At 46.5% G+C, this 61,231-nt stretch overlaps 2 protein-coding genes across 3 annotated transcripts; one reads left to right on the plus strand and one right to left on the minus strand.

The window, feature by feature from the left end:
* Positions 1-38,881: 38,881 nt before the first annotated feature.
* LOC101290670 (protein DETOXIFICATION 42) lies at positions 38,882-48,980 on the plus strand. Of its 2 annotated transcripts, none has more exons than XM_044514820.1 (14): positions 38,882-39,348; positions 44,457-44,914; positions 45,028-45,149; positions 46,179-46,385; positions 46,498-46,691; positions 46,797-46,932; positions 47,043-47,139; positions 47,224-47,324; positions 47,411-47,574; positions 47,685-47,756; positions 47,871-47,987; positions 48,087-48,182; positions 48,271-48,392; positions 48,612-48,980. In XM_044514820.1, the coding sequence occupies exons 2-14, from the start codon at positions 44,724-44,726 to the stop codon at positions 48,652-48,654; spliced, it is 1,662 nt and encodes a 553-aa protein (XP_044370755.1). In that variant the 5' UTR covers positions 38,882-39,348; positions 44,457-44,723; the 3' UTR covers positions 48,655-48,980. The 2 variants fall into 2 exon arrangements, with proteins under 2 accessions (XP_044370755.1, XP_044370757.1); XM_044514822.1 differs by having other exon boundaries at positions 44,570-44,914.
* Positions 48,981-49,803: 823 nt separating this feature from the next.
* Positions 49,804-54,091, minus strand: LOC123092957 (probable glucan 1,3-alpha-glucosidase). Its single transcript, XM_044514819.1, has 6 exons — positions 52,470-54,091; positions 52,096-52,369; positions 51,884-52,019; positions 51,412-51,622; positions 51,105-51,311; positions 49,804-50,465 (listed from the first exon to the last, which is right to left on the minus strand). The coding sequence occupies exons 1-6, from the start codon at positions 54,021-54,023 to the stop codon at positions 50,097-50,099; spliced, it is 2,751 nt and encodes a 916-aa protein (XP_044370754.1). The 5' UTR covers positions 54,024-54,091; the 3' UTR covers positions 49,804-50,096.
* Between the last annotated feature and the right edge of the window lie 7,140 nt (positions 54,092-61,231).

Below are 61,231 nucleotides of genomic sequence, written 5' to 3' on the forward strand. Positions count from 1 at the left end.
ATGTTTGTGTGTCCCCTGGTGATTGATTCGTATTGTGGGACACCACCTTGCTGCGCCTCCATCCCTTGCCGAAGTGGTTAGTTGAACTCTTGACGAGCTGGGCTATCACGCCGCGAGGTAGTTCAGACTCTTTTGACAATGTCCGGGAACTTGGCCATCGAATTAGGTTCGATTGAAAGAGGCTACTTTGTTCATCTGCCGTTAGGGCAGTGGTGTGCTCTTCGGTACGGAGGGAGCATTCAGTGTTTCCATTGACTGTTATGACGCCATGTGGACCAGGCATCTTAATCTTAAGATAAGCATAGTGTGGCACCGAATTGAATCGAGCAAATGTGCTTCTTCCAAGCAGCGCATGATAACCACTACAGAGGGGACGATGTCAAAGATTAACTCTTTGCTTCTGAAATTATCTAGGCATCCAAAGACCACTTCTAGTGTTATTGAGCCTGTACAACACGCCTCTACACCTGGTATGACACCTTTAAAGGTGGTTTTAGTGGGTTTGATCCTTGAAGGATCTATGCCCATCTTGCGCACTGTGTCCTGATAAAGCAGGTTCAGGCTTCTGCCTCCATCCATGAGGACGCGAGTGAGGTGAAATCCGTCAATTATTGGGTCAAGGACCAGTGCGGCTGAGCCACCGTGACGGGTATTGGTCGGATGATCCTTGCTATCAAAGGTGATCGAGCCGGACGACCATGTGTTGTACTTTGGGGCGAATGGCTCCATTGCGCAACGTCCCTGAGTACGCGCCTCCGCTCCCGCTTGGGAATGTGGGTGGCGTATATCATATTCACTATTTTGATTTGCGGAGGGAACCTCTTTTTCCTCCTATCTTTGGTGGCCGGGGCTCCTCGTCATCGTCATTGCTTTGCGACCCCTTCTCCTTGCTGTCGGCATTTGACTTGCCGGCCTGTTTGAAGACCCAACATTCTCTATTGGTATGGTTAGCTGGTGTACCTGGGGTGCCGTGAATTTGGCATGGACGGTCGAGTATGCGGTCTAGACTGGACGTGCCCGGATACTTCCTTTTGAATGGTTTCTTTCTATGACCGGTGTTAGAGCCGCTGAACCGGCGTTGACAGCTGTGTCTTCGGCGCTATCGCCGTTGTTTCGATGTTTGTGCTTGTTGTGCTGGGGCTTGCCGTTGTCGTCTCTGGATTTAGAATTTCCAGGTTTACCTGAGGTGCTGTTGCTACGAGCTAGCTAGCTATCCTCTCCCGCATAGAAGTGGGTCATAAGCGGCGTAAGGGCTTCCATGGATCTCGGCTTCTCTTATCCAAGGTGTCGGGCTAGCCATTCATCACGGATGTTATGCTTAAAGGCCGCTAGGGCTTGGGCATCCGGACAGTTGACAATTTGGTTCTTTTTAGTTAAGAACCGAGTCCAGAATTTCTTGGCTAACTCTTCCGGCTGTTGTATTATGTGACTTAAGTTATCAGCGTCCGGTGGTCATACATAGGTGCCCTGAAAGTTGTCAAGAAATGCATCTTCCAGGTTCTCCCAACTGCCAATGGAGTTTTCGGGCAGACTATTCAACCAGTGCTGAGCTGGTCCCTTGAGTTTTAGTGGGAGATACTTGATGGCATGGAGATCATCACCGCGGGCCATATGAATGTGGAGAAGGAAGTCTTCAATCCACATCGCAGGATCTGTTGTCCCATTATACGATTCGATGTTTATGGGTTTAAACCCTTCTGGGAACTCGTGTTCCATTACTTCATCAATGAAGCACAGGGGGTGTGCGTCACCTCTATGTCAGGCAACATCACGACACAGTTCAGATGGAGCTAGTCTGCAGTATTCGGCCTGGACAGTTTGGTCTTTATTGTACCTGGTGTGGCGACCGTCGTCGTGCACTAGGGCACGCCCCCATGATCCGTAGATCGATCTGGGCTGACCTGCTCTCCTTTCTGAGTCGTACCACAGGTCATTTGTATGTCCTCGAGCTTTTGTGTTTATTTTTGTTCAGCGACGCGGTGCGGGCTTGTGTTCAGGCTGATGTGCCGGTTTGTCTCGGCCACGTGGTGGCCGGTCAGCTGTATCGCGTGCTGGTAATTTAGGCTCCAGTGCTTCGTCGTTGAACTGAGGTAACAACCTACGCTTTGGGTAGCTTTTGGTTAGGTGCTCGAGTCTGTATTCCTCGGCTGCCAGGACCTTGGTCCATCTATCCGTGAGCAAATCTTGATTAGCTTGAAGTTGTTGTTGTTTTTTCTTCAGGGTCTTTGCAGTGGCTATAAGCCGGCGCTTGAAGCGCTCCTGTTCGACGGGATCCTCTAGCACGGTAAATTCATCATCGCCGAGGCTCACTTTGTCCTCGGAGAGGGACATGTAATTATTGTTATCCGAGTCTTCATTTATGGTATGTTCGTCAGCGCTGGCTTACCTGTCCTCCCGCCCGGCCTGTTCAAAGCTTGGCTGGGCAGGGTCCTCTTGGTTACCTTCGGCATCATCCGGAATGCTATTGTCTCCTATGCCGGTATTGATGTTTTTGCCATGGCGTGGTTTAGAGCGGCGCCGCTGACGTCGGCGCTTCGGCTGCTTCTCGAGAGGTTTGTCCTCACCTGTATCCTTTTTGTCCTCGCCATTATCTTCTTTGTGGGTAACCACCATGTAAATGTCGTATGATGAGGTGTCTGTCCAGCGCCCTATGGCCGGTGGTTCCTCTTCTTCTCCCGCATCGGCGTCCATACCATCGATGTCTTCGGAGTCGAAGCCGAGCATGTTGGTCAAGTCATCGACAGCGGCTATCAAGTGGGTGGTGGGTGGGCAGCAAAGTTCTTCGTCGTCCGTTTCCCACTCAAGCCGGACATAGTTCGGCCAAGATTCTCCTGACAAGGAGAGAGACTTTAATAAGTTTAGCACGTCACCCAGGGGCGAGTGTTGAAAGATGTTCGCGGAGGTAAACTCCAAGGTCGGTGCCCAATTAGGTTTGATGGGTGCGGACACACGCGGTTCAGAACCCGTATCCGGAGATGAGTCCGAGGGTCCGATGGCACAGACCTCAATAGAAGTTAGATCTATGTTTGGCTCAAGCGCCATAGAGTATGCGGCCTCCATGGTGGGGTCCAACCCCCCGTCCACGGACGGCGTGATCTGTTCTGGATCTAGGGCCAAGACAGTCACCTGCGCTGTCTCCTGAGCATAGTCGGATGACAGATTTAAGTCATGTTCATCGTGGCTATAGGGATTGGCTGTCATGGGTTCGAATCCATCGAAGATCAAGTCTCCGCGGATGTCGGCGATGTAGTTCAAACTTCCAAACCTCACCCAATGGCCAGGGGCGTAGCTGTGGATCTGCTCCAGATGGCCAAGTGAGTTGGCCCGCTGTGCGAAGCCGCTGAATATGAAGATCTGTCTGGGGAGAAAAGTCTCACCTTGGACCGCATCGTTGTAGATGATTGAAGGAGCCATCGAGCCTTATGATGACGACACAGTGGAACTCTCAATGAAAGCACCAATGTCAGTGTCAAAACCGGCGGATCTCGGGTAGGGGTCCCAAACTGTGCGTCTGAGGCTAATGGTAACAGGAGGCAGGGGACACGATGTTTACCCAGGTTTGGGCCCTCTCCATGGAGGTAATACCCTACTTCCTGCTTGATTGATCTTGATGATATGAGTATTACAAGAGTTGATCTACCACCAGATCATAGAGGCTAACCCTAGAAGCTAGCCTATGATTATGATTGTTCTTGTCCTACGGACTAAACCCTCTGGTTTATATAGACACCGGAGGGGGCTAGGGTTACACAGAGTCGGTTACAGAGAAGGAAATCTACATATCCGAATCGCCAAGCTCGCCTTCCACGCAAAGGAGAGTCCCATCCGGACACGGGACGAAGTCTTCTATCTTGTATCTTCATAGTTCAACAGTCCGGCTAAAGCATATAGTCTGGCTGTCCGAGGACCCCTTAATCCAAGACTACCTCAGGAACCGCCTATAATGTATGTAGCATGGAAGATATTGAGATCTCTTGGTTTCTATGTTGATAATGAAAGTATGCCGCTCAAAATATTATTTATCTCTGTTTCAAAACTCGAGCTCTGGAACCTCTGCAAATCCCTGCTTCCCTCTGCGAAGGGCCTATCTATTTACTTTTATGTTGAGTCATCATCTCCTTATTAAAAAGCACCAGTTGGAGAGCACCGCTGTCATTTGTATGCATTGCTATTAATTTACATTGAGTATGATTGTGACTGGATCTCTTTTGCCATGAATTACAATGTCTAGTCAGTCCTTGATCTTCATGGGTGCTCTGCATTTATGTTTTGCGGTCTTAGAAAGGGCTAGTGAGATACTATCTTCTTATATCATATTATGATTGTTTTGAGAAAGTGTTGTCATCCGATATTTATTATTATTGCTCGCTAGTTGATTATGACATTGATATGAGTAAATGTGAGACCTAAATGTTATTCTGAATATGGTTAGGTCATCATCTTTGCTGAAAACTCGAATGCTAACTTTACATATTTGCAACAACAAGATCAAACAGAGTTTGTAAAAGTTTTTCTTTATCACTTTCAGTTTGTCAACTGAATTGGTTGAGGACAAGCAAAGGTTTAAGCTTGGGGGACTTTATACTTCTCCAACTTATCTACTTTTCCAAACACTTTTGCCCTTGTTTTAGACTCTAACTTGCATGATTTGAAATGGAACTAACCTGGACTGACGTTGTTTTCAGCAGAGTTGCCATGGTGTTATTTTTGTGCAGAAATAAAAGTTCTCGGAATGACCCGAAACTCCACGGAGTAATGTTTTGGAATTAATAAAAAAAATTCACGAAGGAATCAATAGAAGGGGGCCCACACCCTGTCCACGAGGGTGCAGGGCGCCCCCCAGGGCGCGCCCCTTGCCTCGTGGGCCCCCTGGACCTCCACCGACCTCAACTCCAACTCTATATATTCATGTTCGGGGAGAAAAAAATCAGAGAGGAGGATTCATCATGTTTTACGATATGGAGCCACTGTCAAGCCCTGTTCTTCCTCGGGAGGGCTGATCTGGAGTCTGTTCGGGGCTCCGGAGAGGGGAATCCATCACCATCATCATCATCAACCATCCTCCATCACCAATTTCATGATGCTCATCACCGTGCATGAGTAATCCCATCATAGGCTTGCTAGACAGTGATGGGTTGGATGAGATTTACCATGTAATCGAGTTAGTTTTGTTAGGGTTTGATCCCTAGTATCCATTACGTTCTAAGATTGATGTTGCTATGACTTTGCCATGCTTAATGCTTGTCACTAGGGCCCGAGTGCCATGATTTCAGATCTGAACCTATTATGTTTTCATGAATATATGTGAGTTCTTGATCCTATCTTGCAAGTTATAGTCACCTACTACGTGTTATGATCCGGCAAACCCCGGAGTGACAATAGTCGGGACACTTCCCGGTGATGACCGTAGTTTGAGGAGTTCATGTATTCATAGTGCTAATGCTTTGGTCTGGTACCCTATTAAAAGGAGGCCTTAATATCCCTTAGTTTTCAATAGGACCCCACTGCTACGGAAGGGTAGGACAAAAGATGTCATGCAAGTTCTTTTCAATAACCACGTATGACTATATTCGAAATACATGCCTACATTACATTGATGAACTAGAGCTAGTTCTGTGTCACCCTATGTTATAACTGTTGTATGATTATTTGCATCCGACATAATTATCCATCATTGATCCATTGCCTACGAGCTTTTCACATATTGATCTTTGCTTAGTTACTTCTCCGTTGGCACTGTTACGATTGCTACAAAAGTGCTACTGTTACTTTTGCCACCGTTACCGTTACTTCCATACTACTTTGCTACTAAATACTTTGCTGCAGATATTAAGTCTTTCAGGAGTGGTTGAATTGACAACTCAGCTGCTAATACTTGAGAACATTCTTTGGCTCCCCTTGTGTCAAATCAATAAATTTGGGTTTAATACTCTACCCTTGAAAACTGTTGTGATCCCCTATACTTGTAGGTTATCAATCATTGCCTTAGATATCATCATAATTACACGCTCTTCTATAAACTGCTCAGCAGTAATTTGTTCACCCACTGTATTATTTGCTATCTTGAGAGAAGCCACTAGTGAAACCTATGGGCCCCGGTCTCTTTTCCATCATATAAGTTCTCTTTTATATCATATTAATTTCTGATACTATTTTGCAATCTTTTACTTTCCAATCTATAAACCAAAAATACCAAAAATATTTACTTTACCGTTTATCTATCTCTTTCAGATCTCACTTTTGCAAGTAACCGTAAAGGGATTGACAACCCCTTTATCGTGTTGGGTGCAAGTTTGTTGATTGTTTGTGCAGGTATTCGGTGACTTGTGCGTTGTCTCCTACTAGATTGATACCTTGGTTCTCAAACTGAGGGAAATACTTACTCTACTTTGCCGCATCACCGTTTCCTCTTCAAGGAAAAAACCAACGCAAGCTCAAGAGGTAGCAACACCCTAGGGGGGAGGTGGTAGGGCGCGCCACCCTAACTTGTGGGCCCCTCGCAGCTCCGATGATCCTAATTCCTGGCTATAAATTAACATAGAAACCCTCAGAGCGAGACTCGGAACAATTTTATCACCACCGCAAGCCTCTGTTCCGAAGCAATCTCATTTGGAGGCCTTCTCCGACACCCTGCCAGAGGAGGGAGCCATTGGGGAGGCCATCTTCATTAACATGGTTTCCTCCAGGGTGATGCGTAAGTAATTATGACAGCCTGGATTTGCCTTCTCTCTTTTTTCGGACTTTCTTTTGCATTTGCCTTGGATTTGGAGTTTCGAATATATTCAAATGGACTTGACCACTTGGGCCTACCCTTGATTTTCACCCAAGTGACCCATCCACCTCTAACTCACCTTTCCTTCTCTGAAAAACTCCAACAAAAGCCCAAGGGATATTTTTCATAAAATAAAATTATTCATTTTCTTCCCTCAAAATCACTTCGGAGAAGTATGCTCCAAAGCAACCCCTAGTTTTCTTGCTCCAAAAATCCTAAATAAATTCACAAATATTCTTTGGACCCTAGGGCACCTTCCTGAGCAAAAATATTGCATAATTTTTTGGAATATTTTTGCTACAGAAAATCATTTATGTTCTGGACAGAATGATCACTTTGCACAGCAAGTATATTTTTGCTTGATCTTTTGGGGCTGATCTTTTCTGAGCTTGATTACCCTCCTAAGAGATTGCTAAACCCCAAAGCAGAGCCTTTAGTACTCACTAATTTTTCTCAGTGAAGCTCACAAGTTTCTGTCCAGAAACTTGCCAGGCAGAAAGCCACTCCCACAGTTCACCTATGACCCAGCCAACTTTGCAAAACAACCAAAACCACTAAGGACTACCTGCCACACATGGTGCTCGCGCTTAGCTCAGCCTGATGCCAAAGTTCACGCGGTGACCACGTTCGACCCAGGCGGTTGGCATGCGGCCAACACGCTCTGCGGTGTGCCAGCACCTCTATTTCGCGCGTGCTCGCTGCCCCGGCCGCCGCACCATGCCAAATCGTGCCCCCATCCTCGTTTGCACCTCATTAACTCAACCCTGGCGGTCGCCGACGATGGAGCTCGCCACAGCGAGCATGGGCACGGCGCAGCCAAGGCAACAGTGCACTCGTGCCCCTATGCTTTTCGCGCACCGCGCTCCTATGCTCGTCGATGCTCGTCTACAGCCCCCTCATGATCTCCGGCGCCTTCTCCCCCTCACACTAACACCATTCGTCACCGGCCGACACTCCAGAGAGCTTTGGCGAGCTCCCAATCTCCTCCTCGGCCTCGCCTATAAATAGAGCTCCCCCGAGCTCGTTTCTCTCCGCACACACATTCAGCACACCTCCACACCACTGTAGGAAGCCGCAGCCCGGCCGGGCAGGCCTCTGTCCGCCGACCCTGCCCCGAGCTCACCGGCGATCCCCGTCCACTGCCCCCTCCCTATCCAGAGCCGCTTGAGCTCTAGTGACTTCTCTAGTGTGTTCGTGGTGGTCCACTGGTGCGTGTTGGTGCCGTTGGAGCTGCTGGACTGGCCCTGCTTCGCTGGAATCGCCATCTCCAATGAGCTCCGCCCGCTGCCGCCGCTGGAGAGCTCCGTTCCGACCCCGTCCAGCCACCCCTAGCCATGCTATGGGTACGGGCAGGCATGCCTCGATCTCCTCTATAATCCTATCCTCTCAGATCTTGTTGTCGGGCACTCCTCGCCAGAGAAAGCATCATCGCTGCGTCGCCCGACTCTGCTTCTCCCCCCTCCCCCTCGCACCTGATCGTTGGGGCCCACTGTCAGCCACTCAGGCCGCGCACGAAGCGGTATGAGTGGTGGCGCCCAGCTGGTTTACGCCTTCGACGTCACCCCCCCCCCTCTAGTTTTTCTTTTACTAAAACTTAATTCAAATTTGACCAGAACTTTGACTAGCTGTAACTTTTATTCTACAAGTCCAAATGAGTTGATTCTTTTTGCATTGTGTTCTTACGAGAAAATCCTAGCAGCACCCCCAAGACGGGATTATTCTCTGCTGTTTAGAATTTCTGGTAATTTTTAGAAGTGTTCTTGATATTTTCTTTTTGTCATTTGATTTGTTTTCAGAAGGTGAAGCTTGTCTTGAAGGCATCCAGGAGGAGTGTGAAGCTCCTCTGCAATAAGGCAAGCCACAACAACATTGTCATGGTGTCTTTGCAATATCCATGATTTTCTACTTGAATTTATATGTTAATTATTGCATATAGTATTAAAATAAATAATTCTTGTGTTATTTAGTTTGTCATGATCAAAATGCTTAGTTAACAGAAATGAATGCTTTTGAACTAGTGAGATATAGCTTGAGTAGTTGAACAAAGTAAGTTTGTCATGACTACCATGATATGATCATCGCTATTATTTTTCCTATATGCATAATGAGTTTTATTTGATAAATGCCAACTAAAGTGATGAGTATAAATAACCAGTAAGTAAGAACCAGAAATGTTGAAAGTTGAGTTTGTGCAAGTAGAACTTTGAGTAAGGTTGATTTGTTATTTCTAAGTGATATGTGATGCATGATATATGGTTGCATAATCATGGCATATAGTGACTCGAGCATTTTTATTTTCAAGTTAAATGTGATGATAATTGAACTTGAACATAAAGTTGGTCGGGTCGTGGTGCCACTGAATCAGGCTGACAAGTGAAACCACATTTGCCTTAGTATGGGGAGGCCGTTAGTCGTCCTGTTGGCATGCCTTTTGTCGGTGCCTCCAACGAGGGAAGGTTATGGGCATGCATTACCCTGGCCCGGTAAGCAGACATAACCTTGTGGGCATGTTGTTGTTATGGTACCTTGTCCCCGTTTAGGACCGTTTATTTGCCACGACGGTGGCTGTTTTGCCTTTGGTAGGCTAGGCCACCCATGACTAATACCAGTGGGGAGTTGGTCGGAGTGGCCGTAAGAGTGTCATGGCAATGGGAGAGTTCTGTCGGAATGTCGTTGGTCCACCCGAATGGGAGTGCGAGGCCATGGGTTCCGTGGTGTGGGTAAAGTGCGCTACTCTACAGAGTGTATTAATCTATTGATAGCCGCACCCATGGATAAGGGCCTCATAAGTAAGTCACACCATGGATCAACTTTCATAAAGAAATCTTGCACACTAAGTTATTTGCATTACACTGGCTGAATCATGATGATGTCAGTGAGACTGACTATTGTGGTATCACTTGTGATTCGGGAGTGATCACTATTTGGTTACGACATAACCCGTTGAACCGAATGTGGTTCCATTCGTGATCCGTCATGATCACTATTCGGTTGCGAGGCAACCTGTTGGTAAGAGAGAGTCCGAGTGACTCAATGCACAAGTTTGGTTTCACTGCATGAGTAGCATGTTGTTGTTTGCATTTAACTTGATTAAATGTCATGATATTGTTAGTCATTATGGTTCTGTTTACTGTGAGCTTGCAAGTACATTCAATGTACTGACCTGGCGTGTTATGCCAGATTTGAGGAAAGTCTAACTGGATCGGAGTGCTACTGTGTCTAGATCGTGTCCACATTGGTGTCCCTGTGCTATGGAGTCCCGCTACGTTGTTATTCCGCTGCCGTGTAGATGTCGTGCTCGAGGCCCCCTTATGTTTGCTAAATAATGTACATATTGTTCAGCCACACTGGGTGTGCCGCTTGGCCTCACTACTTGATGTAATGTCACACTATGCTTCCGCTAGTTTCAATAAAGCAGTGATTTCTGTACCAAGATGTTGTGTATTTCCACAAGACATGATCTCTGGGTTGGCAATGCAAGGTAAGTCAGTCGCTCTGAGCCGGGGTGCCACAACACTTGGTATCAGAGTCGCGCTGACTGTAGGACACGCTAGACCCCGACACACGAAGTAGACATTAGTTAGTTTGCTAATTGAGTGTCGTTAGTATGTGCATCTGGATTATGCATTGCATGCATTAGACTTATTGTTATTTCTCACCGGTTAATGGTTGTGAGTGTAGATGGCTCCGTTGCTATATCCGTGTCAGTTGCAGTTGATGCCCTACACTTCTTCGCATTTCCTTTGTAGCGTGTGGCGTCGACTGTACCCTCATGGTGACGACCCAACATATTGGGTGTACCGGGAGAGTCTAGCTGACACCGTGTATGAGTATCACATCATGGTTACTCTGCGCACCAGTTCGTCAGCAGGTTCTGACACTCGTACCTCTCAAAGAGGTTATGCATCCACCGCCGCTCAGGTCGTCCAGTATGCTGCATTTGAGATTCTTGTTGAGTTACGCTATGCTGAGGCTCGGATGCAAAACCACCCAGGTTTTCGTTTCTACCCATCTTTGCACAATGATGGTCGTGTTTGCTTTCCTTCTGTTGATCTGGCATCTGATAGTGACATTAGCCACCTTTGTCGATATATCACTGCTAGTTATCTTCTGATTCACGAGTTGGCTCAAGAGTTGAATCGTGTTTGTTCTGCTTTAGCTGCCGCTAGATCCTACCCTACTCCACCTTCTATCGTATTTACTCCTTATACTGTGCCCAGTTCTAGCTCGCCTATTTCTCCGGTTACTCCCCCGAGTAGCTCGGGCAGCTCGACTATGAACCCACATAGTGCTCCTGCTGAGTGGGCATCTCTTCTTGCTACCCCTGCAGCTCCCATGATCCCTTCTCATCCCGCGCCTACCCCTGAGGGAGAGCCCTCGAGGCAGCGTCGTCGTGTTACCTTTAACCCGAAGGTTACGGTTAGCATCGTCAGTTCAGGATCTGGGTTTGACTCAGGAGATGATCCAACAACACTGGCAGAGTCCTAGAGCGTCTGAGTATCTGCAGTGGTCATGTGATGTACGGATGTAGTTGTATGAGCCATGATGCATGTATGTGAGTAGTCGCACCCGTCATGATGTCTACCTTTCATGTATGAGTCTATGTATAATTATGTTGGAGCTTTTTATTCGATCGTTGTGTTTCTTAGTTCGTTCGTTTTGCTTTTTTAGGTTTGTCGCTGGCTTTTCTTCCCATGATTGAATGTTTCTCATCGCGGTTTCTCTTATTGGGAAAAATAAATAGTAGGATGACACGGGGAGGCAGCAGCACGCAGGCTTGTGAGGATGTCCCTGTTCGTCGCTCAGCAAGACAGGCAAGACACTCCCCCGAGCCATATCTGCAACCACTGCCTCCACCGCCAAATCCACCCTCCATTGAACAAATTATGTGCTTGTTTGAGGAAAGAAGGAATAATGATCTGATGGAGCTGTTAAACAGTGTGCAAGCTATGGTTGGGCAAAATGGGAACCAAAATGTCCATCACTCCAAGCTGTCAGATTTTCAAAGGACTAAGCCTCCTAGTTTCAGTCAAGTGGTTGACCCTTTGGAAGCAGATGATTGGTTACGAACTATTGAGAAGAAACTTGAGATTGCTCACACCAACGAAGCTGACAAGGTTCCGTTCGCTACCCACTATCTTAAAGGAGCCGCTGCTATATGGTGGGATAATGCTAAAGCTCTGTGGCTTGCGGGAGAAGAAATTACGTGGACTAATTTCAAGGACCAATTTCTCAAGTATCATATTCCAGCTGGTATCCTGAAGGTCAAGCAACATGAATTTCTTGGTCTCACTCAAGGAAGTCTGTCAGTAAGTGAATATTTGCACAAGTTCAACCATCTGGCCCGTTATTCCCTCTATGATGTGGCCATGGAAGAAAGAAAGATCTACAGGTTCCTTGGAGGATTAAATCAACACCTCAGGAGTGCTCTCTGCATGCTCGACTTTCCAGATTTTCAGTCTCTGGTGAACAAGGCCCTCATGGTAGAAAGAGAGTACAAGCATGTGCAAGACAACTGACCTGCAAATAATGACCACAAGCGTAAATTCGATCCAAAGAAGGACGGACATCCCATACAGAAGGCCTGTACATGGCAACAGACTCAAGTAGCGTACAAACCAAATTGGTAGCAGAATGTGAACAAGACCACTACTCAAGTCAAGAATGTTGTAACCCGCCCAGTGCACAAGGAGCGTCAGCACAACAACGCCTGCTTTAATTGTGGCCAGACCGGACATTATGCCAGGCAGTGTCCCAAGAAGTCAAATGCCCCGTTTTGGCCGCAAGTCAATCACATGGGGCCATATCATACCCAGAAGATCGTCCAAGGGCAAGTTCATAACCTCTCTGCAGATGAAGCCCTGGAAAACTCTGAAGTCGTCATTGGTATGTTTCTCGTTAATAACATACCTGCAATAATTTTATTTGACTCTAGGGCTTCCCACTCTTTTATTTCTCGGAGCTTCGTTGCCCAAAACAAATTTCCTTGCTCGCTTTTGGGAAAAAGTATGTTGGTTCAATCCCCGGGATCCATGCTCAAGAGCAATCTGGTCTGCAAAAAATTGGAGATGGATATCAAGGGAGTCCGTTTTCCAACCACTTTGATAGTCATCAAGTCTGCCAAGCAGAATGTTATTTTGGGAATGAACTGGTTGACTCAGTATCAAGTATGCATAAATTGTGCGACCCGAGAAGTCACCCTGACAAATCAGGAAGGGTGGTCCATAAAATTTGATGCCCGCAAAAGCATACCCAAAACAGAGTTGGTCTTCACTGTAGTAGCCGAAGAATTGGATCTGATTCGTGTGGTTAATGAATTTCCCAATGTATTCCCTGAGGAATTACCTGGAATGCCTCCAGACAGAGAGCTTGAGTTTGCAGTTGATCTTGTACCTGGGACTGCACCATTGTACAAAAAGTTTTATTGGATGCCTTCCTCCAAACTCATAGAATTAAAGAAGAAGTTGGATGAGATGCTACAGAAAGGATATATCCGCCCAAGCTCGTCACCATGGGGATCACCTGCAATATTTGTAGACAAGAAAGACGATGGTCTCAGAATGTGTGTGGACTACCGTCAATTGAACGCTGTCACCATCAAGAACAAATACCCGCTACCAAGGATTGATAATTTGTTCAATCAGCTCAGTGGGGCAAAAGTATTTTCCAAGATTGATTTAAGGACCGGATATCATCAGCTAAAGGTCAAGAAGGAAGATATTCCTAAGACCGCGTTCACTACCCATTACGGTCTCTATGAATATATGGTGATGTCCTTCGGTCTCACAAATGCCCCCACCTTTTTCATGCATATGATGAATAAGGTGTTCATGGAATTCTTGGATAAGTTTGTGGTGGTTTTCATCGATGATATTCTCATATACTCTAAAAGTGATGAAGAACACAAGGAACACCTCCGAGCAGTCTTACAGAGACTCCGTGACCATCAGCTTTTTGCAAAATTCAGCAAGTGTGGTTTTTGGCTCAAACAAGTCATATTTCTGGGGCATGTTCTATTAGCAGAAGGTATCGCAGTGGATCCCAGGAAAATAAAAGATGTGCTTGATTGGGTAGCACCCACGACGGTATCCGAAATCTGGAGTTTTCTTGGATTAGCCGGATACTACCGTCGGTTCATCGAAGGATTCTCCAAATATGCCAAGCCAATGATAGAACTCCTCAAGAAAGACAAGAATTTTGAATGGACTGAGGATTACGAGAAGAGCTTTAACGAGTTAAAGACCAGATTGGGATCAGCACCAGTAGTGACTCTCCCAGACATTTACCGTAGCTTTGATGTGTATTGTGACGCATCCAGAAAAGGTATTGGGTGCATACTTATGCAAGACGGAAAGGTGGTAGCTTGCGCATCTCACCAGCTACGACCTCATGATGGAAATTACCCTACACATGATTTGGAATTGGCCGTTGTTGTGCACTCTCTAAAAATTTGGAGACATTACCTCATTGGAAAAAGATGTCAAATATTTACCGACCACACGAGTCTCAAATATATATTTACCCAACCAGACTTAAACCTTCGACAGCGAAGATGTCTCGAGTTGGTCAAGGACTATGATCTGGGAATAAATTACCATCCGGGAAAATCCAACATGGTTGCTAATGCCCTCGGTCGCAAGCCTGCCAGTTTAAATGACATGCTGGAGTCCTTGCCTCCGGAACTCCAACAAGAGATCGTTCAGCTCAACTTGGTAATTGTAAATGCCGGCCTTGCAAATATTTTGGAAGTAACTCCTACTCTCGAGAAAGAGATTCAGATGGCACAAGCTGACGACAAGACTCTGCAACAACATCACCACCGTCTGCGAGAAGGCCTGACTCAAGATTTCTCAAAGTACGCACTGGGTACACTCAGGTTTCAAGGAAGGATATGTGTACCTGAGCAAGCAGATTTGAGAAAGAAAATTTTGGCAGAAGCACGCGAGTCCTCATATTCGATACACCCAGGCGGTACTAAAATGTATGAAGACCTTCGACAGATATTTTGGTGGGATGGAATGAAAAGGGACATCGCATATTTTGTCGCTTGTTGTGACATCTGCAACAAAGTAAAGGCGGAACGCCAGAAACCCGTCAGACTTCTCCAACCTCTATCCGTCTTGCAATGGAAGTGGGATGATGTCTGCATGGACTTTATGACCGGTCTACCCAGGACACACCGAGGCAATGATGCTATATGGGTCATAGTGGACACGCTGACTAAAGTGGCTGACTTTATTCCCATCCACACCATCTTTCGCGCTGATCAACTTGCACAATTATATGTATCCTAGATTGTAAGTTTGCATGGAGTACCAAAAACAATCACTTCAGACCGAGGTTCATTGTTTACCTCTGCATTCTGGTCCCGACTCCATCAAGCTTTGGGGACGGCTCACAAATATAGCACCGCCTATCATCCATAGACAGACGGCCAGACTGAGCGGGTAAATCAAATCCTTGAATATATGCTTCGGGCATGTGCCTTAGCCCATGGACCCAAATGGGAAGATAGTCTGCCATATGCCGAATTCTCATACAACAACAGTTTTCAAACCAGTCTAAAGATGTCAGCCTTTGAAGCTTTGTACGGCCGTAAGTGCCGCACTCCATTAAATTGGTGTCAAACCGGAGACAACCATATCTTCGGTAGTGATTTGATATTGGTGGCAGAGAAACAAGTCAAGGAAATTCGAGATAGACTACAACTGGCTAAGTCACGACAGAAAAGTTATTATGATGCCAAACATCGGCAAGTCAGTTTTGAACCTGATGAACACGTGTATCTCCGAGTCACACCCATGAAGGGAGTCAAGAGATTTCAGACCCGAGGCAAATTGGCACCAAGATATATTGGTCTGTTCCCGGTTGTCGGTGTCAAAACCGGCGGATCTCGGGTAGGGGGTCCCGAACTGTGCGTCTAAGGCTAATGGTAACAGGAGGCTGGGGACACGATGTTTACCCAGGTTCGGGCCCTCTTGATGGATGTAATACCCTAATTCCTGCTTGATTGATCTTGATGATATGAGTAATACAAGAGTGGATCTAACACGAGATCAGAGAGGCTAAACCCTAGAAGCTAGCCTATGGTATGATTGTTGATGATAATGATGATTGGTCCTATGGACTAAACCCTTCGGTTTATATAGACACTGGAGGGGGCTAGGGTTACACAAAGTTGGTTTACAGAGGAGGAGATCTACATCCAGATTGCCAAGCTTGCCTTCCATGCCAAGGAGAGTCCCATCCGGACACGGGACGAAGTCTTCTATCTTGTATCTTCATAGTCCAACAGTCCGGCCAAATCACATAGACCGGCTGTCCGGATACCCCCTTATCCAGGACTCCCTCAGTAGCCCCTGAACCAGGCTTCAATGACGATGAGTCCGGCGCGTAGATTGTCTTCGGCATTGCGAGGCGGGTTCCATCTCTGAATACTTACAAGATATATTCCGAACACAAGGACCGTGTCCGGCTCTGCAAGATAACACTCCATATATCACCGTAGAGAGAATAATAATCATTCATGAATCCAATCTGCTGACAATTCTTCAAAGAGTGACATCACGCCACGGTCCGGTTTTTATTCAACCGTTCTTACGACTTGCTACCGCACACACCACGAGGCGGTTTCTTTGGCACGTCCTGTCAGAGCAGAGATCGTGTTCCCCTTATTGCCGGATTCTCATCAATACGGGTATGGGTAACCCAACCAGCGCCATTAATCGAGGCGCTTGGAAAAATAAGAGTTTTCAAGAGGCAAGTGGGGAGGCGCACATTCACATCGCCTTTATAAAGGGGCAGAAATCTCCCATTTTCACCCACGCCTTCTTCTTCCTTCGCTCATCCATTCTCGCACCCTCGAGCTCCAGCGCCCAAGTTCTCACCTTCTCCGTAAGACTGCAGTATGTACGAGCGGGAGGCAAGTGGATGGCCTCATCTGTTACAGAGGAGAACATCACCAAGCTTCGGGAAGCCGGATACCTGGCCGCTAACATCGCGCACAGGCTTCCAACAGAGGGACAGATTACCCCTACGCCGAACCCTCAGGAGAGAGTGGTATTTCTCCCTCACTTCATCCGTGGACTAGGGTTCCCACTCCACCCTTTCGTCCGCGGGCTCATGTACTAATACGGGCTAGATTTTCACGATCTGGCCCTGAATTTCGTCCTCAACATCTCGGCGTTCATCGTCGTGTGCGAGGCCTTCCTCCGCATCAAGCCTCACTTCGGCCTGTGGCTGAAAACCTTCTGCGTGAAGCCGAAGATCGTGAGCGGCCAACAGGCGGAGTGCGGAGGTGCCATGGTGGGAAAATGCCCAATGTTATATGGCTCGAGGGATCCTTCGTGGAGTCCATAAAGGGGTGGCAATCAGAGTGGTTCTACATCACCAAGCCACGCGATGCCAACTGGGTGGCGGCCCCCAAATTTAGATCTGGAATCCCCACGCGGCTCACTTCTTGGAAGAAGAAGGGCCTAGCCTGGGGCGAACCCACGGAGCTGACCGGACTCAACACCTGCCTCAGGAGTATGAGGGACAAGAACATCAAGCTTGTCAACGTGGTCCAGGTCATGCTCATTCATCGGATTCTCCCATGTCAAAGACGGGCGTTTGATATGTGGGAGCTCGGCCCGTCCGAACACCAGATGTTGCTAGAGCTCTTCGGCACAACGCACAAAGAAATTTGGAAGGTTCTGTTCAAGACCGGCGAAGTCCCTCCTCCCCTTTCCGAGGACCGGGGGCTCAGCGCAACGCGCATTGCCAGTCCGGTAAGTCCCTTGATTATTTACGAGATGTTCCCTTAGTACATTCGGGGGACGATTTTTAAGTCACCTTGCTGACTGAACAGGAGTGGGTGGAGAAGGCGGAGCGGATCGACTGTCCGGCTCCATTGCCTAAGGACCCAGTAAGCTCACTCTTGGCGGAGATGCTGGCTCCGACGCCTTACAAGGTGCGGGAGAAAAAGGCCGAAAAGAAGGCCACGGGAACCGAAAGGGTCTTCGGCACGAGGCCGCACCCGACGCCTGGCCAGAAGAGGACAAGGCGCACTCCTCCCACGAAGGGGAGGAGAGGAAGAATAAGAAGGCCGCCTCAACTGAGGGGGCCAAAGGGTCCAAGAAGGAGGCCACAGGGACCAGAAAAGGTCACTGGAGTAGGGCCGTGATAGAGTCGTCATCTGAAGACGACGAGGAAGATTCTCCCCCCAAAGACGGGGGAGAACATGAAGAAATGCCTCCTCCCCGCGCTAGGGAGGAGAAGAAAAGGAAGGCCGCCCGTCGGGGGAGGCCGGGACGCCGAAGAAGGGCAAGGCGACCCTTCCAGATCAATCCACTACCGCCGCTTTTAGTGACGAGGAGTGGCTGCCCAGGGGCAAACCCCGGGCGAGGTCGTAAGTATCCGCATTCCATAATATTTTTCGTACGACTTTTGACCTCATGGTTTGTAATGATGTCGAACACGTATGTGCAGTCTGGCCGGGTCCGATCTCGAGGAGTCCTCTTCGGAGGAGTCTCTGAATGAGTCGGAGATGAATTCGCTCCCGACAGCGACCTCTCCACGACCCGCGGACGACACCGAGGTGTTGTCCCAGAGGATGCCCGAGCAGGGGGCGATAGTTCCGGAGACGCCCCAAGGCAAAATCTCGGGCGCTGGACACATGGGGGATGAGAACCCCATGGATTATGCTAATGGGAGCCATAGTAAGTCTGGCTCTCGGCCAGTTACTGCACCGGAGCCTACAAAGGTTCCGGATTCCGGTAAGCGGTCCCTCGGGAAGGAGGGCGAGCTGGTCGTGCCGATGACCTCCGCCCAGCCAGAGGCATCGGATAATTTGTTGGTAGTGCTTCGAGGCGCTTCCATCGAGGATGGACACCGTACACTTATGTGTACGGTGATTGAGAAGGTGTGGTCCGCCAAGAGCATATTGACCGAAGCCTGCACCAGCCTGCTAACAGGCTTGGAGGTAAAGAAAGTGTGAGGAAATATCACCCGATAGATAGTAGCCCCTGATGCTCTGGTTGGTGTTCAGAAAGAAAAGCCAAACAGAGGGTCAACTAAAAAACTGCAGGAAGCTAATAGTATTTGTCTGTATGAATCAAACAGGCACTGCTGCTGACCACCGTTGCACGCACAGCTGAGGTTGCCGGACTCAAGCGCAAACTGGGGCAGGCCGAAGAAGAGCTCGGCCTCATGAAGAAGCAACTCGAGGTGGACAGAGGTGAGAAAAACCCCATCCATATGTCGTATAGAGGATAAAAAGTTGGTGATGCTAAGAAAAAGCATCATGGATTTTGACAGGGACCGCGACCAAAGTGGCGGCCCTGAAGGAAGCGCTGTCCGCGGCTGAAGCCAAGGCGGATACTGAGCGCACCGAGCGAGCGAAGCAAGATGCTCGGGTGGGAGAGGTACAGCAGGAGCTCCAGGAGCTCGGCCAGAAGTTCGGCTCCCTGGAGCATGACTACAAGACGCAAGCGTCTGAGCTTGCAAAGGCCCTCCAGAGCGCGGCCGACGCCAAGGCCGAAGCCCAAAAGGCCCTCCAGGAAATCCAGGCGGCCAAGAAGATAGCGGAGGGTAAGGCATTCTTTATGCAAAGCAAGCATGTGGAGGAGTCATTTCTTTTACTTACACGAATCCGGAGCTCTCCAGGGGCATTCGCAGATCTGCCACGCAGCATTTCGGATGCTGCGGAGTTCTATCGCGCTGAAGAGGGGAGCTCTACGGAGAAGTTGTTCTGGTCCCAATATACTGGGGCTGAACACCCAATGCCTATGAGTGACCAACTGAAGCAGCTGGTCGAACTCCACAATGCGGCCGAAGAAGCCATGGGGGACCTCATAGTCCGGATGTGGCCTGGCGAGCCCCTGCTCGGCAGCTACTTTGGCCTGGTGAAGCGGATGGTGCATGCCTGTCCATGGCTAGAAGTTATCAAGCAGTTCGCATATATTGAGGGTGCCCGACGGGCCTTTGCCCGCGCGAAGGTGCATTGGGGCAAGCTGGATGCTAAGAAGCTCATGAAGGATGGACCCCCGGAGGGCAAGGAGCATCGCTGCCCCAAGAAATATTATGACAGCATTATGAAAGGCGCTCGTCTTGTGGCTAATGAATGTCCTAAAAACATATTTTTTTAGTGAATGTACTGATGTCGTCCGTGTAATATGAGAACGGGTTTATTTGTGCTATGCAACACTTTGCTTGATTTAAAATATTACCTTCTCTGCGGTCGTTTATAGAAATCTAAAAGTAGGCCAGTCGTCGGCTTCCGCCCCCTTGTAACTAGTATTGGGGTGTTCGTGGAAACCTAAACACTCTTTATCGAAAGTTTTGGTCCTTTAAGGAGGTGTTTGGCGCAGCGAACAAGGCAATCAGACTATTCGGCTTTATAACTCTCACTTGACCATTGAAGTCTACAATTTTAAATTTTGGCGAAGCCCCTAGTATTCAGAAAGCCGAACTGGGGCGCTATACACGCCTAAATCGGACGAAGCCGATTCCTCGCCTTAAGCGGAAAAATCTTTAGGGATTTTGGTACCTCGCTAACAGAGACCAGCTCTCGCCGCATCATGACGGTCAGTTTTTGGCTTTCTCTAGTGAGGTGCTCGTCCGGAAGAACCGGGACACAATCGCAGTAGTTCTCCTTGCGCTACCTTAGCCGATATAACGGAACATAAGGTACCAAAACAAGAGCCGGGCTAACCCAACTATTGACCCAAGACATGATTCGGAGCTGATGCATATAATGATATAAGTTCGAGGGGTCGCACTGTTGAAAGTCTTCAGACTTTCCTTCCCATAGTATGGGGCTCGATAAGAAGCCACTGGCAAAATGACCGTACCAAAACATACGGATGCAATATTGAATAAATATTCAACAGAAAATATGAGGATAGTGATAATAAGCTAACGCTACATACTAATTCCAATTTATTTGGACAATACAACAAGACGTATGTGTGCAATTATTGCATTAAGCAGAAAAAAATAGGACTATTTGATATATCTTATCCAAGGGTAGGCTACATGCGGGTATGTAAGAACAGGTATAACGATCATTGAAGAAGACCACCTGAGTATTCCCTTGTGTGCAAAAGCCTCTTGTCTCCTTGGTGCACCCTCCATAATGAGTCCAGTTATCCGATATCTTCTAAAGGGGCTGCCCGAAAGTGGGGTCCTGAAAAAGGAAAAAAAAGTATGCGGGCCTCCTGGCGGCTGAACCGCACTCTGGCCACATTGTCATCTCGCCTCCACCTATGCCCATGGTATTTTGAGCGCGTAATTGTGCACGCATGGTACGAACACCGCTTGAATGGGGCTGGGGTGGAGGCCGGATTGCTAATCGAGCTCCTGGCGTGCCTGACTGTCCTGTTGCGGGGTACTCCGGACTCGCTTGACGGTGTTCGGAGATGTATTTGCCGGATTGGCTGTTTGTCAGAGGAGGCTGCTTTGTACTTCTGCCGCGAGGGCCGCAGTATGTTCTTCCGTACGGAGGGAGCGGTCTGTATTTCCATTAACTGTTATGACCCCATGAGGTCCTGGCATCTTGAGATTGAGGTATGCATAGTGCGGTACCGCGTTGAAACGAGCGAACGCGGTTCGTCCAAGTAGTGCGTGATAGCCACTACGGAAAGGGACGATATCGAAGATTAACTCCTCGCTTCGGAAGTTATCCGGAGATCCGAAGACCACTTCCAGTGTTATTGAGCCCGTGCATTGGGCCTCTACCCCTGGAATTACACCTTTGAAGGTGGTTTTGGTGGGTTTGATCCGTGACGGATCGATGCCCATTTTGCACACTGTATCCTGGTAAAGCAGGTTCAGGCTGCTGCCACCGTCCATGAGGACTCCCGTGAGGTGGAATCCGTCCATGATTGGGTCAAGGACCAATGCGGCTGAGCCGCCATGACGGATGCTGGTGGGATGGTCCCTACTATCAAAGGTGATCGGGCAGGATGACCATGGGTTGAACTTTGGGGCGACGGGCTCCATCGCATAGACGTCCCTGAGTGCACGCTTTCGCTCCCGTTTGGGGATGTGAGTGGCATAGATCGTGTTCACCGTTTTTACCTGGGGGGAATTTCTTCTGCCCTCCAGTGTTCAAACGTCGGGGTTCCTCATCGTCATCGCTATGCAGCCCCTTGTCCTTGTTCTCGGCGTTTATCTTGTCGGCCTGTTTGAACACCAAGCAATCTTTGTTAGTGTGGTTGGCTGGTTTATCCGGGGTGCCATGAATCTGGCATGAGCGGTCTAGTATGCGGTCCAGACAGGACGATCCCGGATTGTTCCTTTTGAATGGCTTCTTCCGCTGACCGGATTTGGAGTTGCTGAATCCGGCATTGACTGCCGTATCCTCCGCATTGTCGCCATTATTTCGACGCTTGTGTCTGTTGCGCCGTGGCTTTCTGTTACTGTCACGGATGTCTGACGTTCCAGGGTTTCCAGGCGCGGTGTTGCTGCGAGCCAGCCAATTGTCCTCACCCACACAAAAGCGGGTCATTAGTGTCGTGAGGGCCACCATGGTCTTCGGTTTTTCTTGGCCGAGGTGTCGGGCAAGCCACTTGTCGCGGATATTATGCTTAAAGGCCGCCAGGGCCTCAGCGTCCGGATAGTCGACAATTTGGTTCTTTTTAGTGAGAAACCAAGTCCAGAATTTCCTAGCTGACTCTCTGGGCTGTTGGGTAATGTGACTTAAGTCATCAGCATCCGGTGGTCGCACATAGGTGCCCTGGAAGTTATCGAGGAATGCATCCTCTTGATTTTCCCAACTGCCAATGGAGTTTCTGGCAGGCTATTCAGCCAGTGTCTAGCTGACCCTTTAAGCTTAAGTGGGAGATGCTTGATGGCATGTAGGTCATCACTGCGGGCCATGTGAATGTGGAGAAGAAAATCCTCGATCCACACCGCGGGGTCTATTGTGCCATCGTATGACTCGATGTTGACGGGTTTAAACCCTTCTGGGAATTCATGTTCCATTACTTCATCAGTGAAGCAAAGGGGGTGTGCGGCACCTCTGTGTCGGGCTATGTCGCGGCGTATTCCGATTGGGTCTGGTCGGTAATGTCCGGCCTGGCCGGACTTATCAGTATTGTATCCGGCATGACGATCGGTGTCATGAGCTGTGGCGCGCCCCCGTGATCTGTAAATCAATCTTGGTTGTCCTGCGTTGTTTTCCAATATGTCTCGCAGGTCCTGCGTATTCCCCCGGGCCATGGTGAACCGGCGTGGGGGAGCGGGCTGGTGTCCGGCCTGATAGCTTGTTTTATCCCGGCCACGAGGTGGCCGGTCAGCATCATCTTGTGCTAGAAGTTCATGCTCTTCGGCCTCTTCTTCTAGTGGTTTATGCTTTTGGTATCCCCTGCTCGGGGGCTCGAGTCTGTATTTCTCGGCCACCAGGACTTCGGTCCATCTTTCTGCGAGCAGGTCTTGGTCGGCTTGGAGCTGTTGCTGCTTCTTCTTCAGGCTTCTTGCAGTGGCTATAAGCCTGCGCTTGAAGCGCTCCTGCTCTATGGGATCCTCTGGTACACCGAATTCATCGTCACCGAGGCTCGCCTCGTCTTTGGAGGGAGGCATATAGTTATCATCCTCCAAGTATCTGTCCATCGCCTGTTCGTCTGGGCTAGCCAGCCCGTGTTCCTGTTCAGCTTGCTCGAAGGTGGGTTGATCAGGATCGTATTCCTCTTCGGCACCATCTGGCTTTTCTTCTCCAGTGCCAATATTGTTGTGGCGAGGCTTGGAGCAGCGCCGATGATGCATGTGTTTTCCTTTCTTCCCCGAGGGGTTTTCTCCTGTTGCCTTATCGCCATTGGGTTTGGGAGTATCCACCATATATATATATATATCATATGAGGAGGTGGCAGTCCAGCGCCCTATGGGTGGTGGTTCCTGTTCTGCTCCCGCGTCGTCGTCTATACCGCTGATGTCTTCGGAGTCGAAGTTAAGCACGTTGGTCAAGTCATCGACTGTGGCTATTAAGTGGGTGATGGGTGGGAAACGAATTTCTTCATCGCCAGCTTCCCACTCGAGCCGGACATAGTTCGGACAGGAGTCTCCTGACAGAGAGAGACCTTAAAGAATCTAGCACGTCTTCGAAGGGTGAGTGCTGAAAGATATCCGTGGCGGTGAACTCCATGACTGGAGCCCAGTTAGATTCAATGGGTACGGACGCGCGCGGCCCAGAACACACGGTCGGAGGTGAGTCCAGGGGTCCGGAGACACAGATCCCTTTAGGAGAGGAGTTTGTGTTCGGCTCCAACGCCGAGGAGCGTGCGGCCTCCGGGGTGGGGTCCATCCACCCGTCCTTGGAAGACACGGCCCGCTCTGGAGAGAAGTCCGGAGCGGTAGCAGGTGCGATGTTCTGAATACTGTCCGACTGCCGATCTAGGTCGTGCACGTCGTGTGTTTGGCGCTCCTGACACAGGCCCGAATCCGTCGAAGATCAAGTCTCCATGGATGTCGGCGGTGTAGTTTAGGTTTCCAAACCTGACCTGGCGGCCGGGGGCGTCGCTATCGATCTGCTCTAGATGGCCAAGCGCATTGGCCCATAGTGCGAAGCCGCCGAACACGAAGATCTGTCCGGGGAGAAAAGTCTCACCCAAGACAGCGTGGTTGAAGGATGGAGGAACCATTAAGCCTTGTAGCGACGGCACAGAGGAACTCTCAATGAAAGCACCAATGTCGGTGTCAAAACCGATGGATCTCGGGTAGGGGGTCCCGAACTGTGCGTCTAAGGCTAATGGTAACAGGGGGCTGGAGACACGATGTTTACCCAAGTTCGGGCCCTCTCGATGGAGGTAATACCCTACTTCCTGCTTGATTGATCTTGATGATATGAGTATTACAAGAGTGGATCTACCAAGAGATCAGAGAGGCTAAACCCTAGAAGCTAGCCTACGGTATGATTGTTGATGATAATGATAATTGGTCCTACGGACTAAACCCTCCAGTTTATATAGACACCGGAGGGGGCTAGGGTTACACATAGTTGGTTTACAGAGGAGGAGATCTACATCCGGATCGCCAAGCTTGCCTTCCACGCCAAGGAGAGTCTCATCCGGACACGGGACGAAGTCTTCTATCTTGTATCTTCATAGTCCAACAGTCCGGCCAAATCACATAGTCCGGCTGTCCGGATACCCCCTTATCTAGGACTCCCTCACCGGTCGTGACACGAGTTGGCATAGTTGCTTATCAGTTGGAATCGCCACCAGAATTGTTGGAGGTACACAACGTGTTCCACGTATCATAGCTAAGAAGGTGTATTTCACCACCCGAGAAGAGGACTGATATGTCAGAAATTGAGCTTGCCAAGGATTTAACTTATGAGGAGAGATCCTTCAGAATCTTGGATGAGGCAGAAAGGGTCACACGTAGCAAAGCGATCAAGTTTTACAAGGTCAAGTGGGAGCATCACACCGAAGAAAAAGCAACCTGGGAAAGAGAGGAATTTTTAAGGACAACCTACCTAGAATTGTTCTCCCAAGCAACCGAATCTCGAGGACGAGATTCATCTTAAGTGGGGGAGATTTGTGACAGCCTAGATTTGCCTTCTCTCTTTTTCCGGACTTTCTTTTGCATTTGCCTTGGATTTGGAGTTTTGAATCAACTCAAATGGACTTGAACACTTGGGCCTACCCTTGATTTTCAGCCAAGTGACCCATCCACCTCTAACTCACCTTTCCTTCTATGAAAAACTCCAACAAAAGCCCAAGGGATATTTTTCATAAAAGAAAAATATTCATTTTCTTCCCTGAAAATCACTTTACAGAAGTATGCTCCAAAGCAACCCCTAGTTTTCTTGCTCCAAAAATCTAGAATAAATTCACAAATATTCTTTGAACCCTAGGGCACCTTCCTGAGAAAAAAATATTGCATCACTTTTTGGAATATTTTTGCTACAGAAAATCATTTATGTTCTGGACAGAATGATCACTTTGCACAACAAGTATATTTTTGCTTGATCTTTTGGGGCTGATCTTTTCTGAGCTTGCTTACCCTCCTAAGAGATTGCTAAACCCCAAAGCACAGCCTTTAGTTCTCACTATTTTTTTCTCAGTGAAGCTCACAAGTTTCTGTCCAGAAACTTGCCAGGAAGAAAGCCACTCCCACAATTCACCTATGACCCAGCTACCATGCAAAACAACCAAAACCACTAAGGATTACCTGCCAGACATGGTGTTTGCACTTAGCTCAGCTTGATGCCAAAGTTCACGCAGTGACCACGTTCGTCCAAGGGGGTTGGCATGCGGCCGATGTGCTCTGCGGTGCGCTAGCGCCTCTGTTTCGCGCGTGCTCGCTGCCTCGGCCGCTGCACCGTGCCAAATCACGCCCCCATCCTCGTTTGGACCTTATTAACTCAACCCTGGTGCTCGTCGATGCCAGAGCTCGCCGCTGCAAGCACGGGCACGTCGCGGCCAAGGCAACAGTGCGCCCGTTCCCCTATGCTTGTCGCGTACCGCGCTCCTATGCTCGTCGCTACTCGTCTACAGCCCCCACATCATCTCCGGCGCCTTCTCCCCCTCTCACTGACGCCATTCGTCGCAGGGCGACACTCGAGAGAGCTCCGGCGAGCTCTCGATCCCTGCCTCAGCTTCGCCTATAAATAGAGCTCCCCGAGCTCATTTCTCTCCGCACACACACTCAGCACACCTCCACACCACCGTAGGAAGCCGCAGCCTGGCTGCGTTGGCCTCTGGCCGCCATCCCTGCCCCGAGCTCGCCGGTGATCCCCAACCACTGCCCCTCCCTCTCCAGAGCCGCTCGAGATCCACTGACTTCTCCGGTGTGTCCGTGGTGGTCCACTGGTGTGTGCTGGTGCCGTTGGAGCTGCTGGACTGGCCCTGCTTCGCCGGAACCTCCATCTCCGACGAGCTCCGCCCACTGCCGCCGTTGGAGAGCTATGTTCCAACCCTGTCCGGCCACCCCTAGCCACACTACGGGTACGGGCAGGTGCGCCTCGATCTTCTCTATAGTCCTATCCTGTCAGATCTCGTCGTTCGACACTCCTCGCCGGATAAAGCATTGTCAATGTGCCGCTCGACTGTGCTTCTCTCCCCCTCCCCCTCCGACTTGAACGCTGGCGCCCACTGTCAGCCACTCAGGCCGCGCCCGAAGCGGTATGAGTGGTGGTGCCCAACCGGTTTACGCCTTCGACATCACCCCCCCCCTTTGGTTTTTCTTTTATTCAAATTTAATTCAAATTTGACCAGAACTTTGACTAGATGTAACTTTTATTCTACAAGTCCAAATGAGTTGATTCTTTTTTGCATTGTGTTCTTACTGGAAAATCCTAGCAGCACCCCCAAGATGGGATTTTTCTCTGTTGTCTAGAATTTCTGGAAATTTTCAGAAGTGTTCTTGATATTTTCTTTTTGTCATTTGATTTGTTTTTATAAGGTGAAGCTTATCTTGAAGGCATCTAGGAGGAGTGTGAAGCTCCTCTGCACTAAGGCAAGCCACAACAACATTGTCATGGTGTCTTTGCAATATCCATGATTTTATACTTGAATTTATATGTTAATTATTGCATATAGTATTAAAATAAATAATGCTTGTGTTATTTAGTTTGTCATGATCAAAATGCTTAGTTAACATAAATGAATGTTTGAACTAGTGAGATATAGCTTGAGTAGTTGAACTAAGTATGTTTTTCATGACTATGATAATATGATCATTGGTATTATTTTTCCTATATGCATAATGAGTTTTATTTGATAAATGCCAACTGAAGTGATGAGTATAAATAACCAGTAAGTAAGAAGCAGAAATGTTGAAAGTTGAGTTTGTGCAAGTAGAACTTTGAGTAAGGTTGATCTGTTGTTTCTAAGTGATATGTGATGCATGATATATGGTTGCATAAGCATGTCATATAGTGACTCGAGCATTTTTATTTTCAAGTTAAACCTGATGATAATTGAACTTGAACATAAAGTTGGTCGGGTCATGGTGCCACTGAATCGGGCTGACAAGTGCAACCACATTTGCCTTAGTATGGGGAGGCCGTTATTCATCCCGTTGTCATGCCTTTTGTCGGTGCCTCCAACGAGGGAAGGTTATGGGCATGCGTTACCCTGGCCCGGTAAGCAGACATAACCTTGTGGGTCTGTTGTTGTTATGGTACCTTGTCCCCGTTCGGGACCGTTTATTTACCACGACGGTGGCCGTTTTGCCTTTGGTAGGCTAGGCCACCCATGACTAATACCAGTGGGGAGTTGGTCGGAGTGGCCGTAAGAGTGCAATGGCAATGGGAGAGTTCTGTCGGAATGTCGTTGGTCCACCGGAATGGGCGTGCGAGGCCATGGGTTCCGCGGTGTGGGTAAAGTGCGCTACCTCTGCAGAGTGTATTAATCTATCGATAGTCGCGCCCGTGGATAAGGGCCCAGTTTGTAAGAAGTCACACCATGGATCAACTTTCATAAAAAAATCTCGCACACTAAGTTATTTGCATTGCACTGGTTGAATCATGATGATGTCAGTGAGACTGGTTGTTGTGGTATCACTTGTGATCCGGGAGTGATCACTATTTGGTTACGAGGTAACCCATTGAATCGAGTATGGTTCCGTTTGTGATCCGTCATGATCACTGTTCGGTTGCGAGGCAACCTGTTGGTAAGAGAGAATCCGAGTGAATCAATGCACAAATTTGGTTTCACTGCATGAGTAGCATGTTGTTGTTTGCATTTAACTTGATTAAATGTCATGATATTGTTTGTCATTATGATTCTGTTTGTTGTGAGCTTGCAAGTACATTCAATGTACTAACCTGACATGTTATGCCAGATTTCAGGAAAGTCTAACTGGATCGGAGTGCTACTGTGTCTAGATTGTGTCCACATTGGTGTCCCTGTGCTATGGATTCCCGCTACGTCGTTATTCCGCTGCCGTGTAGATGTCGCTCTCGAGGCCCCTTATGTTCACTAAATAATGTACATATTGTTCAGCCGCACCGAGTGTGCCGCTTGGCCTCGCTACTTGATGTAATGTCACATTATGATTCCGCTAGTTTCAATAAAGCAGTGATTTCTGTAAAAAGATGTTGTGTATTGCCAGAAGACATGGTCTCTGGGTTGGCAATGCAAGGTAAACCGGTCGCTCTGAGCCGGGGTGCCACAGTAATTCATCCTCGGGGCTGAGGGTTTGTACTAATAGCTCTGTGTTTGATCTCTCTCTCTCTCTCTCTCTCTCTCTCTCTCTCTCTCTCTCTCTCATCTTCTTGATCTAACACGATCTTGATGTATCATGAGTATTATCAATATAGTTTGATCTTATTATGTTCACCTCCCTCTCTTATTTTCGTGGTAGATTGAGTCTTGCTCTTTGAGGTTTCTTTATGTTGGATTGAATATTTTGGATTTGAGGTCACTTGATGCTTGTGTAACTCACGGATAGCCGTGGTGACATTGAGGTAATCTAGGTGACTGTGAGAGCCTAACTTAATAGGAATAATAGACTACTCATATCAACAAGGAATTCCTTTTTTTCTGGAAGCCCATTAAAATAACTTCAAAGTTAAGTGTGCTTGGCTTGGGGCAATCTAGGATGGGTGATCGACTGGGAAGTTAGTCTCGGGTGTACACGAGTAAGAACAAAGTGTGGAGGAAGACTAGTGTTGGTCTGTGGTGACATTCTAGATCCCGTCAGGAGTAACGGACAATACCGGCGGGTGTGTCCAGGGCATTAGAAGTGGGTACCAGAGTAGTACCGACTGTAGGAGCCCTCTTGCCTGTTCGAAACTTGGTCGTGTCGAGTCTAGAAAAAAACTATTTAGGTAGCTACTACGTAGTTTTGGAGAGTAGAAGTTCTTTTTACTCCTTATCCCCATCGTCGCTCTGGTGAGGAAGTGTGACATAAGTGTTTTGATTCTACTACTCTCCTCTTTCAAACTTTTAGCAGCACGCAGGTCTTTGGAATCGTTACGATATTAGTGTGAATGAATTTTGTTCTTGGTGCCTCCACTATTTGGGTGGTTTCCTAGGGAGTTGAGCTCCAAGGTGTTCTTGTCACATTTTTTATCATTTCAGTTCCCACTACCCGAGGACGTTGATTTTGGAAATCGCTTCTATACTTTTCTTGGCGGCAGATAGTGTTGTGACTTATCCCCAATAATGGGTAGAGATAGCATGGATGGTCTGCCATGTCTAGTATCTTTGCATTCCAAAAGTCAGAGGTAGATGAGTTTGCAGAGTTTTGGGTTATGTGCTGATGGAGGTGATACATTTGGATTGTAGCATGATATTAGGGTGCCTTTGTGTGAAAATTGTGCTCCTTGTATCAATTGGATCAATTTGCATAACCTAAAATTTCAGAAGTTCCTAGGGTGCCTTCCAACAAATGCATGATGTGAGGTTGGGGTTCAACATCTAGTGGTGATCTATGAGGAAACTCTAGATCCCGCCAGGGGTAACAACTAGGAATCGGTGGTTGTGGCCGGTCGAGGCATTAAAATTGGTATCAGAGCCGACCCATATGGTTGCGCAGACATGACTAGGTCAAGTGCATGGACAAGTGGTGCGTGGTGCGTGTGGCCCGTTGTGGCACACGACATATGGCACATGTGCCGGATAGGACGCAGATATGTGTGCCAAGAGGGAACGTTCCTGATGGCCGACCAGGATGCCAGTTCCTTTGGGTGGGGGTGTATGTGATAGCCTGGTTTAATAGGAATGATAGACTACAAATATCAACAAGGAATTCCTTCTTTTCCGGGAGCCCATTCGAAAAGAACTCCAAATTTAAGCATGCTTGGCTTGGAGCAATTCTAGGATGAGTGACCGACTGGGAAATCGGGGGCAGTCTAGATCCCTCCAGGAGTAACAGCGAGTAACCGGCGGTGTGTCCGGGGCATTATAGTGACATAAGAGTTGAATGAGGTGTATCATATGGTGTTGTCATAGTATGATCTCTAGGGCTATTTGTGACACTTTGGGGCGGTTTAATAGATTGATTGGAAAGACAACTTTCAGGTGGTTTGCTACCTACGCGATTTCATCCTACTTTCTCCAATAGAAATATAAACTTTGGAGTGATGCTTTGCCGCACTTTTGGAGATTATCATGTGATTCAATTATGTTACTGATGTTGAGAGATTGTATTAGTGAGAGTATGAACTCTAGGCCTTGTTTCTAAGTATTGAGACACCATTTTCACACACTTTTGCTACTCACTACCTTGTTGTTTTTATTTGTTCAGATTATAAAAAGCTATTCTACCTACCATATTACACATCTATCATCGTCTCTTCGCCGAACTAGTGCACCTATATAACTGACAGTTGTATTGGGTGTGTTGGGGACACAAGTGTCGGTGCTAAATATGGCATATCTTGAGGTAGGGGGTCCAAAGCTAGACATCTTGGAGCGATGGTAACGTGGACACATGATTTTACCCAGGCTCATGCTCTCTCGAAGAGATAATACCCTACGTCCTGCTTCATTGTATTCATATGGGGCATGGTACAGAGTATAGGTATCTACCATGGCCTCAGTTTATATAATGTACTAGAGGCATCGGATTATATAAGTCATTGTCTTGTGCGCCAAGTCTTGTGGGATCTTCCTTGTATATGTCATGGGCTGCCTAAAGTGTCCCACTAGTGAACTGCCATGGGGTCCTCGGCCCAACCCACCTAGTCCAGAGACGAAGTGGTGAGTACCCCCTAGTCCAGGACACCGAGAGTAGCCCCCTAAACCGGTCTTCAAGTTGGGGATGCTCCTCGATTCTCCCGAATTGTTCTCTGTCTTCGGTCATCGGTCTTGAAAGCTGGTTCAACAAATCTTCCCATCTATGATCTTGAGGATCACCGAGGTGTATCCGAAGAGTTCACACATCGGGTACCAAAGGAGTTCACACGTCGGGCATCGAGAGAGCCCCTTTAAGTTCTCGGACTTTATCAATGCCTTATAATTTTTACACCACACTTCGGGTTCAAAGTTTTCCCCGTGCAGCGGTGTCCTCTTGTATCCAAGCTCTAATGTCGGACTGCATCTGAGGTGTATTTTTGTAGCCGAGCTCTAACCTCGGTTTGCATCCGAGGTGTCATAGATCACCTTCGTCTTGAAAAAGTTGAAGGAGTTCAGCCGAGCTTAACACCGGAAAAGTCCTCTGTGGACCCAGCCACTCGCATCCGAGCTTTATATCGGACTACTTCCAAGGTGGTGCACCATCTCGAGTTTGTGCTGATATTTTATGGAATGTTTTCTAATTGGTGCAATTTTGTCTCCGCCGAGAGTATAGCTAGTAGCCCTCAAGGTGCGTGTCGGCTCAAAGTCCGGTATGCACCTGAAGGATAACATAAAACCTTTGATCCCAGTAGCCCTGAGACTCAGGTTGATTCGTGAAATCTGCCTGAGGATCAAGTACTTGCTCGGCAACATACTTTAGGAATGGAAATGTGATGCACAATAGCTTCCGAGACTCAGATTGGGTGCGGACGACCAACCTGAGGATTGTAATCTCCTCGGAAACTGCTTTGCACTTGAAATTTATTCATTGAATCATCAATGTAGTAGCCCCTGAGCCATTGGTTGGGTGGGAAAACCTGATTAGGGAGTTGATGTACCCCTTCAATGACTTTTAATTGAGAAGCACGAAGCCCAGTAGCCCCTGAGCCTTAATTTGGGCACATGTGGCCGAATTAAGGATCGACATGTGTTTGACACACATTTTGGTACATTTGACACAAATTTCTCAGTAAGAGAATAAAGATGTCTTAAAGGAGTTGGAGCTAACGAAAGCCAGGCTTGCCGTGTCACAAAAAGAAATGGCCAAAATCAAGAAATTCACCTAAGAGGTACATGGTAAGTTTAATACTTGACCTATGATAACAATATGATGACTGCTTGTATAAGCTGTATACTTTTTATTAGCTGCGGAGATGATAGGTCAACTTGAAAAGGACCTTCAGGAAGCTCGAGAAGTTGCTCGTTACGCCGAAGTGCAAGGGGAGGCAGGTCATCAGACACCTTTTCGGAAAATCGGTGAATGTAATCAGCTCAAAGCCGAGAAGGACCAACAAAAATCCATGGAGAAGATTTTTCGAGTTCTATGGACCAACAAACCCCTGCCAAGGGATATGACTGAGCTCGCTAAACGCCTGAAGGGAGCTAGGCGCGGATTTAGACATGTAAGGTGGCAGCCTGCCAAGAAGGTCCTCGAGAAGCATGTGCCATGGTTAAGACACATTATTGTCTATTGAAGACCGAAGAGCTTGCGAGGGTCGACCGCAAGGGGCTTGATGGAAAGGAAATCAAATCCAACGAGAATTATGACAACGTCATGTCAACTGTTCAGCTAACCAATCATGATTGTCTCCTTGATAACCTTATAGATGGCCTTGAATAGATTTTATAGTCAGTTTATGCTTAATGATGACTTTATGTATCAAAGTATGTCTGTCATATTGAATGCTCAAATCTGCAGATGTTATACTTTGGTAACTAGCCATCGGCTTCTACCTCCTCATCCAGGGGACGAGGAGTGTGCCCAATGTCGTCCCAAGTCCTCAGGTAACGGTTATGGGGGACAAGGCAATCTAGCCATAAGATCAAAACACAAGTCTTGCAGAGAGTTATGTTATATTAATGTTTAACGCAAGTCTAACAGTTCCTTTTCCCAGGATATCATGTTAACTATGACTTGTTAGCCTATATCCGCTATACTTGCTCGAAGGCCTTAATGTAGAAATATCCTCGACTGAATAAGTGGGATTCATACCCTATGCTAGTACCACTTGAAAAGGCCCTTAGTTTCACTTTCTCGGTTGCGGACCAATTATATTCTTGTGATTGCTAGCTTTTGGCTTCACCCGTCTGAGGTACTTACTCGGTTGACCCGAAAGTAACAATCGCAGAGGTGCTCCCTTTACCCTCTAGCCGAATTTGTCAGGAACATAGAGGGTAAGCACAGGAGCTAGGCAACCCAGCTTAGCAAAAATCTCAAGTCAAATTGGTGCATACCGTGGCTATATAACGATTTGTCAGAAGACATCGCTCGTATATTGAATACAAATGTTGAGGATATGCTGGGCTCTCCAGGAGTTCTGAGGTAACTGCACCGAGGTGTGATCCGCCGAAATATCTTTTTGATTGTTTCATGCCAATATTCTACAACTTTCATATACTTTTGGCAACATTTTATATTATTTTTGGGACTAACATATTGATCCAGTGCCCAGTGTAAGTTCCTATTTTTGCATGCTTTTTGTTTCACAGAATATCTATATCAAACAAAGTCCGAACATGATAAAATTTTACAGTGATGTATTTTGGAAGGTATGAGATTTTTGGGATGTGGAATCAACGCAAATGGAGGCGCACAACCTTCACAAGGCATCGGGGTGCCACCCCCTGGCCGCGCGGGGTTGCCTTGTGGGCACCTCGTTAGTCGGTTGGGGTCCTTCTTTGACCGCAAGGAACACTGTTGTAGGATGCTGCTAACGCGACACTACAATCAGAGACCCTTCAATGAAACTTTATGTGATGCATTAATCGCAAACGGTGTTGTAAGAAAACCATCAAAAATTATACTAACTATTTGCAATGGCAGAGACATCAAACATGATTCAAATTAGAGTTGCGTGTGCGAAACGTGGCATACAGTTGATTCATACGAACTATTTGCGATAAGCGGTCTCATCCAAGAGATGATGTAGCGGGAGATTCAATGGTAGTTAATGGTTGGTGGTTCTGTAGCCCGTCAATGGATGATACGTCTCCATCATATATACTTTTTCAAATACGTTTGCTCTTGTTTTGGACTCTAATTTGCATGATATGAATTAAACTAACCCAGACTGGTGTTGTTTTTGTGTGGAAATAAAAGTTCTCGGAATTGGACAGAACTTTTGGATATTTTTTATGAAATATATAAAAAATACTGGAGCGAAGATCCACAGAGGGGACCCACCAGTGTCCCACAAGCCACATGGACGCGACAACCCCCCTGGGCGCTCCCATGTAGCTTGTGGGGCCCACATGGCTCCGCTGACCCTAATCTCAAGCCTATAAATTCTTATTTCCCGAGAAAAAAATAAGAGAAGAAGGTTCATCGCATTTTACGATATGGAGCCTCTGCCACTTCTTGTTCTTCATCGGGAGGCCAGATCTAGAGTCCATTCGGGGCTCCGGAGAGGGGGATTCGTCGCCATCATCATCACCAACCCTTCTTCATCACCAATTTCATGATGCTCACCATAGGGAGTGAGTAATTCCTTTGTAGGCTTGTTGGACAATGATGGGATTGGATGAGATTTATCATATAATCGAGTTAATTTGTTAGGGATTGATCCCTAGTATCCACTATGTTCTGAGATTGATGTTGTTATGACTTTACTATGCTTAATGCTTGTCACTAGGCGAGTGCCATGATTTCAAATCTGAACCCTTTATGTTTTCATGAATATATTTGAGTTCTTGATCCTATCTTGCAAGTTATACGCATCTAGTACGTGTTATGATCCACATACCCTCAAGGTGGCAATAGTTGGGATTATTTCCGATGATTACCATAGTTTGAGGAGTTCATGTACTCACTATGTATTAATCCTTTGTTTCGCTTCTCTATTAAAAGGAGGATTTAATATCCCTTAATTTCCTTATGGACCCCACTGCCACGGGAGGGTAGGACAAAAGATGTCATGCAAGTTCTTATCATAAGCATGTATGACTATATATGGAATACATGCCTACATTACATTGATGAATTGGAGCTAGTTCCATGTTGCTCTAGGTTGTGACTGTTATATGATGAATGTCATCCAACACAATTATCCGTCACTGATCCAGTGCCTATGCTTTTCATACATTGATCTTTGCTAAGTTACTTTTACTACTGCTGCTGTTACAATCACTAAAAAACTGTTGTTGTTAACGTTACTGATGTTACTGTTTCCACTGTTATCAAACTATCATACTACTGTGTTGTTGATCACTCTGCCGCAGATATTCAGTTCTTCGTGTGTGGTTGAATTGACAACTCAACTGCTAATACTTGCGAATATTCTTTCGCTCCCGTTGTGTCGAATCAATAAATTTGGGTTGAATACCCTACCCTAAAAAACTGTTGCGATCCCCTATACTTGTGGGTTAGCAAGAATGGCCTCATCGCTCGACGATTTGAGAACCAAAATTAAAGAGGTGTGGAGATGTTGTCCACCTGATGACCCACGTCTACAAGTGTGTAGCCTTTCGTGATGACGACTATTCAGAGGTTCACAGCCGTGTTCAGGCGTCGACCCTAACAGACGAGGACAAGACATCTTCCCGACATCATTCTAGGATACAACTTTGATCTCTACCAATATTTGTAACTCTATCGCAATGTAGGTGCATTCAGCTGGCAGCCTTTAATTGGTTTTCCATCCAAAATATAGATGCTAAGAGCATCTACAGTCGGGCTCCTCAACACCCACCCCTATACGTCTGGACGGACGGCTCGGTCACTGGTCCGTCGCAAAAAGGTGACCCAGTCGGACCTATATGTCCTGGCTAAGCGACACCCCTCATATCCAAACCAAATCTGGGGCGGATGCGGGGAGACCCGGACGCGTCCGAGCGTGTCCTGCATGTCAAATCCGACAGGCAGGACCCACAACAAATTGCACTAGGTTACCCCCCGACCTTGCCGGACGAGCCATTTGCCTCTCCTTTCTTCTCCCTCGTCCACCCAGGCCTTCCACTAGCTCCCCTACCACCCTACATCCTTTGTTGCCCTGACCCCTCAGTGTTGTAACCACCGCCACAACCCTCCTCCCAATCCATCTCGCCGCTCTAGACATCAGCAAAGTGACATACGTCGCCGTGGTATGTCCTACTATTCTCGGACTACACCATTCCCTTACGTGTTTGACAAATTGTCCAATCAGCTTTTAATTTATGATTCTTTCATGGGAAAATGATGAATTCAGATGGTTCATTGGATGAGGAGTATGGAAACACGTATCTTGATGAGTTAATGCAAATTGAATTCTTTTATCCGTCTTCGTTGGACGAAGAAGTCGAGGTCTTGATGATCATGAGCATTCAACTGGAAATGGACAGAGAGGTGGAGCACATTCTGAACTTCAATGATTCGATCAAAGGGAGAAGAGTTCTGAACAGGAATAGAGTCGCTAGGGCGCAGCTACTCTACAAGGACTACTTCCAACCCGCGCCAACATTTCCTGGTGCATGGTTTCGTCTACGCTTCTGTATGCGCAAACCCTTGTTCTTGTGCGTGATGGACGGAATGGAGGCACATGATTCCTACTTCAAGCTCACCAGGGATTATTGCGGACAACTCTCATTCTCTACTAAGCAGAAGTGCACGGCTGCTATGAGGATGCTTGCACTAGGTACCGCCGACGGTGTCGTTGGTGAGATGGTCTGGATGGGGGAGAGCAGATGCCTGAAGACCACTGTTATTATGAGATTAGCTCGCGTCGTAGTGCAGGTGTTTGGAGCAGAGTATCTGAGAGAACCAAATGTGCAAGATACAGAAAAGTCGATGACTATTAGAGCGACAAAAGACTTTCCGGGTATGCTCGGTTCAACTGATTGCATGCATTGACAATGGAAGAACTGTCCCAAAGGTTTGCACGGGATGTACCAAGGTCACGCCAAAGAGGCACCATCATACTTGAAGCGGTGGCATCAAAAGACTTATGGATTTGACATGCTTTGGCATGCGTGGCTCTCACAACGATATCAATGTGCTCCAGCAATCTCCCTTGTTTAGGAGACTTTACAATGGAGGGAAGCGCCGTCGTACAACTACACTGTCAACGGGCACCACTACAACATGGGGTATTACCTTGTAGAGGGTATCTATTCTCACTGGATGGCGTTTTTGAAGACCATATCCGATCCCCATGACAACAAGAAAGCCACTTTGCTCCAATGCAAGAAGGGGTTAGGAAGGATGTGGAGAGGGCATTCGGAGTGCTCCAAGCTCGTTGGGGAATTGTTCATGGAGCTGCAATGATGTGGGAATCGAAACTTTGTGGCAGCTGATGATGTGTTGTGTTATTTTGCACAATATGATTGTCGAGGACGAGGGAGAAGGGGCAGTCCAAACCCATGATTTCGATAAGCCTGAATAACAAGTCCATATCCTGGATCAAGATGCATATTAGATCGTGAATTTTCTTCAGATGCATCAGAATCCTTAAGATGAAGAGGTACTCAATGATCTTGTGAAGCATATATGGACCCACAATGAAAACCAAGAAGGAAACCAAGGTGTTTAATGTTTGAATTGTGCACTTCAAATAAATTTTATGTTTTAACTATGTATTCTTGTATGAATTATGGTTGAATTGTGGAAGTACTCAATTCTCTTGTGTATGCCGAACGTGCCTGAATTTGAATGATCAAATATGGAGAGCATGGCTGTCCGACAGGAGCTTTGAGGGCCGTCGGATGCTGTCTGTGAATGCGTCCCGGCGCATCCGCGGACGTTTAGGCCTGTAGAGGGGTGGATTTGCTAAGTCTGACTGTAGATGCTCCAACAAACTTTAAATTTTATACCGTTGGCGTCAGTTGCAGAGGTCGAACTTTCCATTCATGTACATACCTAGGCTTCTGGTTTGGGTGGAATGTAAAGACATCAACCAGTAATTTTACCGTAGTCGACGCAAGCTTCTTCTCCACTGTTGGCAACGCGGTTGATGGAGAGAGCCGCCACCCAGCTAGCACCGACGGCGAGCGCGACATCTCACACGCAAGCGACCACTGGCGCGCACGCACAAGAATTCAGACCAAAAAGCAATCACCAGATCAACTTATCAGCAGGAAAATTATTCGGGAGTGCTTCGCCCGGCGACCGTCGTAGCTCAGGCCGTCCTTGGTGGCCTAGCTTGTCCTCGGTCGAGACATAAAATAAAATCCATGGCGCGTGCACCACTTCCAGTGTCACTGCTACCCTGACCAACCCCCGCAACCTTCTCCTTCCTCGGTGCAGCTCCTTTCCAGTTTCCACACAGACGTATGCGTAAACTAGGGGTGATACGAAAGCGACGCAGGCGGGCGGGCCTAACAGTTGGGCCATCATCCCCCAGGAAAAGAAGTAGGCCAGGCTTTCCATTGCTGGTCTCTTTTATTCAGAGAGCCCCTAGTGAGTGACCTATATCCTCGACTTGTATACTGGTGAACGCACACCGCACCACGCCACACATCACCGCGCTCCCGCTGCAACCGGACCTTTCGTGGCCGGCGAGCCGCCAATGGCGCAGTGACACGGCGGACGGGGCGCCGGTGCGCGGCCCGGCGTACGGCGGCGACACGCGCGGGCCTGTGCTGGCCACGCGGCCCGCGACTAAACAAGGATTTTCTCCTAGCTATTGCGACTCCGACCTGGACTCCAGAGCTAGCGAAAAAGGCAGCGGGAATCCAACGGACCCTCGAGCCGTCGCGCGACCGCAAGTACGCGAGCCGCGCCACGCGTGAATCGTGCCTCCGGCCGCCCTCGCACGGCGCCTATTTATAGGGTCCACGAGCCAGTGTGGAGCAGCAGCCAGTAGCTCTCTGCACTCAGCGCCCAGGAGTGCAAGTGCAACCAAGACACACAGCCGCTCTGCACCCAGTCGCCAGCCACTTTGCTACTTCAGGCCAGAGGTACGCATGCGCATGCTCTGCTATGGCTTCTGTCTCTGCTTCTGCTTGATCGTTCTTACAGGTAGCTAGATCATCCATCGCATATCGATAGAGCACTCTTCGGACAGGAGCTCGATCGATCGTAAGAACATAGCTAATGCCTTCGAGGCATGGCTGAGCCGAGCGTAGCGATCGACTGTGACGGGTCTCGGTGACGTGTTGCACGGCAGGCCGTGATGCGTAGTTCTCAGTGTACCGACGTTCTAACTAGAGTAGGTGATGGTTAAACGTAACCAACTATCCGAGCAAGTGCAAGTGTTTTCCTAACCACAAACTGGCCCGGCCGTCGTGTCTCTGTCCACGTTGTACGCTTGGACTGCGATCGATCGTTGCTGGGTATTAGTCCAACACTCTACACATTTTGTTTTATTTTTTGCAGGAGTAGTGCTTGGTTGTATCCTTCTGCATGAGACTGCTACGTACGTAGTTGAACAAACAATAATGCATATATTCATACAGTATACACATAATTCAGAATTTAAAACCATGAAAAGCTGCATTTCCAGGAATATAGATGCTGTGCCAGAGAAGCTTAACCGATTGATAGCCATATTATTCGCGCGTTTATGTGCACCTTTAAGTCTTCTTTTTCACGCATCGGGTAGTGGTTTTCTAAAGTTGGCCGGCACCAGTCCAAAGCTGGCCTGGTTGCTGTTCCGAAAGGAAGAGCGATCAGGGTAACCACACGTCAGTAGATTCAGATATCGTAACGCCTTTTTGTTGCTTCATTTCAACCAAGCACTCCAAAGCTGGCAGGCACCACATATCAGCATGGTATTAGTCTCCTAAAGCTGCTTAACTTGCCGATGACGCAGCTCGCATTCCACAACGCTTTTGTTGGATACATTTATAAACAGTTCGATCGGGATATATATAATGCGACATTTCTTGGCTTTTTTGCTTTTAGAGTGGCCAACATTCGGGATAAAACCATTTGATCAAACATTGCTTATTTGTTTGTCTGCTAGTGATAATACTCAAATTTACGGACTACGGATGCAGGAGATGATAAGAGCGGAGTATATGTGACTGGTCAAATACGCACTAGACAGAACACCGGTAGTTTTGTTACTGTACTTGTTTTCTCGGTGTGTTGATTGGTTTACCCCGAACCTTTTCAAATTCAATGATACTGTTTCGAGCTATTTTGTTCACTGCGATTGTGATAGCTGGCCAACTCGTGTCTTTTTAGTTGTACACTTTTCTGCGGTCACAACAAAAAAGATTTAGTAAAAATATACAGAATATATACAAATATGCACAACTATGATTGTCTGCGGTGATACTTTGTTCAACCAGAAGATTTAAGAATATAAGAATTACAAAAAAAAATGGCCATGCATAAGAGGAACTTGGTGAGCATGATGATCGAACCCTGGCTGGCCCAACATAGATGGTGCTAGCCAGTAAGCCCTAACTTTATTTTGGAATCACCAGGTATGACAAGTTTTGTCGAGCATTAGTATCACATCTTATGCTATGCATTCTCCCCCAGAATTGTTTGTTGTGGAGCTTCAAGTCAATTGTCACATCTGTCTATTTGTAGCCTTATCCTTGAAGCACTATCTTGGGCAAGATATTCTTGAGGAAACTTATAGTGAGACTGGATGCCAGGTATTTGAGTTAAATTTGGTTATCACAAAAAAGAAATTAAATTTTGAGCAGTCTATTTTAACATATTCTCTGGAGTCTGAATCGCCGGTCGCAACTCTCAGATGTATCTAAGCATAGGGAATTGAAACGCCGCAACTTTGATAGGACATTGTTATCCATGAAAACAAAGTCTCGCACTACCGTGTTCTTTATTTCTAGTACAGATGGTTGGCTTCTCTTGTTGTATTTAACCATGCCACCTGAAGATGGCACAAAAGGATAGCAATGTAGCCATAGAGAATTTTGTTTCAAGAACAATATTGGTACAGTACACGATTATTTTCTCTTTATTCAATGTTGTTGTTTCTTCCATCCTTTCATTCTAATGCTTAGACTTTTTCACACTCCCTTGACTCTCGACCCAGTCTTTGTTCTCCACGTCACTAAAAAATTCTAACGTGATACGATAAACGATATGCTGACACCATACTATCGTACATGTCGTACACTAAATTTGCTGTTATCACTGAGTCGTTTGCCTTTTGAGTTTTGTCAACATACAATTAGATGACTCCACCCTGGTACACAATTATGGTCAAAAGGAGCGAGGTTACCTTGCTAGCCAATCAAAAGTAGAAAGAGCAACGTACCAACTTATGTATGATTGGAATTATTTATATAAGTGGTCAGTCCAAACTGCTAGTGGCACATCAGCAACATAATCACAGCACTAGGAGAGTTAGTGGCGCCCAATACATATTTATGTTTGATGTTTTTGTGGCTTAAGATCAGTTTGCTTTTCATAAAAGTTGGCGATGAACTATGTTTGATGTTTTGTGGCTTAGTTGACACGGGGTACACTAAATGGTTGAAGTATATTTAATACTCCCTCCGTCCCATAATGTAAGACGTTTTTTGACACTAGTGTAGTGTTAAAAAAGCCAAGTCATTTTCCTGCAAAGGATATGGACGGGAAATGTGGAAAGTAAATTCGGCACTTAGTTCCCACTACACAACACATATTTTCTCTGTTCAATACTTTCCCGAGTTTACAAAAAATGTGAAAGAAAAAAGGTGATGCAAGTTAGCTAACTGTTCAACACAAAAAGAAATGAATAGTGTGCGAGTTATCTAACCAAAAAACATTCATTTTGGTACATGTCATGTGAGTCAAACATTTTGATTTGATTAATGTGTGTCAGTCCACACGGTATAGCATGACTTACTACATGCACACATTATTTCACAATAAAATCACTGTGCATACAACACCTTCGCGTCTGTTTTTCATACGATGCTATGGTCGCTGGTTGCAGCCCATGAAGCGATAGTGATGGATGGCAGTTGACATGTGCCGTACAGGAAATCGGATAGAAAGAGTCGTACGTGTAGGGGTGCTCATTCACAACTTTGTGCAAACTTGGAGATTTGTTTTTTGAATGATTAAATGTAGTGGCAACTAGTTGCGCAAAATCCACTCTAGAAAATGGAGCGACAGAGGGCAAACTTATGGCATACTAAAAGCCTCGCATATATTGTAGCTGAGGGGTCTGCATTATATTTACTCCCTTACCGTTGATGAGGAATAATCCAGAATGACTATGTACCTTTTGGTATATACAAGCATCATTCTAGTTCTACAGATGTTTGGAATATAGTTCAACCCATTGAATGCATATTCGCCTCTCCTTTCCCCAATGCTAGATGGGGGAAATTGCCTATAAAAACATGATGACAAGTACTAGTCTCAGCGATATATCCAAATAAGATGGGAGGGACTCCTGTCATCTTTCTCATTGGAAAGAGTGAAGAGAGAAATAGCCATGAGTAGTGAGGAGGAAACCAAGATGACTGCCTCTTTTCATCTTCCCACCTTGAAGAGGAGGAAGATTCTAGTATAAAAAGGGCAAAAAGGAGACTAGTATATATGGGGTGGCTAACGAACACAACTGGAAAACCACTACCCTAGTTCTTCAAAACCGAACAACCATGCATGTGATATGTCAAAAAAAATCTACTAAGTTACTAGTGGGTAACCCATAAGCATGCACTATCTCGTAACCATTTTTTTTACTATAATCCTGTACCAAAATTATAGTGAACTTGATGTTAGAATGGCCCAAACTACATTAGAAATGATATACATCCGTAGTTTGAGTAATACATTTAGTAAGATGATCTTTCACTGCACGCACACAATTTGTTACATGAAAATGGACGTAAGAAATTAATTTGTGACAGTTGTAAAAATTACTACGTTGCATATCTAGAGTAACAATATCACATCAGTTGCTTTTGTATGCTTTAAGGTATATATTATTTGCAGCGTGAAAAAGGAGAATCGGTAGTTCTATCGGCGTCTAGGTATCAAGTTAGTTGTTCCCCTCCGATACTCAAAACCGGTGCCTATCCAAACATCTGAGGTCCCCTCTACGATAATCGTCGCGCTGAAGCTTCATCATGATCTTTAGGCGTCCTACAAATGGGCAAGGCGTTGAGCGAGACCCCAAAAATCCTCCCCTTTTTGCCATGCCGCCTTGCCACTGCCCGTTGTTGATCCGAATCTCTATCCTGTTACTTGCATCTGACCGGATGACCCGGCACGTGGGAAATTAACCATTGGCATGCAACGATTGTGGTTCGATGGGCGAAGGAAAATCATGAATAATTTGCACGACTATTCTTGCGACAAAAATGTTCTTGCGTTTCAAATGATGTAGTATTCTCACAAGTGCATCTTACTTCCCAGCAAACAAAAGCATGCATTTGCCGTACGAGAGATGAGGGGGGTTCCGATAACAGAAACTCTTTCCGGCCGGTCAGAAAAGCTGGTCGAGACGATGATCGATAGCCCATGCCGCCTACGCCGGCCGGCGAGGCCGTACCGTACGTATCGCCGAGGCCATCCCAACGGTGGTACGTATGGTAGTTGCTTGCCGGGAAGGCACTGACGGATCGACGACGGCACCGCTGGGCCGCCATGTCCACTAGCTTGTGCGTTCGATCACGCAACGTAACGGTACCAACCAATACCCCGCCCGGAACCCCGGCCAGCCCGGCGCGGCGGCGTCCCGCACACGCATCCCGTCACGCGTTCCGGCTGCGCCCGGCGCATCGGTCCCTCAGCTCGCTGGGCACTCGACGATCGGAGCGTTCCCGGCGGCCAGCCTTGGACCACGGGCGTTCCGCTCCATTGTCGTCGGCAGGAGCATGTACCTCGTGCAACTTGCCGTTGGCTCGCCGCACGCATCGCCAGCCGGCCCGTAACGCCCGGCCATGTCGCGTTGCGCCCCGGCCCGGTCGTCACAGCGGCTGGTCGCTTTCCTGCTCTTGCAACGAAAAAAACTTCGATTCCTTTCTGTTTTCGCCTTTGCTTCCGCTGCATGCGCACACTGACCACACGCACACATAACTGCACGCACGGCACGAGCTGATTCCTTTTTCCATGTCAGCTGATTTATCTCTCTTTTTTTCAGAGGGAAAAGCTGATTTATTTCTTGAGAGACACATTTCACCGTTGTGGAGCACATCGCCACATCTGACGGACTGACTGACACGCCCTGCCCCCATTCGCCTTTCCATGTGACAGCTGCTGATCGGTTTCCCTATAAGTAGGGGCGAGCTGCCGCTTCTCCTTGTGCTCTCATCCCTCCTCTCACGCACAGTCCTCCGTCCGAGCACGTATATACCCTGAACGAGCGAACGATCGGTTGATCGACCTCTCGGGCAAGCATCCACTGTGTATGGAGGAGGGCGCGGCCGCGAGCATGACCGTGGGGGAGAAGCGGGTGGCCGTCGACGTTCCTGCAGGCGCTGCCGCGGCGGCGAACGGACACGGCCCAGAGGAGAAGGCGGCGGAGGATGTTCCGGCGCCGTCTGCATTGTCCGGCTGGCCCAGGACGACAGGGATGTATCTCTTCGTCATGAACATCAGGTTCGCCGTCCCATGCATCTCGTCGATTTCCTTTCACCTTGCGCCCAAGTACGTCTGTCTTAGGAGTGCTCGTGTTCCTCACGTCTGATGTGCTTAACTGTAACCTGTCGCAGGAGTGTCTTCAAGCTCGATGAGCTCGGGTCGGAGGTGCTGCGCATTGCGGTGCCGGCGTCGCTTGCTCTGGCCGCCGATCCCCTCGCCTCCTTGGTGGACACAGCATTCATCGGACGTCTAGGTAAATACATACGGCCATCAAATCAACCAATCTATCTGTTTATGTATGCAATGAAGAAGAAACCTCTATGCTCGCTGTTGCTGCACCATGTTCACTTGTAGCACCTCCCTCGCGGGCGTTCGCGTCTTGCGGAATTTCCGCGGGATAGATGGAGCTTCTCAATTAATTTTCACCATGGATAGAGCTTCTCAATTAATTTTCACCGGCAGTCCTAACTTTAGGTAGTCGTACAAGGGAATTTCCGGATATGTACCACCTTTGCTGTTTCTGTCAGTGGATAGTCCCTACTTCAGTTTCCGGTTTGTCAGTTTGGCAAAGTAACTGACTTCGGTCTACAGTATCGATCGCTTGATTTGGACATGTAACTGGCTCATTTGGCGCCAAAAAACCTTCCACGAAATGCGCGCCGGAGAATTTTTCACCTTTGCCGACGATTCCGCCCACCTTCTTCTTCTGTTTTTGCTAATGGTCATGGCTGATAAATTGCTCATTTCTTTCCTTTAATTCGGTTACATTGGTGTTTTTATATACTTATATAAAAGACCTAAAGTAACAGTATTGTTGGTTTTTATTTGTTCTTTTGTGCATCACAAAGGCTTCTGTTCCGAATATTCCTTTGCGTGCCACTAGCAATTTCTCGTCATACAATTGGTTAGCTAGGCACATGCTGAGTTCATTCTCTTCATTTTGTTACCTTGAAATAACCATTCGTTCGTTTCTTTTCTCGCCGAAAGGCGTCACCGCAGCCCCATTTTGATATTTTCCGTTTTGAGTATGTTCCCCATTTACACAGAAAAAATGTGTGGTTCTTTTGAAAGATACTCATTTTTTCTGTACTTTTAGTATGCCAGGTCCTTGGCTTTAGTTTTCCGTTGCTTGTCTAAGCAAGTCGCAAACGATAATTTTAGTCTTTCAGACATCTGTTCTCATAGTTATCTCACATTACTTTGTGCGTTGTAAGAGATAGGCTGCTGCTACTGCTCTGAGATTTAATGCAGTGAAATATGTTCACAATTTCTCAATGATCAGGTTCGGTGGAGATAGCAGCTGTTGGTGTTTCTATTGCCATATTTAACCAAGTCTCGAAAGTCTGTATCTACCCGCTCGTTAGCGTAACAACATCATTCGTCGCTGAAGAAGATGCCATCATTAGCAAATACATAGAAGAAAATAACAGCAAAGACCTTGAGAAAGCCGCTCATGTGCATTCAGATGCCTGCAATGTGCCCGCATCTGGTACCGATTTCTCGCAGTATACCTGGTTTCATATATTTTTAAACAGTAATTTGATTTGACCTCAGGACTGAAGCATTCTTCATGAATCCCTATGTGGAACTCCGTTTTACAGGTGGTGATACTCCAGTGTGCGCTAATTCTTGTATACCCACAGAGTGTGCTGATCCCTCCAATCAAGGGTGCAAGAGAAGGTACATACCTTCTGTGACATCGGCTCTAATCGTTGGCTCATTTCTCGGGCTAGTCCAGGCCGTGTTCCTCATCTTTTCGGCGAAAGTTGTGTTGGGCATCATGGGTGTGAAACATGTAGGTGTTATTACCATCTCTATATGTCCAAGTTTATTTTACTTCTGTAGTTTCTTGCTATCCATGATGCTAATTCATATCTTCATCTACATCACACTATTCCAGGACTCACCAATGCTAGAACCCGCGGTTCGATACCTAACGATCAGATCACTTGGCGCTCCCGCTGTTCTCCTGTCTTTGGCAATGCAGGGTGTTTTCCGAGGCTTCAAAGATACAAAGACACCGTTGTATGCTACCGGTAAGAATACCTGGTGATGATTTACATTCTTTCAGCTGGAATATGGATATCTGTTTCCAAGGAAAAATATTTGAAGCGTTACTAACATTTCCTTACAATTTCTTTTGCAGTGGTTGGAGATGCAACAAATATCATCCTAGACCCAATTTTGATGTTTGTTTGCCACATGGGTGTCACTGGTGCAGCAGTTGCTCATGTCATTTCCCAGTAGGTTTCACCGCTACCAGTAGCATCTAGAGCCTATGTGTTTCAGTCCGTCCTCACAACTCCCAATTCCATCTTTTTCTTCAGGTACCTGATAACCATGATCTTAATATGTCGGCTCGTCCAGCAAGTTGATGTTATCCCACCGAGCCTTAAATCCCTGAAATTTGGGCGGTTTCTTGGGTGTGGTGAGATACAGTTGGAACCCTGGAACTGGATAACATCTCGCACTGGTCCCCTGGAAATGGCTCTGAAAGTGCTCTGTTTTCTTCAGGATTCCTGCTGCTCGCGAGGGTGGTAGCAGTGACTTTCTGCGTCACTCTGGCGTCGTCGCTGGCTGCCCGCGACGGACCAACCATCATGGCGGCCTTCCAGATCTGCTGCCAGCTCTGGCTCGCGACGTCACTTCTCGCCGATGGATTGGCCGTTGCTGGACAGGTCAGATTGCCATGTCATACTCCCATAGATTAATTAGTCCATGAGAAACAGCTTCAGTAGAGACTAGAGAGTGTACTGAACTGGGGCGTGTTGTGGATGAGTTCTTGCAGGCAGTGCTCGCAAGCGCGTTCGCCAAGAACGATCACAAGAAGGTGATTGCCGCGACCTCTCGTGTTCTGCAGGTTTGTCACCGTTGATTCTTGCCACTTCTCCCTTTTTTACCCCCTAGAACACGCAAAAGGTTCGTATTTTGGTTCACTGAGAAGAGGCTAATGACGATGTCCTTCACCTTGCAGCTGAGCATCGTTCTGGGGATGGGTCTCACGGTGGTGCTCGGTCTCTTCATGAAGTTCGGCGCCGGCGTTTTCACAAAGGACGCCACTGTGATCGACGTCATCCACAAAGGCATCCCGGTAAGAGCCTTGGCTGTTCAAAACACGAGAACTCCATACGAGAGATGACTATTTCCCAGGACTCAGACACTGAATATAGCTCTGTTTGGGGATGTTCAGTTCGTCGCCGGCACGCAGACGATAAACGCCCTGGCGTTCGTGTTCGACGGCATCAACTTCGGAGCACAAGACTACACCTACTCTGCATACTCCATGGTACCGTAGATCCTTCCGTAGCAGCATCAAATATTTTAGCTCTGAAACTTGTCCCGAGACTGAAATTGGATCCCATGGAAACCTTCAGGTTGGGGTGGCGTCCATATCCATACCGTGCCTGGTGTACCTCTCTGCGCACAAGGGATTCATCGGCATATGGGTCGCATTGACCATCTACATGAGCCTCAGGACCGTAGCCAGCACCTGGAGGTATGAATGATACTATGCTCCACCCTACCCCCCCCCCTCCTCATCACCTCATCAGTACCTCCATTTCTTCGGTATCCCCGACCCTTTTCTAGTGCCGTTTACAGGAGTAATGTTTTCAAATCCTGCTGAAATTGAACTGTTCTTCTTGAAATCCTTGCAAAATATGTGTTCATAATCTTCAATTAGGGCTCATCAAGGTTTTGTGACTGGTGTCTGCAGGATGGGGGCAGCGAGAGGACCATGGGCTTTCCTCCGGAAGTGATGGATCGGCTCGCAAGATTGATGGCGGTTTGTCTACAGTGCATAGCTGGTAGATAGCCATACACATATGCTCGTTCCATGTAATTAGAATAAGTGTAGTATTGTGTTGCTGTTCTAAGCTTGGGGTATTGGAGTTAGATGGGGCTTTATTGCTTTGCTTCGCGGCCGTCTGCCTTTTGTTGGGGGAGAGAGAGGCTACTCTGATCTTGTGATCCATGTCCTTGTTCTGTGCCGGAGATGGCGATTTAATTGGACCAGTGCTCTGTAAAAATCATACTACATTGATACGTTGGTCTATCCCTAGTTATGTCATTTTCCCTCTCTTAATCCTTGTATATCGAATGTACCCGAGACCATTCTTCTTGCAGAAGATGAGGTTTTGTTTCCGAGCTGAGAAATAAAATTGTCTTAACGGAAAAAAAAAATTGTCAAACAAACCTCCAAGCTGAAAATGAGTATTATCTATGTCCAGGTTTATTGGTCCCCTTCGTATTTTGTGTCAAATTTTGATTAGAGATTTAACTAACAAAATATTGATGTATGTCATCAAAAATTATATCGTATTATATTGATCAATATTTTGTTAGTTAAATTTAAAGTCAAAATTTAGCACAAAATACGAAGGGGGCTAATAAACCAGGACGGAGGTACTACTACAGTAGTACTCCCTCCGTGCCAAAATAAGCGTCCCAACTTTGTACATGTGCCACTTTCAAGGCATTCTACCCTTTTAGGTCGGAACAGAGGCTGGGAGCTGGATGCATTGCCTACCGCCATTTCCTACTTCAGCCAGTGAATGTAAACGTTATAATACTAACTAGCCCCAGGACTGAAAGCAGTTATAACTGGATACTACACTTTGGTCTGCCTGCCACAACTCACAACTGCAGTTGCACTTTGGTCTGCCTGCCACAACTCACAACTGCAGTTGCAGGACCAGTTGATGGCTGCCATAACTAACTCAAGCTCTTAAAGTGTGTGCATTCTGTCTGAAATGGTATTATTTGTTACCTTTGTGCTTGGAGGATAGTGTGTGGGCTATGTTGCCTATAAAAGATTTTCATGGACAGAGAAGCTGATGGGATTACAATCTTAGGCACAGAACTATCCAAGATTACACACACACAAAAAAAACTACTAAATTGCAATGTTGCAAGAACTTCATATCGCATACATCATACGTGGCACACCAATTTCAGTATAAGTGCTACAGGTATACATCAGCAATTTATGTCACGACTTATGTCAAAATTGGGAGTACAAACAGCATGCGTACCAGGTACATGCAGAAATTTTGAGTCCACTGAAAGTCTGAAACAATGGAATTTGGGTGTCCACAGATAACATTTACGAGTCTGAAACTACGCTTCTAGCATTGCCTGAGTTTATAGCCTGACAGCGAACAACGGAGACATCAGGCTCCAGATGTGAATGGGCTGCATATCATGCGATCCTTATCGTCCAATCATCTACAACACGAACATTGGGCCTCCTGACTGTTGGCACAACAGACTTTGAACCACTCCTTAAACTAATCGGTCCCAGATCAATTTCCACTTCTTGGTTCCCAGGTTCAATGATAGCCTTCTTTGCTCCCGATGATAACCCAAGCACTATAATTCTTTCAATCACACACTCAGTTGAATATACCTTCTTCCCCAGACTATCAGGCGCAATATTGATCGAAGTTAGTTTATTGTCCGCAAATACAAAACGCCGATGGATGAATGCCCCTTGCTGATAATCATAACTTTTCCCATCATCCACATAAAGTTCACCTTCTGCAGAACCCGAGCTATTGAGGGCTATCACCTTATCATGGCAAACATACAGAGTTAAATAGTCTACTTCAGAGAATAAACCACACTAATATGTACTCCCTCTGTCCGAAAATACTTGTCATCAAATTGGATAAAAGGGGATGTATCTAGAACTAATATACATCCAGATACATCCCCTTTTATTCGTTTTGATGACAAGTATTTCCGGACGGAGGGAGTAGCTAGTAGCTACATCAACCAAACAGATTTGCATGGTCATATATTTAGCTAGTTTTGCATTTGCAGAAGTAATGCATGTGCCCAATGCTCAATTCTAGCGATGAAATCACAGCAACCCCTATCCAACAGACCAATGAGCCTAATAATTTAACAAGCATCGCAATATGATGTATAGTTGATCCTCGGAACTACATCGACTAATCTGGAAGGAGCTAGCTAAGTAAGGTCCACATGCAACATGTCTTTAGTAAAGAAAAAGGTTCACATGCAACATGTCTTTAGTAAAGAAAAAGGTTCACATGCAACTTTTCATTGGTAAAAAATATTATGAAATACCAGGTAGATATTAACACTTTTAATGACTATTTGCACATCACCAAGAGAACTATTAAATGGGATTATGAGTTACCAAATAGCAAGATGTTTACACAGGCAAACATGTTTGACATACCAGGGTGTATGGATCGTTCACCATCTGAGTAGAACTGCGCCTGAATCTATCCTTTCTTGGCACAATTGTGCCTGACCTTTGGAAGCTTGGTATGCTATCTTCTGAAACTTGCAGCTTGTGTGAGACACTTCCCTTGTATGGAGATCCATTTCTCAAGTCATACCATAACTCCGTTCCAGGAAGGTAAACCAACACTGATTTCTGGCCCTGCATGAAGTTATTATATTAAACATGTATTCCATATGTTGCGTTTTCCAGCAAAATATGAGTGATTAAGAAAATATATATATGCAGTATCACTACTCACCTCTTCGTAAATTCCTTGCGCCAAAATGCTTGGCCCAACCATAAAAGCCTCACCATTATTATATGTTTCCTTGTCGTCAGGAAATTCTAACCACAAAGGACGCATAACAGGAACACCAGTTACACTAGCCTCTTGGAAGAGAGTGTAATAGTAGGGCAACAATGAATACCGCATATGTATTGCCTCCCTCATGAGGGCAGTTCTTCGCTCTCTGTAGTAAGTACAATGAGTATGTTAGCCTTGTTAACAGCTTAAATTTTCCTCGATCATCATCATTTATAATCTACTTTTCCCAAACTAAGTTATCAGCTTAAATTTTCTAGATGACAGTGTGCAGTCACGTCATGGTGATAAATTCTCCTCGATTATCAGCCAGTTCTTTAATATACTTTTTCAGAGGGGATTACCAGCCATGTTGAGAATTTCCAAGATAAACAAAACTCTATAAAAAAATAATTATTTGTGGCATTACCCAAATAACCATGGCTCCCGTCTCTTGGTGTCATGGTGGGCATGACCTCTAAAGAAAGGATAAAAAGCTCCTACTTGGTACCAACGCACCAATAGGTCAGGTTCAGGATTGCCAAAGAATCCACCAACATCCGCACCTGTCAAAGCTTCACATTTTAGTAAGGCTTTTAACATCAGGATTATGAGGTGAAGTTGTAATGTAAGTCCACCTACCAGAGAAGGTCATGCCAGTAAGACCAAGAGTTAAAACCATCGGAATAGAAGATTTAAGGTGATCCCAATCTGCAGTGTTGTCACCGGTCCAAACTGCCCCGTACCGTTGACTTCCAGCAAAGAAGGCCCTTGACAAAACAAAGGGCCTGTCTTTACCCTCACCTCGCTTGAGAAGCCCATCTGATGTAGCCATATGGAAGTAGTACCCATATGCATTGTGCAGTTCTCGATGTTCAACATCACCGATATGTATTGCATCCCTAGGCATGGTGACCTATTCAACAAGATTGATTCATGCATAAAATGTTTCAGTTTTGCTGTAAACCTCGCCTTCACAAGATAATGCACAGAAATATTGCAATTCAGCAACATACCTCAGGGCCGTTGAAAACTGATGGCTCGTTCATGTCGTTCCAAATGTACAGTGTTGGAGTTGATCCCTTGTAGTTTTGATATGAGAACTTGTCAGCCCACCAGTCCCGTATTTCAGGATTCAACATGTCAGGATATGATGATGACCCAGGCCAGCACCACCCATCGTAGTCCTTCCCGCTTGCATCTTTAACATAGTAACCTTTGGCAGTAGCTTCCTCATGGATGTGGTACCCACTGTCCCTCTTCATATGTGGGTCTACAATAGTTACCATCTTCCTCCCCTTATCTGCTATCTTCCGCTGCATCTCCTCTGGGTTCGGGAATGTGGAACGGTCCCATGTGAAATATCGCTTGCCATCAGTGTGTTCAATGTCGAGCCAGAGCACGTCATATGGAATATCATGCTCATCAAACCCAGCATCCACTCCAGCAACATCCTCCTCGTCCCGGTAGTTCCACCGGCACTGGTGATATGCCACTGCAAACTGCTGCGGCATGGAGGGCGTACCTGTAACACTGATGTACTGCTTGATCACATCCTTCGGCTCGGAACCAACAAAGAAGAACGCATCAACCACACCAGCCTCAGCCATCCACAGCGTGTCAATTCTTCCATTCTCCGTTGATGCCGCGCCATCCCACCCTGGTGCAAGCACATCAATCTGCATCTCCGCGGCATTAAGCCAGAAGAATCCTGAAGATGCACTTGCGCCATGTGCAATCATGAAGGGAATCGACCCATACAGCCCAAAGGGCGATTCGTGGAGATACTCGAACACATCGAGGTTGAAGAGGCGGTAAGGCTCGGACTCCTCAACCCCCGGGCCGCGTGTGGGGCGGAGGGCGAGCGATGTGGAGCCGTGCTCGGGGAGGCCATACACGAAGTCGGCACCATAGAAGGAGACGTCGAAGGTGATCGACTGCGGGCCGCGGGGGCGCGTGTCGGTGTGGCTCCTGAACTGCTCCTCCCAGGTCTCGCCCTCGGGCTTTAACTCCTGCAGCGGCTCGAAGTCGAAGAGGCCCTGGGAGTTGAAGGAGAGCACGGGGTCGCCCGAGCCAGCTCGGCGGACGGTCAGCTCGAAGGGATCGTGCTTGACGACGACGTCGAGGTCGGAGGAGAGCGCGACGGTGGAGACGCCGGCGACGGTCTTGGGTTTGGAGAGGTGGAGCGCGCGGGAGTCGACGTCGGGGAGGAGGACGTCGGGGACGTGGAAGCGGCGGCTGGGCGGGGTGTTGGCCGAGTAGTCCTCGTCGATCTGGAGGCGGAGGGCGTGCGGGGGCAGCGCGGAGAGGCGGAGGAGGAGCGGGCGGGGGCGGGAGGGGTGGGAGAGCTCGGCGGTGAGGGAGCCCTCGGGGGAGACGGCGAGGGAGCCGGCGACGAGGGAGAGCGGCGCGTCGAGGGAGTGCGGGGCGCGGGTGCGGGCGCGCTTGCAGAAGGGGGTCTGGTTGCAGTTGCGGAACTCGTCCTTCTTCCAGGCGAGCGCGGCGGGGGAGGCGAGCAGGAGGAGGAGGAGGGCGAGGCGGAGGACGCGCGGCCGCGGCGGGGGATCCATGGCCGCGGCGTCGGATCTGGTCTGGGACTGTGGAGCAGCGAACTGCCTCTGCCCCTTTGCTCCCTCGGCCGGAGTCTTTGCAGGACTGGGGGGATGGGGGATGTCTCGCCGTTCGTCGATGGGCCAGCCGCCGAATTGAGAGCGTAGCGGGCCTTGTGGTGGCCGTGTAGTAGATTTTGTGTATCCAGGCCTACTCCGGATATGGGCTGGCCGATAACAGCGCTCTCATTCCTTTCTCCTCGTGCTGCTCGCGAAATTAAAAGTAGGCTGCACCAGTTTCTTTTCTCTTTAATAATCGATTAAAATATATGTACAAAAAACAGATTAAAATATACTATTATTGAAATAAACTGGCTATTGGTTTATTGATAGATATAAAAAATGTAAAAAAATCACAGCTTTTAAAATTCAATGGATTTAAATAAATGCTCAAAAGTTTAAATAAATTGTTCATTAATTTATTTTCTCTATAACTTAATAAATGTGTAACTGATTTTAAGAGAGAAGCATGAATTTTAAATATATCCATGAAATTTGAAAATGTTCACGAATTTTAGGGGAAGAGGAAAAAGGAAAATGAGAAAGGAAGGAGGCCGGTGAAAACCTGACAGAGAAAAAACAGAAAAAGGATTAAAAAAACTTGTCACAAATGGAAGAAAATTGGCTCATACTAGGTTAATGTTTGGGTGTGAAGTAGATGGGTTGGTCTAATAGAGCGGTTGGGTGTGCGGTTCTTACGAATATCTCTTATCATTCGCTACAAGCGAGAATAGGGGATTCCACCCTTTTTTTAGGGATAGGGGATTCCACCTACTCCCGGTGAGTGATGATAACGCGTATGTGCATGTATCGTGCACCCCCACCAAATCCAGGCTAGCCCACTCGATGGCATCTAGGTCCTTTCGTGTTCAGCATATGTCATCATTGCTGCACTTGACTTCTATGTGCTTGAGGTGCCCGGAGGAGGAAGCTGATGATACGGTAAAATATATGCTAACTAGCACAGCCCCTGGACTAGATGTTTCTAATGGTACATTTCTGAAGAAAAAAATATTGGTGTTTTGTGAAGGATTAATTCATCCAATTGCGCAAGGACCTTTACAAGGGAAACCTTAATACGGGGAGTATTAGCACTACATTTTATCACTCTTGTTCCTAAGAAAAGTGTTGACACCAGATTTGGCATGGTATGAAACGCAATTAAGATGGTCTCAAATGGAGAAGTGATCTACATGAAAAAAATCCGTGTTGTCGACATGAACATATTTGCAGTTTGGGCCATCGCCATCCGATCTTATCTTGAGGGCCCAAGTTGTGCTCGAAGTACTAGATTTTGTATGCAGAGTACTGTTCGGCCGATTAGGCCTCCAAGACAACCCTCATATGAGAAAAGTTTAACACGAATTGTCTTTGTCTCGTCAAAATTATTGATTTTGATATAAAAATCTTCTCATTCCAAGGTCGTATGCAAAAGTTGGAGCCAATGCACTCCGGACCTATCATGAGCAAAAACTGGGTCGGGGCATCAGACACCCATGTGGGTGATGTCTGATGGGTCGCACGAGCGATTCGGCCCTCAAGCTGGCCTCGAATTGAAAAACGTTCAATACGAAAGTTGTTTGTCTCGTTAAAATGGTAAATTTGCTTTTGAGGGCATCTTCATTTGAGGTTGTATTTGGCCTGTGAAACACAAAAACCGAACTGCTATCTCAGACATACCTAAACCGAGTTCGGCTAATTTTGGAACGATTTGAATGAGATTTGGAATCCTTTTCTTCTACGGGAAGTCCAGCCGCCTCATAAATAGATGAGAGATGACGACCAATTGAACAACACATATTAAAACAATCATCTACCACTTTTTTTATCTTTACTTTTATCTTTCTCCCTTGTTCTTCTTCTTCCTCGTTTTTCGTTCGTCCTTCGTTTGCAGGGCGGCGAACCTCGAGGCCCTAGGGACGAGGGTCGGCCTAGGGCAACCCATAGCCGATGTGTGCCCTTACAGAGTCCCTCCTAGGCATGTGGGGTTTCGGGTATACAAAAGCGCCTGCTGGATTGCTTGCATACCGCGCTTCCGGCCGGGTCTCCTTCGACGTGAGCTGCGGTGCATCATCCCCGATGTCGAGGGTACACGGTGATGTTGTAGCGACCACCATCCCAATGGACCGAAGTCTCTATGCTTAAGTGTCATCCCTGGATCGGTAATGCTGATACACACAATACTCGAGGAATTATAACAGAGTTCAATCACACACTTATTACATCGAGTCCTTATAAAGAGTATGATTACACAAAAATATCATGGCTGGAGGCCATCTAAACTAAATAACTACGGAAGCTTCGAAGGTAAATGAGTCCATGAACTCCAACGGCATAGCTGAGTGCAAGACAATGACCTATTGCACCTTATTCGTCGTCTGAGTAGTCTGCAACATGAGACGTTGCAGCCATGTAGGTCAGCACATTGAATATGCTGGCAGAGTTACACTATAAATCAATGAATGCAAGAACTATATCTACATGCAATATATGGTTGGTGGAGGCTCTAAGTTTATGATTTTGCATAAAGCTAGATTTTCCGTACAACAAAGGAATAAATTTATTTAAACTACTCCCAAGTTGTTCCAATATTTGGGAAGGTTCCTCCAACTCAAATCCCAATTAAAAGTATCATCATTAAACCCAATTCAATTAATTAAAGAGTGATGAGATCAACAATAATATCCAATTCCATATACTCAAGATGTTCATAACCGGGAACACAGCTAACCATGACTAGTTTATACACTCTGCAGAGGTTGCACACTTTTCCCCACAAGACTCGACCACATCCATGATCGGAAGATCGAGACAGAGTCTTTCTGAAGCATTAACTCTCTACTCCGGGTAGACCGGTACACCTACTTTCCCTCTACATCTGCTAGTCCACCTCTTCGAGAGCTCATACAACTTACTCAACTATGCCAGAGCCCATAATGGCTTGTGGCTGCACACGGAAGTTTTTAGTCATGAAATATCATATGATCCCTTTGAGCCTGGGTGGCAAACCGAGGAAAAATCACACGGATACCCCGGGATTTCCCTTAATGGACAACACTGAGTTCCTCAGGTGCCCCAACCAATCCACCCAGATGTGTATTAAAGTTGCCACCTTAATGTTATCCAAGATTAACAACTCTCATAACTTCCATGTGAATCATGATCCAATCCCCGTCTACAAGCATGGCTAAGCATTAATAAAACATAACGTATATTCTCGGGGTGATCAAAAGGTATTTGGTTCCTACCTCAAGTACCACAATCAAACCACATGTTTTCAATCCTACTCATGCAAATATTTTAGTAGCAATACTAATGCATAGTAAAACCTGGGTATAGAAGAGTATGATCAAAGTGTAACTTGCCTTGCTGACGATCAAACGCGAAACAAGCAAACGGCTAAACTAAACAAAAAACAAAACCTAATAGCACTATTATCATGTGAATTAGATCTTAACAGTAGGTACATGTGAATATCTATGATTTGCAAAAAGAAACAATTCAAACGGAGAAACAAAACTCAAGAAACGAACGAAATAAGCTCGTTTACTAATCTGAACTAAACTCAAATTTTATAGTGTCAAAATCATCTTTAAATTGGTTAACGGGAAAGAGAAGATCATTACGAAGATTTAGGCGCTGGTTTCATTTAATTTGGACAAACGAGCAAAAAGTTACGCTAGTTTTAAGATCAGAGGCTAAATCGTGATAAAACTTATTCGCGGATAGGTCCCTGGCGGAAAATAAAACTAAAAAAAATCTATCGTGCGAACATTCATTGATAGCATGAAACGAACGAAAACCGTTCGTTAACCGATCGAAAAAACGAACGTTCGTTATTTAGACTACCTAAAAAATAAACGATCTAAACGAAGCGAAAAAACCCGAAATAAAACCGATTGAACCGGACGGTTCTTACCGGTTCGCGTCAGAAAACCGGCGGCGGCGGGTGAGGCGGCGGCGGCGGCGCGGGGCGGCAGCGGCGCGGCGCGGGGCGGCAGCGGCGCGGCGCGGGGCAGCGACGGCGGCTAACAGCAGTAGCGGCGGCGGCGATACGAGGAGAGGAGGGGTCGGGGCGCTCCTTTTAAAGGGGGTCCCGGGGCGGCGGCGCGACTCGGAGTCCTTCGGGACTCCGGCGGCGTGTCGGGGGCGGACTTCCCCGAGCGGGAGGAGGTGGTGGCGCTGACGGGCCGGCTGGGCCTTCGGCTCAGTTCGGTCCGGAACACTTTTTTTAAAAATAATTTCGCCGCGTGGGAAAGATCCTAATAAAATAAATAAAATAAAAAAATTCCTAAAACAATTTTCATCGTCCAAACCTAATATTTAGGACAACATGAACATTTTCCTGGACTAAAATGCAATTTTCAAAAATGCAAGTTTTCTCTAATTCAAATAAAATAGCAAATAAAATAATAATTTGATTTTAAAATTTCTTCTCCAATATTTCTCTTCTGTTGAAGAAGTAATATTATCTTCTCACATTTATTTTTATTATTGGAAATAATTTGAGAGGGAAATAATCAAAAACATATTGATCCTTTTTTTCAAATTTGAACTAAAAAATGTGAAAATTGTGAAACCTCCAACTCTCTCCTTGGGTCCTTGAGTTGCTTAAGATTTCTAGGATCACAATAAAATGCAAATAAAATATGATATGCATATGATGATCTATGTATAACATCCAAATTGAAAATTGAGATGTTACAGATGTGTTCGTGTGCGAACACACTTTTTGGCGACTCCGGTGGGGATGAAGCTTTGAACTGTCTCCAGCCCGTTCTTGCTACGAAAAGATCGTCATCTACAGTTTGCAGTCTACAAAGGTAATATGAATACCAATTCACTTATGTAGATGAAAATAATGCATATGTTGTTGCTAGATTGTTTAATGAGCATAATGTGTTGGCTAGCCCTATTTTTATCAATCATGCATCTAATTATGCACAACAGCCAATTCAGAATAATCTTCATGCTTCAACTTCATATAATTTTAGGAACATGCAACATATGTATCCCAACTCCCATGCATCGGCAACCCCACAAATCTATATGCCGATGAACAACATGATGATTCGGTTAATCAAGTTAAGACACCCCATGTAGGAACTTCCAATAGTATGCAACAAAGTGTTTCAACTTTTTATTCATCGGCACATAACTTGTAGTATGATAATCCAAACATGTCCGTGGATAGGGGAGTTGGCCATGCTACTACTAGCTATTTCGCTAATTACCCTCAAACATCATATGTTACACCTCATGCTACTAATTTTTGGGCACCATATGCAGCTGTTGATGTCCATAATTCGGCTCCGCACCTTCATGGTCATGTCCGAATAAGTGAAACTTCTGTAGGAGCACAAATTCCTTCACCTACTACCATGGCATATCATGTTTCCCTACACAATTACAAAATTTTGGCAACATATCATCGTCGAAAGAGTCTAAAAGCATTGGGGGGCAACTATATCCAGACTGGATAATTGAGAACAAGCTTACATTCTCTTGGGATTTGTGCAACTCCATTCGACAGGAACTAATAGAAGGCGGGAAGCCTCATGATTTTGCTGTTGTAAAATCTAGAATTGTGCAAATGATGCATTCACCCACTCTTGTACCATCCAGTGCACCCCCTAAACAATTGCAAAGTTTTTACACCTCATTGCTGAAAGAGTCTCAAAGTATTGGGGGGCAATCTCATGAGGAGTGAATGGAAATTTAGATGAAAAAGTTTAAAGCTCGCCTAGCTGAGATGTGGGCTAAAATTAGACAAGAGCGAGAAGCCTTGCAAATTCAAAATTATAAAAGTAATGATTCAGGTAACAAAGAAAATTCGGTTATTGAAAAAGCTGAATCAAATAGTATGTGTACCGAATCTATTGAAGAAAAAGAGGATGCCAACGAATTGGAGAGTCATTCAAAAGTGGAGCAAAATAGTATTCAAGTGATACAACCATCATGCTCTCCCAACGTGTATGAAGAGGTATGTCTAGCAAGTGATTTACCTATTTTTAGATTTGGTCACAACTTTATCGTTGATACATGTATTATAAAAAATGTTATAAGTAATTTTGAAAGACCAATGATGAATGATAATTTACTTGTTAGCAATAAAATTGTTACAAAGCATATCAGTCAACACATTGTACCATTCAAAGAGACCGATAGAGACTTATTATTGCAGCCAAAGCTTTTCCCATTGTTTTATGTGAAGTTTATATCTAAGCGGGTAACTTTGCTAATTTCTTACTTGGCTTACACTTGGTCCCAATTGGGACATATGTGTTCTAATTATTTTCGTTTCAGAAATTTAAAGCCAAGGTTAAACTCTTTTGAGAAAACTGATGCCAATATAATATCTTATCCCATGATTGTTGGAAATATGGCCTAGAGGCAATAATAAAGTGTTTATTATTATATTTCCTTAATCATGATAAATGTTATTATTCAAGCTAGAATTGTATTGACCGAAAACTTAAATACATGTGTGGACACATAAAGAAATACCGTGTCCCTAGTGAGCCTCTACTAGACTAGCTCGTTGATCAAAAGATGGTTAAGGTTTCCTGACCATAGACATGAGTTGTCATTTAATAACGGGGTCACATCATTAGGAGAATGATGTGATGGACAAGACCCATCTGTTAGCTTAGCATATGATCGTTCAGTTTATTGCTACTACTTTCTTAAATGACAAATACATATTCCTTCAACCATGAGATCATGCAACTCCCGGATACCGAAGGAATACCTTTTGTGCCATCAAACGTCATAACATAACTGGGTGATCATAAAGGTGCTCTACAGGTATCTCCGAAGGTGTCTGTTGAGTTGGCATTGATCGAGACTGAGATTTGTCACTCCGTATGATGGAGAGGTATCTCAGGGCCCTCTCGATAATACATCATCATAAGAAGCTCATAAGCAAAGTGACTAAGGAGTTAGTTATGGGATGATGTATTACAGAACGAGTAAAGAGACATGCCAATAACGAGATTGAACTAGGTATTGAGATACCAACGATCGAATCTCGGGTAAGTAACATACCGACGGACAAAGGGAAATACGTATGTTGTCATAAAGGTTCGACCAATAAAGATCTTCATAGAATATGTAGGAACCAATATGGGCATCTAGGTCCCGCTATTGGTTATTGACCGGAGAAACGT

Source organism: Triticum aestivum, chromosome 4B (genome assembly GCF_018294505.1).
Source record: "Triticum aestivum cultivar Chinese Spring chromosome 4B, IWGSC CS RefSeq v2.1, whole genome shotgun sequence".
Lineage (NCBI taxonomy): Eukaryota > Viridiplantae > Streptophyta > Magnoliopsida > Poales > Poaceae > Triticum > Triticum aestivum.

Bases quoted from the DNA above. Each gene is read 5' to 3' on its own strand.
- LOC123092957 (XM_044514819.1), bottom strand. From the start codon at position 54,023: ATGGATCCCCCGCCGCGGCCGCGCGTCCTCCGCCTCGCCCTCCTCCTC. The intron at 52,370-52,469 runs GTATGTTGCTGA...CTTGTTGAATAG, and splicing joins CAGTTTTCAACGGCCCTGAG to GTCACCATGCCTAGGGATGC. The intron at 51,623-51,883 runs GTAATGCCACAA...TACTTACTACAG, and splicing joins CGGGAGCCATGGTTATTTGG to AGAGCGAAGAACTGCCCTCA.
- LOC101290670 (XM_044514820.1), top strand. From the start codon at position 44,724: ATGGAGGAGGGCGCGGCCGCGAGCATGACCGTGGGGGAGAAGCGGGTG. The intron at 47,325-47,410 runs GTGAGATACAGT...TGTTTTCTTCAG, and splicing joins TGGGCGGTTTCTTGGGTGTG to GATTCCTGCTGCTCGCGAGG. The intron at 47,988-48,086 runs GTAAGAGCCTTG...GGGGATGTTCAG, and splicing joins TCATCCACAAAGGCATCCCG to TTCGTCGCCGGCACGCAGAC.